The following is a 72,089-nucleotide window of genomic DNA, read 5'->3' on the forward strand; positions in this document are numbered from 1 at the left end:
ATTCAAACTCTCTTGTGTCCTTTAACTTTGGGTACCTTGTTAGTAATCATGAATGCATTATTACCTACTTACCCTTCAGAATTTGTACATTACCTTTAGCTCTTATTGTTTCTTCTTTTCATGTTCACAACTTGGAAGACAGCAACAGAGTGAGAGTGAAAGGAAGTGACATATAGAGGGTTTCTTGCATCTACTTATATATTCCCCACAAATGACAGCAGCAGTTTGACAGGGCCAGGTTGAAGCACAGAGCCTGGAATTCCATCCAGTTTTCTCATATGGATGGCAGGGGAATCAAATACTTGGGCCACATTTTCTCCCTCTCCGGACGGATTAGCAGCAAGTTGAGTTGGAAGCTGAGGTGCCTGCACTTGAACCATCATTCTAATATGAGATGCATGTGTTTCAACCAATAACTTAACTTGTCATGCCTGATCCAGCTTTTTTCCTTTCTTTCCTCCTACTTTCCTTCCTCCCTCCCTTCCTTCCTTCCATTCACGCTCTTTCTCTCTTTTTCTGTAAACACAGATACTTTGCACAACTGGTTTCTTCTTCATATTCACTGTTATTTTTTGAAAGCATTCTGTTTGAAGGTCTAAAGATGAGTTTTCCAACTGCTAACTCCCTTCACAAAGTCTGACCCTGTATACTTCCATTCTGGCATGCTATGCATGCTGACTTATGTAGAAGAAAAGATATTGATTTTGTTTTGTAAGGGTTTATTTATTTTTATTTGAAAGGTAGATTTTTACAGAGAGAGGAGAGACAGACAAGTATCCCACCTGCTCATTGCCCAAATGACTGCAACAGCCAAATCTGAGCTAGTTGATTGTTCTATTTTTCTTTTTCATATTTATTGCTTGAATTTTGATCAGTTAGTTCTTTTTCTATATATGGCGACAAATACATATAAAATATAATTGTATATACTTTGAAATTGTTATGTAATGAACTCTGAGATGTTAAATGATTTAATATTATTATGCAACTCTACCACCATACCAGCAGATTGTCTTAATATAATCAAAAATGACTTTAGAATTCTGGTTTTCTCACACTTCTGCTGCACAGCCTTGTAGGAGTCTCAACTGAAACATTAGGCTGCTCCTAGTATTTTCAGTTATTTTAGACTGCCTAATTTGATCATTAGCTTTTCATTTTTAGACTGCAAGAATTCCTGCTCAGAACTTGAGTACCTGATCCTTCCTTATTTATTCCTCTGGTCATTGGAAAGGTACCAATTGATCATCAATGTGGCATAGAAACTGCTGTAAAATCTTAAGCTGGCAGCCAAAGTTTTCTTCCTACAGAAATGCTGGCTACTCAAGGTCCAGCTGCTTTAACAGATAAGTCTCAACCCCATCTGCTAACAGCCAGGAATCCTAATGTGCATCTTCCCCACACCCCCAGTGTCTCCATTCCCCAGAACCCTGAATTGAAAAATGCCCTGATGAGCCATACCAGAGATCTGTGAGGGTGCATAGCTTCGTGTGCTTCATTTCTCCCCCTGAAGTTGATATCTTCATTTCTAGCTGTATTAGCTTTCACTGACGTATTCAAATGGCTAATTGTTGTTGTCTGGATAGTTGGCTTTATGTTTTATTGAGATTTTATTCTCTCCTGGAGTGGATCTGATACAAGATATTCTATTTCCAGAGGCAGTTTGGCTTTAAATAGTATTTTATATAGGTCATCAAATATCTAGTCCACATTTTTCTAAAAAAAAAAAAGTGTGACATAATATTGCTGAAACAGATTCCTTCAATATTTCATGTAGAAACTTTTATTTTTAAAAATGAATTAGATTTTTTTCCAAAGGTTATATATTGTAAATTATATCAAGGTTCTAAAAATGCATTGGACCCACTCTGACGCTAAGCACCAAATGCAAATTTCTATATTGATCTTCCCTTACGGTCTGTATTTTCTTTTTCATTTTCATTGATATAATGCCTTCATATAATTTGGTGGGGAAGCTTCCAATCTTAGAGGCACTTAACTTTTTTTCCTTTTTCTTCACTTACAAAGGCCATCTCCTGTTTTGGGACTAAGGTCAAGCTTGTGAATGTAGTGCTAATCTTTAGGAGAACTTTCTCTCCACATGATTACTTAGTTGCTATGGAGAAAAAAAGCAAAGCAGTAAAGCAGGTCAATGGCATTAGATTTGAAAGGAAAATCCTCTTTGCCTGACTCCCTAGAAAATCAGACACCATGTCAGGATTAAGTTGATACCTGATAAAGAAGAAAGTTATTGAAGTGAGATTTCCACTATATTTTTTCCAATATGTTTCTCTCATCTTCTGATTTCACTTTTCATCGTAAAAAACAAGAATAGGGTTTTAGCTAAACAAGATTTTTTGATTCTGCAAAAAAAATGAGTTAAGATAAATAAATATTAGCTAAGAATGAAGGAGGAAGTACTGATAATGACTAATATTTAACTTTGGGATCATATTGTCCAAATTAAAACATTTAATTTGCGGTCTAATTTTAGTGAATTTTTTCAAGTCTTCTTTCTATGGCTAATAATATATCCTCTCTGAAGTTGGTATAAAATATCATCCACTCTCAATGTTTTATTAGACTTTTAGTATTACAAACAGAATGCTGAACAAAATACCAAACATATTGTAAGCTCTCAAGAAGTGTTCGCACCATTTTCATTTTTTTCAATGACTAATACAAGATATTGCAAAGAATATGAAGTAATACATTATACACTTCATATTTTCAAATAATTTAAATATGCTCTTAGAGCTTCAAACTCCTTTTTATTTTACTGTTCAATTACCAGTGTTGCAACAGTTTTAATTTATAGCTTCCTTGAATCTCCTTATTTATTTATTTTTTTTTTTTTGGAAAACCATGTCAATAAAAGTAATGATTGATTGAGATTAAGGATGCAGTCTATTAAAACTTTGTTTTCACTTTTCTGATGCACTGATTATAATTATCTTGTCAGATGTCACTAAAGATGGAGACAAGCTGGTAATAATGCTTTACAAATTTTAAAATAAAGTCAATTAGAAAATATTTCTAGCTCGTGAGTCCTGAAACTTTTATTCTAGTATGAAAAATAATCTAACAAGGAGTTTAAACAAATAAAATCTTATATTAATGCTCTAAGAATTTAACTATCCTGCTTTTGAATTGTAGGAACTATCTATTTAGGTGTAGCAATGCTTTCCCACATTTAGTACAAGGTATGATATATGCACTAAATGCCTAACTGTAAAATTTCAGCTAGATTTCAGGCAGGTAAAGTTGAACATATATGACAATGAAGTAATGGCAATGAGAAATTCTAGATAATGTGCATAATTATATATGTTGACTTAGACCAAATTGATTTCATTCTCACTGGGCTCAGTAAAAAAGTAAACATAAGGCAGACAATCATATAGGCAAGAAAGTTAAGGACATGTTTAACAAAACAGTTAAGATGTCTGTATCACTGTCAGAGAGCATAAAATCTCAGCTGTGCTCTATTTGTCACATTGATGCTAACAGTGCCCTGGGAGTTCCTAGCATCTAAGCAGGGAAACTTGGTTTATATCCCAAACTCCTGGGTTTAACCTTCCTCAATCCAGGTGTTGTCATTTAGGCAATAAATCAGAAACGTTTGTTTATTTGGTTATTTTTCTTTGTCACATTGAGAATCAATAAGAAAAATATGTCAAGGGGTAGGTAGTAGGTACAACACATGTGTTTTTGCAAATTCCATTTATTCCTTGTCCCTTTCTTTGACATTATTGATGGACATGGGAAGTCTTGGTTTCACTTTTATTGAGTTTATATGAGAAAATACTGCCTGCAGATTAATGCCAGTTTTGACTGAGATGGGATCATGGAAACTGCTTTAAACCTGAGATATTGAAGCAGTCTAAGCAGTGTTTTCAATGGCTTTTTAATAAACTTGAATTCTCAGATTTCTGATCATCATTTCTTTTCATGATATCACACAATAAAAATAGTTTGGATTATCTAAGTGGAACAGAACAAATTTTTACTGAAAAATATTTGTATATTTATTAAGCATGGTAGAAAAACTCAAAATGAAGTCCTTTAATAACGTTAATTTTAAAATAGACTAAGCATGGGAAATAATTCCCTGTTGTATATAATTTATGTGCTTTTTTTGGCAGAGCTATAAATCTCTGTGTTTTTCCTCCACATTTTTATTTTGTGACTGAACTAGAGATATAAAAGATATCAAAGAGATCTCTAGTTCAACTTGCCACAAGTAACTAAAGACAAAAACAATGCAAAAAAATGTGACTACGGTATTTATGTTAATTTGATTTAAAAAATTGAGACAGGAAAAGGATACTGCAAAAGTCAAGATTTTTTTATACTGAAGAGACTCCATTGTATAAAAACAAAATTTAAGTTAAATTCTATCAGTGATGATCACTTATCTGTAATATGACAGTAGGTTGAAATACAGGGAGGAAAACCTCAAGTGTTAGAAAAGAGGACACTCAAAAGTCCAACTGGAAGTTACTGTGGCCATTGGTTTGAAAATTATGGAATAATGGATCATGGAAATCTAAAGTTGTTTCATTACCATTAATTGAGTTGTTATAAGTAGAGTATCGACAGTTAATTTTGGTTATTGAAGTTTTTACTACTGTTCCACTACAAGAAAATTAAATGATCTGAAGACAACATATCATAATTTTATTTACCTGTTAAGATGATTAGTTTTTTTTCTCAGAAATTATTAAATATACTAATAGGACGTTCAAAAAGCATTGTTAGCTAAATGTAGACTAATTGTACTATAGCAGCAATCATTTACTGATTTCAAGGAATTTGTTAAAATTATTGACAATTTAATGTTTTTTTTTTCCAAAAATAAATTCCTTGGTAAATCTGCTGTTGATTTTGCAAGTAACACGTTAAATTAAGAGCTTGTCAGATAATCACTTTTTAAATTATATACTTCAAATTGTGATGTACGTTTGTCCCTGCAGCAATTGTTTAAGTTCTTATCTCAAACTGGATTGGATCACCATAAAAACATGCTTAGTTGATCAGTTTTTCAAGTAGCTCTTACTAATCAGTAAGTCACTAAATTACCTTGGTTTTATCCTGTTAGATGTATCATGTATGTATTATGCATGTTAATATATACACGCACATACACACACAAACATGCACACACACACCCTGGATAGGCAAGTTAAATGTAGGAATATATTGGATCTGGTGTGTGATAACATTTTGTATGTTTCAAATAAACAGCATTACTGCATTGAAAGTAGCTAATGAGTTACAAACAAGCTCTGTTCTGGCAATGCCCTTGCATAGTAATGTCAAATCTTCTTTTATTTAGACCACATTTCTTATAATTTATGTCTTTTCACATTTGAGAACAGTTTGCCTTTTATTATATCTAAACTATCCTTTAGCATTTTTTTCATTTCTAGCAAGTTGACTTATGCAGTGAGCAATGGAGATTCAATTAAAAATAAGCCATTGGGTATTTGCTGTTGCAGAGCATTAAGTCTTTGGATATAGTTGCTACAGAATCCTCTGGTCTCCATGGGCATTATGGCATAGAGGGTTAAACTGCTACCTGGAATTCGAGTGTAATTTCCTATCCTAATTTTTGTGCTTGATATCCAGCTTTCTGCTAATGTATCCTGGGAGGTAATAAATGATGGTTCAAGTTCTTGGACTTCGGCCACTGATGTAGGAGAAAAAGATGGAATTCCAAGCTCCTGCTTTCTGCCTGGCCCAGACCTGGCAGTTGTGGGCATTTGAGGAGTGTGTCAATTGTACCTCTCCTCTCCTCTCCTCTCCTCTCCTCTCCTCTCCTCTCCTCTCCTCTCCTCTCCTCTCCTCTCCCCTCCATTCCCCTCTCCTCTCCTCCCCTCCCCTCCCCTCCAATCCCTTCCTCTCCCCTCCCCTCCCCTCCCCTCCCCTGGAGATCACCTGGAGATCTTACTCAAGTGTAGATGCTAGTTTAATAGGTCCGCAGTGGGATCTGAGAGTCTGTAGTTCCGCTGCATTCTCAGGTACCACAGTGCTGCTGGCCTGTGAGCCATGCTCTGGTCCCAAAGCTCTAGAGTATAATATCTCAAGACATGTTTGGCTAATGGATTTCAGTGTCATACCTCCAAAAATCCTTCTATAATTGGTCTGCAGCAAGGCCTGTATATGGAGCTTTTGGAAATTTCTTCAGATCATCTAATGATCAACACAGTATTGAGAAACAGTGTCCAAGTAAAATATAAAATAAAAACAATAAAAGACTACCAAACTTCTGGGAATTTTTATTTGCTAAGTTTGTAGAGGTTCAAATATTCAAGAATTCTTGTAGCCTAGAATTTGTATGCCTTTAATAGTCATCATGCAAATAATTGCACCTGTACCTCTATAACTCAAGCACAGTTTTGAAATAAAAGCATACTTTGGGCAACAAATACTTTTGAGACAAATTGACACTCAGGATCAAGCTATTAGTGTTCATTGTCTCTTCTCTATCATTAGTGGACATCAGTAGGTGGATCAGCAAAAGAGCTGTAATGAATACTTTGTGTGGTAATAATTGCACCGAATTTGAATGTTTCTTGAAGCCATTTGCACAACTTTAATGTACCTGTGATTTAGTCATCTCCTTGGAGGACAACTTTAAACTGTTGTTCCCTAGGTTTAGAATCCTGATGTGGTTTATGACCCAGTTAGTTTAAATTGATTCTTTCTCCATGTACCCAATTAGCAGTTATGGTTTTCAAAGCCCAAAGGTGTAAGGTTTGTGTGTTGGTGGTAGACAGCCAAAGTCATTAAATACAAAATTACAAACACAAACTGAAATAATATTAAAAATTTTAAAAATTAGCAATACCACTATGAAAGTTCTTCACATTTGCTGGTCTAATATTGTACCTTGATGTATACCTATACCTTCTGTGGTTAGCAAGGTCTTACTATGATGACATGTTTAATTCTGAGGATGATACCAGTCCTTTCCTCTTTTTGCACAAGTAAGTATTGAACCTCACATTCTTCCTCTCCGGAATACAGGGACTTTGTTACGGTTCTCATGTTCCAAGCCCTGTTTTCAAGTCAACTATAAAATTACTATGGAGTAGATAATCTGGAGATTGTCAGAGCTTCTTGTACCACTAGAAAAATTAATATAAAGCAGACAATTTGATTTTAATGACTATCAAATAAGACATCAATAAGAGTCCAGGAAACCATCTGGCAGACAGTGAACTTTCAGCACTATTGATCTCAGATTTAATCCATGCACCTAGCTGGCTTCTGCCTGTGGTCCATAACACACTATGTGATTTGGGGAAATCTTACAACCTTTTAGCCTTAATTTTCTTTTTTTTTTCAGTCCTAGGCTTATATTACTTCTGCCATCATAGAAAACATATGACCAGGTAGTTACTGTCTCTGGAAAGTTGGAGCAGACCATAGAAAATCACTAAGAAAAATAGGGAAATAAAATGAATAGGTTTGTTAGATTCATCATAAAAATGATCAGGTTCCACTCACTTAAACAAGAGAACTGTATTGCCTCTTATTTATAAATACTGGAAGTCCAAGATCATGGTGTTGGTAGGGTTGCTTCCTCCTGGAGAATGAATGTTTTCCATCTGCTGGTTCTTTTCCCAGTGCTGTGCTAGGCTAAAGCCAGCGGACTAGGAGCTTCTTCTGGGTCTCCCACATGAGTGGTGAAGGTGTAAGTTCCTGGGCTATCTTCTGCTGCCCAAGGAAATCAAATTTGTAGGGCTTCAACTGGCATTCATATGCAATGATATAGGTGGCAGCTGGACCTGCTATAACACAATATCATTCCTAAAGCCTCATTTTAACTGTGCTCTTGGAAACGACCATTTTCAGATTAAGTAATAATCTGAGATTAAATCTAAGAAGTATTAGTAGTTCAACATATAAATTGGAACTAGGAGACAGTGTCACAATTCAACCAAGAACGCAAGAAAAACTATATAGTCTGTCTCTTTCTATGCTGTGGTTGGTAGGGTAAAAATTTGATTATGATCGAAAAGGATACCATGAAACCCTATTTTATGAGAAGATACAGACATACATTACTTTTACCACCAGCTGGATTAAAAGAGATTTATTATTAAGCAATACTCATCAAAAACTTAGTATGCAGTATGTGCATTTAGAAATATATTTAATCTTTTGCAAAGAGCCACACTTTGAGGCCTTTTAAAATTATTTTATTTTATTTTATTTTGTTTTTCTCTGATGGGTCATGGAAGACCAACATGTAAATCCAAGATCTGATCCTAGGTACTACATTCTTTTTAAAAAATTGTAACTTAAAAGTCAGGGTCACAGAAGAATAAAAGGGGGTGTGGAGAGTGAGAGCAGTATTCCCTCCATAGTCCACTGCCTCAGATGTCCACAATATTCAGGGATGCCCAAGTGGAAGCCACGAGCCAAGAGCTTCTTGCAGGTCTCTGTAGATTACAGGGGTCCAGGCCCTTGAGATACTTGCTGCTTCCTTTTCCATGCCAATAGTGGGAAACTGGATCAGAAGTGGAGCACATAAGAAATGGACCAGTGTTCATTCTGGATGTTGGCTTTGTATGTGGCAGCTTGACTCACTACACTACAACATTGGCCCTGATACTAGACTCTTAGACGCAGTGCAAGACATGGTGAGCTAAGCTGCCTCCCAAGATAAATGATGTGGTAAATATGTATTTTGGAATGGTTTCAAAACTTTCTAGCAGGGTTCAGGACTCATTACCTTTTTATTTATGTTTTATGATTGATTAATTTATTTGAAATCAAAGTTAAAGAGACAAGGGAGGAGCAGAGATCATCCATCTACTCTTTCACTCTCCAAATAGCCACAATGGCTGGACCTGGGCCAGATGGAAGTCAGGAGTCGGGGACTCCATTCGAATCTTCCATGTGGCTGGCAGAAGCCCAAGTAGTTGGGCCATCCTGACTACTTTTCCAGGCATATTAGCAGAGAATTGAAACGGAGCAGGCAGGACTCTAACATGGTAATAAAGTGAAACCGAAAGATGAGTAACTTTAAAAAAAATAATAAAAATAAAAACAACAATAACAACAACAAAAAAAATCCAAGTCTAAAGGTGCTTAAAATGTGTCCTATTATATTGAATTAGAAACTTAACTGAAGGTGAGGAAACAAAAAACAAAAATATTTGGTCTCTTTTGGAGAAATACAGATAATTATGAAACAACTTAATGGGTGATTTAAACCACTTCCCATTGAAATGAAGACTGTAAACTCAGGCAAAATATAATCTCCACATAGCTCTTTGCAGATTGGGATAATAATTATTCTTGCTGCATTGACACCAATTTTTCCCCAACGTTTGTAATTCAATGGGAATCTGTCATGTAGACATCAGTTAAAGGGGCCACTGCACACATGATAAAGAGATTTGAAGATGTTTCTTCAGAGGCAGGGAAGCTCAAGACAGAATAACAGATGAGTTTCTAATGAAAGAGAGTTGGGAATTACCTAATTATTGCCTTTCCACAGAGGTGGCAAATGTGTCACTAGAGCCCTTAGGGAGCCTAGACTGCAAAGGAAAGGGAGCAGGCAGCTTCAGCTAGGAAGCCTAAGAAACATGAGAAATAAAATAGCACAGCTGGCCAACTATATCCATCCAGGTAATATTAATATACTTATTTTTCTGTCGTTGTCCAGAATGGTTTGTTCTATTCTTATTTTAAATAAAAAGTATTTATTAGTATTAGTTCTTGCATATCATCCAATTCCGTGAGTTGAAGGACCTGGCTTGATTACATTCACAAGCATTGGAGGGAAGAGATCAAAAGCTTACCAGAGGAAGAAAATGCATTTTCATACATGAAGCATGAGGGTCAGTGCTGGAAATGGATTGGATATAGGTAGGAAAACTGGCACCAAAGTGCTTAGAGGAAGGTTCAGATTAGGCAGAAGTTAATGAGGCAATTTTCATAGGAGCTATTCGTTTGAAATTCCTGAAGGTAACGAAAACTGTTTTGTCAAGTAATTAAGTAAACAGAAATCTGGTCAGCGAGGAATGAAGGAATGAGGTAAAGCAGCAGGAGAAGACAAGAAAGTGACTTGAACAGAGGAAGCCCTTAGTCAGTGAGGCAAAGCCCTGTTTTAGTACCGAAGCTGAATTTGTTTCCTGTGGATAAAGAACTCATCTACAAGAAGAGCTGGCCTAAGGCTTAGAGGAGGAGAGAACTGAGCACATTGCATTAGTTTTAACCTTTGAAAAAAATTCTTGATTGTAAAACTTTTTAATATAATAAATAGGGCACAATGCTTTTCATTAATTATGCTCTCTTAACCTTTATCCAAAAATATGTTTCAGTTGGAGAGAAAAATAACATAGTTCCAAAAATAGTGGCTTAAACATAACCCATGTTATTTAAACAGTTATTTCACAAGGAATATATTTTCAGCAAAGCCCCTGACAGATAGATGAGACTGCATGCTTTCCACTTTGCCTGTCTCACCTGGTGGCTCCCAGAAATAGTCCAGTCACTTCAAATTGCTCTTCTCAGCCCACAGCCATCCTGTGAGGTGCAGTTCAGGGTTCAGTGGAGCTAAACTCCCTTTCATATATGAGAGCTTCAGGCACTGAGATGTCATCTAGCTAAAGTGAAAATCCAATTCATTGTAATCTGCTAAAATAAGGGAGGCTAGAATCTGATAGCAACTAGGTAAAGGCAAAGCACCTGTGGATACCGATTCCAGCAACGAAAACTGTAAGGCAATATAGAAAGCTGGAAAGAGGAGCCGGGGCTTTAAGTGATGTGGTGTAAACATATCTCTCCAGTCTGATCATTGATTATTCTCCTTATTAACATAATAATGACTTGCCTAGAGAGGGTGGGGGGTGTCATTTCAATAGCGGGAGTTGCACATTTAAAATCCATCCCACTTTTATAAAAATGTGTTTTGTGCCCTGAAATGTCTAGCAAATGTTGCGACAATGAACTTTTGTAATAAAAATAGTACTATTAAATGGGCCAACAGTTTTTTTTTTTTTTAACATTTTTTTGCCTAGCTTTATCAGAGGGCTAGAGAGAGAAGAGAGAGGAGATACAGAAGAGAGAGAACACATCTTGTAGAACATGGATGACAGGAAAGATAAATTCATTTCTAATACAAAATAAATCTGGAACATAGGCTTAATATTTATATAACATATGCATTTTTTCATATAAAACAAGCATTTTGATAACAAGCACTGAATAATTTAGTTGATGATGAACACTGTTTTTACATTTTGGCATTATTAGACATGTCAGAAACACTATTCACCAGTTGGATATCATTTCATTCCAGATGAAGGAAAACTTGCAGTTAAGCCTCTGAATGCTAGATCTGATTGACTGGGCTCAAATATCAGCTTTCCTTTGAACTTGGAAAGGTATCTGACAAGAAAGCAAGCTCTCAGTGTTAGCTGTTATTGTTTCAATCAGTGAAGGATCACAGATTGTTCAGAAAAGCTCTGTGCTTTACCGATTATGTCATGATTCATACATTCCACATATTTTGAATCAAAAGCCTATTTAGAAGTCTTCAGAACTGGCAAAATTTGGGGCAAGATACTCTTATTTCTCAATATTTGATTTTAGTATAATACTTTTACAAAGTTAGCTTTTAGCCACTGATTATGGTGGCAATTCTGAATAAAGCTCCAATTTTGTTTCTCACAAAAAAATTTGCTATGGTTTTAATTCAAAATTTTTCAGAACATTAGTTTTGAAAGGTGAACAATTTGATATTTTCTCCAGCGTAAAGGTTTCACTGAGCAATTGTTAGGTACAAGCAAGAAAGTAGATAGTATCTGTAATTCAGGCAGATTTCTCACCAAGTCTTCTGTTTGAGTGATGTTACATTCTTTCTTGTAAACTTTTTTTAGCACATTCACTAAACATCTGTTAAGTTCACAGTGTGGCGATTTATAAGTTTCAATGTTTACAGAACACAATATATTGACAATTCAATATCTCTATTTGTATCTGTTACAAAACACCATATACTAATCTAGGAAGCTACCAATGACAATACTTTCTTCTGCTTTATTTTGATTATGACTTTTTAATGGCTAATATGTTAGAAAAGCAACATAGAAAAAATTACAAAGCAGAGTTAACTGAACAAAGTTTGTAACAGTTTGGGACTGAAATGAGTGTTATATGGGCAGAGCAAGCATGAAAATCAACATTTGGCTAGTTCACATAAAAATGAAGGTTTGGTTAAATGGATTACTATTTAATATTGAATTATTTCTGATATGCATGTTGCCATTTGCTGTAAGTGGAAAACAAGCCATTGGTTGTAGCAATACTCATGAATGAAATTCCATTTCACCTGTGTCAGGTACATACGCACATTCTTTACATTCTGTGGGCAGTTACAAAAACTTCCTTTACTTTTCACTTTTCCGTTTTTGTGGGTTTTTTTTTAAGACATGTAGAGAGGAGGGGAGACAGACAGGGAGCTCTTCCATCCTTGATTCACTCCCCAGGTGGCACAATGCCTGGAGCTGTTCCAAAGCCAGGAGCCAGGAGCTTCTTCACGTCTCCCATGTGGATGCAGGGTCCCAAGGCTTTGGGCTGACCTTGACTGCTTTCCCAGGGCACAAGCAGGGCACTAGATGGGAAACTGGCCACTGGGATACAAATCGGTGCCCATATGGGATCCTGGTGCATGCCAGGTGAGGACTCTAGCCACTAGGCTCCTGAACTGGGCCCTTCTGTACAAAATAGTGTGTCTTACTCTCTGATTATAACAATTCCATGATTTAGCATTTAATTGATTACTTTGAATCAATTCCTGGCATCTAAGGTATGGATGGCCTTTTGAAAAATTCAGAAGAACCAACTGATGTCAGTTTTTTACCCTGTTTACTCTTCATGTCAGTTAACATTTTATACTAGTGAATTTGTGTTTTTTTTTTTTATTACAGCAAGTATGTTTCTTGTTTTGGAAATTAGTATATGTAGAAAAGTCACAATTTCTTGTTTACTAAATATGCATTTTATCTGAGTTGTTCAGCATATCTGTGTGTGTAACCTTCAACACTGCAAAATATCATAGTGATAGTCAAGACAGGTTGTAGTAATTCTGTTTCATGCCCATTTTAGTCATTAAGATACAAAGTAGTCTTATGAGGAGTAGTACAAGGATTTCTTAAATAAAAATATTTCCCCAACTAGATGTCACATTCTCTGAAATTCTGCACTTTTTAAAATAGAAATTTCTTTCATTAAAATATTGTCAATAATTTTAGAAGATTTTTTTTTCTCTTATCACAGTAACTTGTGAACAACACACGGGCTCAAAAAGAAAGAAAAGTAATTAGACCCAAATCTGTACCCCAGTGCTACCACAGAGAGCACACTACTGAAAGTAAAACAAGCCACTTAAAAAAAAATGCTTCTATTTTATAGAACATTCTCATGTAATTTATCTCTTTTTTTGTGTTGTATCCTTCAAATACTTTTTATGTAACACAGGATACAGTTCAATTGATCCTCCACTCTATTTATAGTTTTGTTTTGTTTTGTTTTGCAGACAGAAAAGTTTATTTGCGAAGGGACCAGGTGAGCAGGGAAAGGAGAGAGAAGGGAAAGGCACCTCCCAAGAGAAAGCCAGGAGGGGGGGTGCCTCTTGAAAGGGGAGGGAGAGACAGCAAAGGTTTGAGGAAGGGTCTTGGAATTTTAAGCATTCCCTGATGGCTCTTTATTGGTGGTGGTTGTGGGGGACCTACAGGTAAGATGTTCCCCATTGGTGGTCTCTTAATCAGTTAAGAGGTGGGTGGGCAATGCTGGTGTCGCCCACCTGAAGGTGTGGCCAAGACCTCAGCAGGCCTGGATGGTCTCAGACTCCCCTCTTGAAATCCCACATCCTACTTCTGTAGAGCTAAAAGATGATGATGTCTTCTGGCTACTTCCTGCTGAAATGGGGCATCCTTTGGGTAAAGGGATCCCTGGGGGTGTGGATCCATGTAGCAATGATCTGAGTTTTCTATGTTCCCTTCCTCCACATCTTGTCACCCTATACCATCATTGCAGCTATCAGGGTGGGGTCCTAATTAAGAACATCATCCTGCAGGCTTATAGAATCAGGCCCATTGTGGAGCAGGCTTGTCAACTTGAGGTTAAAACAAATTCCAGAACATTTTTGGATCAAGCTGAGGCCTGGGTCTAGCATGGCACAGGGAACAAAAGCAGATTTTCACTTCTGGGCACATGTTGTTATAACAAAGACATTTGAAAGGTGTGGAAGGTTGAGTGGGTGTGAGTCAAGTGTGTTGATCTTACCCTCACCTCCTTGTTTTGTTTCTATTATTAAAACTCTCTCATTAGTTCATCCATGTTCCTAGAAACTTTTGCTGGCATACACAAATATCCATTTCATAACCCAAACATTTTCCTATGTCTTTACAATCTTTATTTCATTTGACTAGAAAATTACAAGCCTAAATTAGCTCTACCTTTATTATTTCCTCAGTATCACATTATAAAAGCTTTAGGGGCCACTGTCATGCCTAAGTAGATTAAACCTCCAACTGCAATAGCCTGCATCCCATGTAAGCACTGGTTTATGTATCAGCTGCTACACTTTCTCTCTGTTGATGTACCTGGGGAAACAATAAAAAATGACCTGAGTCATCCATTGGCCCTATGGGATGCCAGCATTGTAAGCACAGTGCTTAACTTATTATGTATACCACAACTCAAGCTCCCCAAATTTCTTTTAACATCAACATTCAGGCAGGTTTACAGCTTAGAAAAGCCTTAATTTCCACAAATCTACATTTTGTTCTATCTTCCTTCAATCTAATGATTGGAAAAATAGACAAAGGTGACATAAATACTAAAGAGACCATGATGTATTCAAGTATGTGGTTTCCTATAGAATTTGATTAAGAAACTGGGAGTATAAGATGTAGAGACACAGAAATGTCAATGGATAATACCAACACTGGAAGTAGCCAGTTTGTCATAATAGTAAGATTCCTTGTGTCCAGTGTATAAATTTATTCATGCTGTACAGAAATATAACACAATGGTAGGTAAACATAATGCCTGACCCGTTAAAATGTACCATGCATTGGAAGTCTTATCTGTTAAAACGGAATTCTCCAGAAAGGAGGCTAAGAGAAAAATATATATATAACACAAACTAGTATGCATAGGTACAGAAAGAGGCAGAGTTGCTCAGAGGCAGAATTTGAAAATGATCTCAGTCTATCTAACAATGGGATATAGATCTTGGGTACTCTTTTGTGTTATGTTGAGGCAAAGGAAAGACTTTTGTGCTGATCTGTATATTATTCACTTGAGGCAGGCTGCTCCTGGAAAGAAGTGTGGTATAAGGCAAAACAAGTACCGTCAACTATAGCAATTTCTGTTAAGAGCTGGAAGCAATATCCAAGAAGGACTCCAAACTCCTAAGGCTATATATTATTCTTCAAAAAGAATCTGAAGGGCCCATGACATAATCCATGCCTTGTATGCCTCAGATCCTTTTTCTGCAGATCGTCTATAAAAATAAAACAAAACAAAACAAGCAAAAACCAATGACTTTATGCTTCCATTGTACATCTCTCCCAGGTAGATACTGTAAAGATTAGTGAGTCGAAAAGCCCCCATCCTAAAGCTGGCATTGGGGTAAAAATTAAATTCTGTATTTCTCCTAGGTTTACCTTGCCCTCAGCTACTAACTGATACCATTCCAGAGTCACTGGGTATGTATGACCTAGACCCTCATCCATGAGATATTTGAGCCTTTACCCCAGAACTAAACAGGATTGAACCACAAAACGTATGCATAGTAAACATTGAACAAGGGGGTGCCAGTAGATTCTCACATAGATAAACTGGGGGATACTTTTTTCTCCATCTGTATGTAATAATCGTTTTGCCTCCTTGTGTTAATAGGGGCAAGTGCCCCTAACAAGATACCTTTTCCTCTTTATATTTGCTGATTTGCTGAAATGGAGTGACTAGTGTCCAAGCAGGTATTGCAGCTTCTAGTTCACTGCTTTCTTTCAACAAGAGTACTTTCCCTTTAAGATCCAAGATTGCTAAACCTACAATGTGGAGTTGAAAGAACAGAAACACAAATCCTCCAGGGGGGTCACAGTGGAGACAATCAGAAATCACTATTACTTTTCCTATTTGATTCAGGTTTACTTCTTACTAGGGACACAGTACCATATAAAATTATTTAAAGCCTGTACTCCTGTATCCAAGAGAATTGTGTTACATCTTTTTAACTCCCTTACATAATCAATTGCATCACTTTATCAGGTTGGTTTTTGGTTAGTATTATATATGATGTAAAATTGGAATTATAATCCTGGAACATAAGTTATGCTTGCTTTACTAGAAAAGTGGGTTCCATGGCTCACTCAGTTTTGTGTAGATTCTTCTATCAAGCTTTCTGTAAGACCTTCAGTATGACTGTCTGGTCCACATTAGTGCATGAATTGAATACTTTCATATATTGAATCACACTAATATTTCATACCCTATATATCCCATTCTTTATTGTTCTTTAAATTAATATTGTTCTATATTTTTTAAGTTCCTGATCAAGCTGATTGGCTGTGTTTATGCGTTTGTACTGCATTGCATTTTTTGCCATCACTGTTTTTACACAAGGTGAATTTCCATGCAAAAAGCCTGAAGATTTGTTCATTAGATTTTTTTCCCCTCATAATTTGTTTGCAAACTTTCCCTGTGTAGGATGATAGGGAAGCTGTCATCGATTTCTGGTTTGAATCAATATATAGTTTTAAGGTAATAGCGAACAAAACGAGTTTTCCTTTCCTGTCATATACCCAACATGTGTCCATGACAGTGAGAGGAGAGAATTCTGGTTCAATAGCGATGTAGGGTGTGGGCCTTGGGACTTGCTTGTTTTCTTTTTATTTGCATTTTATGGTTAATTAATTTAATTTATTATTTCTGCATCTGCCAAATGCGAGGTGTAATACTTGTATATGACAATGAGTTATGGCCCAGGTTTAGCGTTTGGATATCATTTGGTGCATCTGAAAGAAGGTAGTTGATAGGGCTAGTTCTATCCAGTATCATGGCTTTTTCTACCAGAATCCTTACTTTTCCTGTGTGATTGATTCTTCATGTAACATCTCTTCCCACAACTAATATTCTTTTACATTCATCACAATACTCAAACAGTCTGGTTTCTGGTGTATCTTTTTAGAAGGACATCTGGTTGGATGAAGATCCAACTCTTATGAATTAATTCAATCTTAATAATTTCCTTAGAGGTCCCATTCTCCAAAACAGGTGAGTCTGAGTAGCAAGGCTCCAACAACAACAACAATAATAATAAAAAGCAATGACAGCATCTCATAACACAGTGCTATTTCATGTGCCATCTGCTCCATTTCTGAACCAGATCTCTTAATATGCTTGGGAAAATACTGGAAGATTATTCTAGTAGTGTAACTCCTGTGGGAGGCCTGGATAGAGTTCCAAGATCCTGAATTTTGGATGGTTCCGTCCTGATTGCTTCAGCCATCTTGTTGGTGAACAAGCTGATGAAAGATTTCTCTCCCTGGTTTTCTCTCCCTTTCCCTCTTCTCCCCTGTCTCCCTTCTGCTTTCTCTCCCTACTCTGTCACTTTGCCCTTCAAACAAATAAAATAAATCTCTAAAGTAATATACAAAAATTTAGATGCCCTTGCAGATAGCATTGATTCAAAAATGAAGAATAGCTGGTTATCAAAACTGGACTGAAACCGAGTGTGTAGAAAGAAGCAAATAATAAGTTGTCTTTCTTGGAGATTGTGTGGTCATTTATTCACTTCACTATAGATATTGTTTTTCCTGTTCACTAAAGTAAATTAAGACATACATCTTATAGCATAGACCTTTGGTTTCCTTTTGTTTTTCCTTTGAGCTTCCTACAAATAACACTGGATGGTATCTGAGCTCAGTAGGCTTTTATAAATGTTCCCTTAGCAAACCTATACCTTTTCAAGTAGTTGAAACAGCATAAATAAATCTGTTACATGACACTGTGCTCTTACCATGCCAGTAAACATAAACAAAAAAGCGCCAATAAATACTATTTTTCTAGCCTGAAAGAGAAATCAGAAAACACAGGTGTGTTGCTGTAGAATATTTATCTCCATTCTTGTGAAAATTCTTTAGACACTAAATAGAAATTATTTCATTCCCTACTGCAGAAAAGTGATAGAATAATATAAAATCATTTCTGTATTAAAAATGAATAACTGGAGGTTTGTTCCATTTTATTAGAGGTTATAAAAGTGCTGCATTTAAATGTCAACTGCTTTTCTTTTACCATTTTAGAGTTTCAGGAAGTTGGATGTGAGTGAAGAAGTGATAAAATTGAGTGATAAAATTAGTACAGATAATCTATGTACTCAAATCAGGATGGGGCATGCGATAATAAACTGAAAAACAAAGAAATGGAATTTGTATTAGGGATTTTTTATATACATAGTAAAGAAGCACTTAGGAAACATCTCACAATCATTGACAAGCTGTGTGCAACTGTTTGATCAATTTAAAGTTATTTTTACTCTTAATGTATTGTATAGCTATAAATAGTACTTTGTGGTATTTCTGAGGGGAACAGGATATTTTTGAGTGTGCATGTGCTACATTTTAACCTCAAAAGTGCTTACTTGCTAGACAAAAGTCACAATAATCCTTGGATCCAAGGCTATCAGTGAGCTTTGTATTCACCAAGAGACTTGAAAATATGTTTGGAGTTATCTGTGCCTTGCAGATGCTCCTAATCCACAAAGAAAATTATTTAATGGGAAATTTATAGCCCATAAAGGATTGCGCAGCTTAAAAATTGGATTGCATGGCTGACCACAGTGCAGACATAATCCCAGCAAAGCCTCATGTGTGTCTATTGGTCTCCCAGTCTCTGAGTAACAAGAGCATTTCACTCTGTTTTCTGTGCATGTGGCTAACAGCTACCTCTCAGCCACATGGATAGCTCCCGGGGCCTGACCCTAGAAGCATGGAGCTCATGATGAAGACAGCATGAATAATTTTTAGGGAACACTCTTAAGTGTCTGGCCTGTTGGCTTAAAGTTTAACTATTACGAGACTGGAAATTTCTCCCCCCCTCCCCAAATTGATATACATTTCCTTAAGATTTCTAAAATTATAGAAAACAGTATAACTCCTCTTATCAGGATGCACAAAGGAAAGGAGCATAAAATATTTGTTTTCAGAGGCTCGCCTAGATCAATGTTTTCTGTGCCATAGGTTATAGTTATAATTAAGTAGCAGATGATTTTTCCAAAAATTCAAAAGCTACTTTTCCATTAAAATAAGTACATATATTTGAAAAATTATAAGCATAAAAATCCACACCAAAATACCCTTTGGTTAATTTAAGAAAATCTTGACTGTGCTTTAATTTATTCATCTAAAAATCCAACACTAGAATTCATGTCGATTCTGTTTATAGTTCTGGAAAGCAAAGGCCACTCAATGGGAGGACATAAAATATTATGAATGGGCAAACACTGTTAGAAATATTTAAGGGAGGCCGGCACAGTAGCCTAATGGCTAAAGTTCTCAACTTGCACAAATCAGGATCCCATATGGGCACCAGTTCTAATCTTAGCAGCCCTGCTTCCCATCCAGCTCCATGCTTGTGGCCTGGGACAGCAGTCAAAGATGGCCCAAAGCCTTGGGATCCTACACCAGTTTTGGAGACCTGGAGAGACTGTGGGCTCTTGGCTTCAGATCAGGACAGCTTTGGCCTCTGCGATCACTTGGGGAATGAATGGAAGACATTCCTCTTTGTCTCTTCTCCTCTCTATATATCTAGCTTTACAATAAAAAAAAAAACCCTCTAAAATTTTTAAGTGCTAACTTATAATGTGTTAGCCATTATTTTCTCGTTGGCTTGTACCATATCAATTTCTTATGCTTTATGCAATTATTTGAAATGATACTTTTTAAAAGCATGTAAACCAACTTAAGAATAGATAAAAATAAGTCACATAGCATAGTCAAGGTGTGTTTCTTGGTCTCAGAAACTTGTGAAAGTGCTGAAAGAAGAACAAAAGGAAATAACATAGAGAAAATGTATACCAAATAAATTGGCCTTTCCTATAAAATCAAAGCAGCAGACTAGTGTTGCAAAGAAAAGCTGAATTGTTTGACAGAAAGGGAACGTGTGATTTTGATTTTGAACAGATCACTCCATCCCAGTGTGCTTCTGTGTCCTTCAAGCTTTAGATATTTAATATTTACTGTCCACTAATTTTTCTATTCTACTTGATTTATGCAGTATATATCACTTATGCAGTCTTTCCACTTGATTAGCTTTTCGCCTTATTAGTCCCTCTACTCCTAAGCTCACTATTATCACCATGTTACTGTGCCACTGGCAGGACTGGCTCTGTATCAGCACACCCAGAATTACTAAATGAGAGCTGATTAATAAAGGATCATTTGGGCCCGGCACAGTGGCACAGTGGTTAAGGTCCTCACCTTGCACGCCCGGGATCCCATATTGGCGCTGGTTCTATCCCGGTAGCCCCGCTTCCCTTCTAGCTCCCTGCCTGTGGCCCGGGAAAGCAGTCGAGGACGGTCCAAGGCTTTGGGACCCTGCACCCGCATGGGAGACCCTGAAGAGGCTCCTGGCTTTGGATCAGCATAGCATCAGCCGTTGCGCTCACTTGGGGAGTGAATCATCGGATGGAAGATCTTCCTCTCTGTCTCTCCCCTCTGTATATCTGCCTTTCCAATAAAAATAATAAAAATAAATCTTTAAAAAAATAAAGGATCATTTACACGTTGTGGATTCAAGACACCCTGAAGATTAGAAACATGGCCTGGTTGGTCACGACCCTTGTGTTGGATAGAACAGAAGGGAAGGACCTGTGTAGAGATGACCATCTTTAGGGAATAAATCAGTTTATCTAGGACAGAATCTATCCATAGATGAACAGGGCAGGGGGAATAAATGTCTCCCACAGCTGTCTCTTTTCTAACATATATTTTCTATGTCTGTCTTCCTGATATTGGATAGTACAAGTCAGTACTTTCAGGTTAACTGATTTCTCTGTCACTAGCATTCTACCGTTGAACTCATCCAGTTATGTGCCTTATTTCAGAATTTGTCTAAAATTTTCTTTGTTTCTACTTACACTTCTTAAATAATATGTTAATCACAAAAATGTGCTTCGTTATTTCATTAAAAATAACTATAACAGAAACAGAAACCTTGTCTGGTAACTCGGCATGTGGATCATGTTACTTACCATTGTGTATTTGGTGCTGATCTGTGTTGACTTTTTCCTTGATACTAGGAAACATGGTACTTTATTTGAATGGTGAATTACCTGAATGTCAAATGCCCAAAATGTCATGAATATATGTTAAAATACCTCCAAATTCTGCTGTTATTCAGAATACTTTTCATACTATTTTAGTAGGCTTTTAATTTATTAGATTCATTTTGTGGCAACACAATTCCTAATTTTTAAGTTACACTTCAGGCTGAGTCAGCTGTACTGTTTTATCTATACATTGCTAAGGAATCAGTCAGAACTTATGGAGACTTTGAGTACAGAATCTGAGGTATTTCTCCTGCTTTTTCCTCCTGCTTTGGCATTTGAAACACTTTTATCAATGCATATTGATTTCCAGGGTCCTGTTATCTTCTTTTTCTTTGTGCAAGGGCCATGCTAACCTTCTGTGTATCGTTCTAATTTTAGTATATCTGCTACTGCAGCAAGCACATCTTATTTGTCAATTCAGAAAGATCACAGAGTTTATGCAAGAAATTCAGCTGCCCTAGGACTATGCTTGACCATCATTTGCCTTTGCTTAAATTCCTGTATTTCTCTGCCCTTTTGAATGTGGTGTATTTTAAATGTTATTATCTGTAATTAGTATTCAATTTAATCTATTTGTAAATGTAATTACTTCTTTTTAATAATTTTCTTCTAATTTTAATTTTAAAATATTTTAATTCAATGAAAAAATATGCAACAGGAACAAGTCAAGCTCTTCAGCATTACTTTCAGCATAGCGCTCTTGTTGCCTTGCCCCTTACCCTCCACAGCTGTAACCAAGCTCTTCCTGCAGATACACATCACCCTCACCAAGTACATGTTTTAGGATGGTATTTGTGCAGATTAATGAGCATGATGAAATATTTCTTTTTGATTCATTTCACATTTTTGGGAATGATATTGACACTCCACTTACTTAAATGAAAATAAAATTCGAGTTATTAATTTATACATAACATGACTTTAAATCTCCTCATTCTCTTTTCATTTTTTGTTTTTAGTAACATACAGAACCAACTCTACTTCAAAGATCCGATTCTACGTTCTCAGAACGTGGTGATGGTTTCTATCTACTTCACTTCCTCTCTCCTTCCTTCCTCTCTTTTGTTTTCTTTTAATTTTTTCTACCATTGCCGTACTTAAATACTCATGATATCTTCGATATGTGTGTGATTCATTCTTTTGTCATTCCTTTGGGTTGTTTATGAATGGATAGAATTCCTGAGTAGAATAAATGAGGAAGCACTACTATTCTTCAAATTTCATCCTTAACTTTTTACAATATAGGAAAGCCATACATCCATTTGAATTTGCATCTTGCACAATTACTTTAATTACTAAAGTTTGCGTGGTGAGGATGAAATGTTGCATCTATTGTGCTTTCCAGTCCTGTAGCAGGACTCAGGCTGTGAAATGCACATGCTTTGTTTGGATGGAATCAATGATTTGAACCTCTCAGCAGCATTTACTATAAAAGTTTGCTATTTTCTCTGTGCATTGATATTTCTTCATCCTGAATAAATTACTAATGCAACGATGTGATGACAGAATTAAAAAATAGTAACTGAGTAGATAATTCTAGATATTCAAAAATTATTTGTTAAAATAATTCTGTATTCCAGATATGGTTATTTAATTAGATTATGCTACTTTTATTCAGAATTACTCAAACATTTCAGTTATGTCTTTTTTGTCATGATAGCAGGGATTTTTATGCACCCAGACGTCAAGTCATATCAACTATTTTCTGTGTTGCCCTGGTACCTGTTTTAGTCAAGGAAAATCAAGATTAGTATGTAGATTTTAGAATTACGTAACAAAAGAGATGACTCTGTAATAGTAGGTTTTAAATGCAATTTACTTTTTAAAACATAGATATTAGTTTTTACATTTTATGCGTGTGTCTGAAGTGCTTTACATAAACAATATCCCATAAATAATACCTGATACATTGTACTGAAATAAGCAATATGAGCACTTTTCATATCATGCATTTTATTTCCAATATCTTTTTATTATGCTGCATGGAGAATTTAATAATGCAGTAGAGCTGGATATATTTCTGACTTGACCTTGTAAGAATTATCCTCATTGGACACTTTTCATAACAGTCTAAGAGCAGTTATAATTTGTAATTAATTTAAAATACAAAACAATTTTCATTCCAAAACTTAAGTTTGTAAAACCTATCATTTTGCCTTCACATTTTCAGCCTTCTTTATTAAGATGCTTTTTGATATCTAAATACCTGCCACAGAATATTAGAGATCAGCTGGCACTGTGCTGGTTTAAGTGAGCAAATATTTGTAAAGTTGGAATGATGGCAAAGGCTAAATAAACTTGTGATTACTGGCCTCAAGTACAAGAATTTTAAGTGGTGCACATTGTACATAAAAATAATAAAAAATAATAAAAGTGGCACACATTGGATATTTATTATTTTTTCTGTGACATATTCTTGGAAGAATACTTGCAAAGGAATGTGTACATACATACATAAGTATGTAACTTATGTTAGAAACTTGTACTAAACTGCAAAAAAATACAACAAAATATTATGCAAAGTACCTAAATATGCAGTCTGTGAAAGAAGGAACTCACCATAGAAAGTGGATGAACATTCACTAATAATGGTTTTCAAAGAAATCCTGAATAAACATTTGCACGACTTTCCTGTCTTCTCAGAGAAGAACAACTTTAAAATATCATATTTTTCTTGTGCAATTATATGTAGGTAACACAGTGTATTAACTTAGAGACTCAGGAAAAATAAGCTTTACATACCTTCTGTTACAATAATGTCAGACATAGGTAGAGATATTAAGAAAAATCTCATTTTATTTTTAAAGTTGTACATATGAGGATATTTATTGCGGTGCTATTAAATGCATCTCAGGTTTAAAGTCAACATTAACACACTGTTAACATGTTCAAATACATACAGTAGATACACAATATTTTCTGTTTTTAGAAGTAATTGTTGCAATCTGGATTTTTAAGTATCATAGTACTTGATGATAGATTTGGCATGTACCAAAAACTAATTTTTAGAAAACACATTGAAGTGCTTTAAGCAGGAATAAAAGAAAAAAATCATTAAAATGACCAAATATTCAGATGAATTACATAGATTCAGATACATACCATACCCATGGTATGGAAACCAATAGTGAAAATCATAAATTAAGCTACAGATGAATAAATCTCATTACCAGTTCAAAAGTTTTAATTTATTCCTGCTTTTGTGAAAATCTATAAGCTAAGTAAGATATATTTAAGTGAATATGATAAACTATTGTAACATAAAACAATGTGACATTACTTCAGTGATCAGTACATTCGTTTCCAGAAAAAATACAGATTCTATGAGAATTACATATTTATATTATTCTCAGATACTGCAGCAACATGAAGAAGGTTTTTCCTGTATATTTTGTTGCATTATAATGGGGAGAATTGAATTTGAATATGAACTCTCTACTTTATAGTCTTATAATACATATAAACAATAAATCATAAATGTCAGAAATATACACTTTCAAACTGTGAAAGGGAGAGCAGCTGTTTACCATATATATGTTTTATACAAGACATATTATCCAGGAAAAAAATATAGAACATTATACTAAATAATGTGCAAGTTACTTGGTTATATACTCAAGAATGAGTTGTCCAGACAGAAATTTCTTAAAATACTCAGGATACATTTGTCAGCTACGAAATATTAATTAAAAACAAAAAATTACTATGATAGCAAGTGTTATGAAGCATTTAGAACTGGAACACTTACTTATCATCTAGTAAGAACAAAAAGCACAATTATTTTGACAAATCAAAGTTATTACAAAGCTCAACATTTGCTTACCCTGTTAACCAGCAAATGTAATCTTATGGATACAAGAGTGTATTATTTGTATTTCTGCCATGGAATAAATTTTATAATGCCATGTAGTGGACATAACTCATGCATCTCTAAAACACTAGAATATGTAGACATACTGTGGTATGGCCATATCATTTGTATAAATAATTGTATATATTCATACATATTTATAACAATATTAATATTATTTATAATATATATAAATCATTCTTTTTCCCCCTCTCTTTCTGTGGTTCTGCCTTTCAAACAAATAGATTTGTAAAAAGAAATATGTGTTATTTTTGTAACTCTGAAATTTTAAAAATTATTAAAATGTCCTATAAGCTAAGTAAATACCACAAACATATTCTTTTATAAACTTTTTAAAAGATTTTTTTATTTGAAAGATTGTAGAGGAAAGGGCCCAAAATGTGAATGCAGGGGCCCAGAAGCCTACTTTTTGCTGCCTTCACAGGAACATTGACAGAAAGCTGGACCAGAAGTGGAATAGTTAATGTTTGAACCAGTGCCCATATTAGATGCTGGCAACCTTGGTGGAGGCTTAGTCACTGCACTAGCCCCCCAAAACATATTTTTCAGCAAAAGAAACCAAACGCAAGTGAACATATACTATAAAAAATTCCCTAAATAAAAATAAATGAAATGTATAGTTGCTGTTATTTAATGGGTATTTTGGAAACAATCCAGCAACTGAGAGGAGCTGTGACCTGGAAAATTGGAATATCCTCTTTTCTTATTTGCATGGTGATTATAACCAGTATGTTCATTTTGAGAAATCTGCTTATCTATTTAAATTTAACGTACTTTTCTAAAAGCAGAATACACCTCAATTGGAACAGGAAAACTTTGCATAAAGGCAACACAAAAGGAAATAGGAACACTCTGCATTGATGAAGGTGAAGTGATAAAGCTATTATAGAAAACACTTTACAGTGTGTGAAATTACTGAGCATCCGGATCTTCCACTTTGACTACATACACACATACACACACACACACACACACACACACACACACACACACACACACACACAGAATTACACACTGTATTCTTGGCAGTATCTTTCATAAGAGGTAATAAATGAAAATAACTCAGATTTGCATTGCTATGAATAATCAACAAAATATAGTACATTCCACAGTGGAATGCTATTCACCTCTGTGTCGTGATTTCAAGCGATATCTTTATATACAATATACATCATTATAAACTTACTAGCAAACCATTAATGTTTGGTAAATATTTAAGTTATAAATTCATTACATTGCTCCTACTCTTTTCAAAAAGATTTATTTATTTGAAAGTATTACAGAGAGAGAGAGAGGTTTGAACAAGTGAGAGAAAGAGAGAAAATATTTCATCTGCTCCGTTAACTCCCCGAATAACTGTAAAGACAGCCAGGGCTAGGTCATGCTGAATCCAGAACCAGGAGCTTTGTCCGGGTGCCCCTATGTGTAGTAGGGGCCCAAGCTTCTGGCCTGTATTTTGCTGCTTTACAAATAAATTGTCAAGGAAGCTGGATGTGAAGCAGAGCAGCCCAGGCACAAACTGGTGCCCATACAGCTACACCATAGTGCTGGCCAGTTTCCTGCTTTTGCTGTTCTATGAGACACAGCTTAAAGAATATGTGCTGGTGATGTGGTACTGTGTGTTAAGCTGAGATTTGAACAGATACTGGATCCTGGGTTTGTTTTGGTCTAGACCTGTCTGTCTGTTGTGGCCATTTAGAGAATGAACTAGCATGTGGAAGATTTTTCTCTCCCTTTGCCTTTCTTTCCGTGATTCTAACTTTCAGAATAGATCTTTAAAAAGGAATAAATATAAAAGTTAAATTCTTGAAGATTTATTCACTCATTTATTTAGTTCGTTCTTTTAACTGGTAATGATTTAATTCTGGCTATTTAACATGACAACATGTGTTTTTATATCATTTTATTTTTATATATAAATTATTAAATCTAAACCTGTTTAATATGCTTATTAATATACAAGTTTTGAGATTATAATTTAGTGGAAAACATTAAAGAAGTGATAACCTATGTGGAAAGGATTTGATAAATTTTAACTTGTTTGTCAACTTCTTAGTTTTTTTCCCATTTTCATTTTTAATGGAGGAGACATGTACTGACATAAGGATGGTTTGGTGTTACCCACTTATTTTGTTGGCACACAATGTAATGTTTCTTCTTTCTTTTGATTCCTAAAATAAACACTCTGAATCTTAACTTCCATAATCAGTAAAAAATCTTACACTGAGGAATTGTGCTGTAAAGGACACATTGTTAAAGTGACTGTTTAACAAAGGTAAATGTCAGAGATAAATTTATCAGAGATATTGAAGCTACAAGTATTGTAGCAACAGCAAAAGAAATTAGAAAAAGCATCAAGTTTGTTTACATGGAAAGAGCTACAAGGATTGGCTTTCGACAAAAATCTAGGAACTCTGTGTGAAGCAGAACAGGCTGAACTTTACTAATGTGTAATTTCAAAAATAAACTCCCATGGATCTTATTATTTATTTTATTTCACTTGATATAAATAGGCATGAAAATCTATAACTATAGTTTATATGGGAGGATTGTAATTATTTCTATATACTTAGATATGTATATACTTGAGTATTAAATGATTGGTAAAGTGAAAGGAAAAAGTAGTATTTGGACTCTGTCCCTTTAAGTTTGGCCATGCAAGCCCCAAAATGTTCCTAACTAATCAACAGTAAAATTAGTTTCCACGCAGAAGGTATTAAGCAAAGATGCAGCAAGCTGTTTGCCTGAGATTAAAATTCTGGTGAGCCAAATCCAGCATCGTAAATGTAAGAACACAGTCTTCCTTGGTAGTCTTTAAAACTCTAATCTGTTTTTTTTTTCTCCCTATGGATTTAAGAAGACTTTTGCTCAGCTACTTTTAGTCCAGATGTTCCCCTGATGGCAGTTCCCCATTGTATTTTTTCTTTGATTCTCTGCCTAGTCTGATGGGGTGGGGGTTATAAAATATACACAGGACGCTGCAGTTCATATTTAAGCCCACTAATGAGTGTGCACGCTTTAAGAAGCAGTTTTGAGAAGTATCTAATCTGGGATCATTGCTGGGTAACAGTAGGTTGGCTACCAGATTGGGAAGCCCTAACTTGTTTGAAGATTTTTCTTTTCATTTTTGAGAGCACAGCCATCAGAAGTCTGATTGGAACTTCTGATTTGGAGTTTTGCAATTTTTAAAAATATCATTCTCTTACTCAATCTTCTGTGAGAGGTCCCATGATGGAACAAGATCAAATACCAAAAAAAAAAAAAAAAGAAGTAAAAATTACTAAATTGTGATGTGAAGGGAAGTCCATTACATCAAATAAAGTTGACTGTCTGATTATCCAAAGTTGTTATTTTTGGAAATCTACTTTTGTGTCATGTTCTGACTTTCTGTATCATTTCTAGTAGTCTCTCATTTTCATTTCTTTCCCTATTTATCAAGATTTATTTCTCAGAAAAAAATTTTGTTTTATTCTAAAATCTAAAAAACATTCATGGATTCCCTCAATGGGGCTGAATGAAATATACCAGATTTACATCCATTATTTATATGGTGTGCTTGTTTGTATTCTTTTGCCCATCACACTGTCAGTCCAACCTAGTGATTTATGAAAGTCGTATCAGTGAATTTTCTAAAAATTGATTTATTCTTCAATTACAGTCTCATAATTCATTGGCACACACTTCTTCATTATTAAGAAGTTAGGTATCTTGACGAAATTCACACCTAGTGTTTCAACATCACTTGGGATTGTGCCCCATCAGTTCTTTTGTTCGCCAATCTGGTTATGGTACTGTGATTCTCCAAACTCTGTATTACTGCATTCTTAGGTGAATTTATCTTAAATTGCTAGCAGTATCCTAGTTCAGAAACATTCTTACATCCTATTATTTTATAGGCTAACAGGTTCTTCTGAAGGTGTGTAAAACCATGTTGCTTGGCACTTAAAACTCTATAAATGTATTCTTTGGTACTTACCATTGTTCTATGCTATATTGCAATTTTTAATTTTATTTATTTTCCTTTCAAAGTAAAATTACAGAGGTGGTAGAAGCAAGACCGAGTGAGAAGCATCTCCCATCTTCTGATTCACTCCTCAAATGCCTTTGATGGCTGGAATTGGGCTGATGCAAAGCTGGGAGCTTCTTTCTTGTCTCCCAAGAGGGTACAAGGACTCAAGGGCTTGAGCTATGTTTTGTTGCTTTTCAGGCTGTAAGCAGGGAGCTGGATCTGAAAGTGGAACAGCCAGGATACCAATAGGCAACCAAATAGGATGCTGAAGCTGCAAGGCAGAGGATTAGCCTGTTGAGTTACTGCAACAGAAAGTGTTTTAGAGGGATTTTACAGCCCAGTTGTCTCTTCTTACAGTATATACATTATTCCTACTTATGAGGATTTTTTTAAAAAAATTGAAATTGGAGAGAGCGAGAGACAGACTGGCCTAGAATCTACTGATTCACTTACCAAATATCCCAAACATCCAGAAGAGACTAAGGCAGAGCCATAAGCCTGAAACTCCATTCAGTGTTCCCAAATGCGTCACTTGAGCCATCATATGCTTGCTTCCCAGGGTGAGCATTAGAAGTAAGCTGCATCGGAAGTAGAAGTGGGAGGGAAATCAGGAACTCCAAAACTCCCTCCCTTAATGTTTAAATTTTGGATGTTCTGTTTCCCTGATTGACCTATTATCTATTCTTCAAGTCTAAGAGTAATTTCTAACTTTATCTAAGATGTCTTGAGTTTGCTGTTCTTCACAGTTTTTTGCAGTTCTCATTGTAGATGCAAAAAAGATTTTACTTCATAGTTTTCTCTCCTGCCAATCTCACAATAGTTCATCAGGTTGATAACTTCATCAAGATTGATGTTACACAGTTTCATTTTGGTTTTTCTATAGCATATGTGATATGCTGTATGTAGGGATACTTAAAATCCTGTTTAGTTTATTGACAACTTTCTTTGTATAGAGCAGCAATCCATAACCTATTCCGACATCCTGGAAATTTCAGTGAAAATAGCAGACAAATGAGAGAGGAAAGATAGCTTTGGTAGGTTAAAAGTGTTGTTTGTACATTACAGTTGTTACGAAAAAGATTTTCTTAAAAGAGAAAGAGTGCGAACACTAGGAGAGGCAAAAAGGTCAGTGCTTGTTTTTCTGTCTCATCCTTTCACCATATTATTTATTGAATTATTTTTGGACAAGATAAGGGTTACCAAGCACCAGCTTGAATATGTCCAAACATATCCCATTAGTGGCCTTGGATTCTGGAAGATGGAAAATAATGTCTTGTGCATTTTTGAGGGTATGAAGAATAATAATGATTGCTACCTATGCAGTGTGCTTGTTGTACATTTTTTTCCTCCTAGTTTCAGGTGACTAAATAGAAATGAATCCCCTCACTGATGGGACACATAAGGAAAGGGTGATTTCTTCTTGGTTTTTCAGGCACAAACATAATTTTAAACTTTGGAATAATTGTATTTCTTAACATAATTCTCCTTAGATAACTTCCCTTCATCAGGGCAAGGATACAATCAAGGTTGGATTTAGACAGTAAATTTTCCCAGGTTAATAAACATATTGGAAAAGGCTGGCTATGAAGAAGATTCACGTTTTGGTTTATTACAGTCTGCCAGTATTGATCCAGTTTTTACAACACTACTTGAATTTATGACCCATTGTTGTAAATTATTTTCAGATTCTCCTAAAAGCTGATTAAGTAAACTGTCACTTCATAAATGATAGCAAGATGTTTTGATATAGGGAGTGTTATCTGTAATACCTCACCATTTAGACTGGAGACAGAGAGTGCTTCTGTATAAATTCTAAAAAAAATATTTCTTATTGTAAAGGAAAAACTAAAAATATAACAACTAAAGCCAAATTGTACAAAATATGTCTCCTTGCACAATAATTCTAGAAATTCACTGCCATGCTGCCTGGACCCTGCAGGCCTCTCACCCTGCGTAATGTTGGGTTATGAGAGTGGTGACTGTGTATGCTTGATGTAGAGACCAAGCAAGAGAAGACAGAATTGCACAGCTTTTCTAACTAGTATTCCATAGGTTAGGTCCAGCACATAAGAATCCACTAATGAGGCTATAGAATACACACACACAAACACAAACATGCACAATTATGCATAAATATACAGTTTACTCTGCCCTTTTATTTGAAAAGAATTGGGAAAAGGAACACAAGTTCACATTTTGAAAAATAATCTTTAAACATGGCATTTATGACTGTCATTAGAAATAAAAATAGTCTAGCTACATGAAGTAACTATTATAAAAATAAAACTACTCATGGATTTCTATATAGTTGCACAATAATATATTTGTCTTTCAGTAATTTTTTTCCAAAAATATGAAGTACTCTTTTTTTTATTGGGAAGGAATGTTGTCACTACAATAATTCCACATCCTATTTGATTAGCAACACACTTAAGCAGGGTGTGCTTAAGAATAGCCCATGTTACATGTTATCCTCAAATATAAAGCTTCAGCTGTTGTAACGATTTGGGAGCTGAGTCAGTGAGTGGAATCATGTTTTCTGCTCTGTCCCTCTCACTTGCTTCCTCTCAGCCATATATGTGCACATATGGGCATGATTCTCTTGGACATTGCTTTGTGTAATTGATTATTGTAGGAATACTTTTCTTAAATAATGAAAGCTAACAAGTAGAAATTATTACAGAAAAAACAAATACATAAGCGATATTACTTGATTTTTCAAGAGCATATTGATCAATGCACGTAATAAGTCTTAATGACACTGTTCTCACAATGTCAAGAATAACTTGCTATAATTATTTGTTCCAAAGTTGAAAGCTGCTTCCAGGCATAAACTTCAGGTCACCAAATTTGGTCTCTTTGGCCCTCAGCTCAGGAACAGCATGGAACAAACACTTGTTGAATCCATTCTTCTAAATAAACGTCAATTCATGAATAAACTCTAGTTACATTAGCTGTGGCAATATCAGCACCAACTTTGAACAACCGCCTATTGAATCCTGTAATTGGATATTCAAAAGAAAAGTACTAGCACTGTTGTTTTGTGAATGAAATTTGTTGTTCACTCAATAAGGGTTCTCAGGAAAATTGGCGAGAAAACTCCAAGAATGAATTTACTTGTTTTGGAAACATAATATGTATGTGGGACTTCATCTACCAACTTTAAAAGATTGCTCTTTAAACCCAGAGCACATGTTGAAAGTTGATCAAATATATCCCAGGAATGAGTCAGAGGCAGACACCTAGAAGCTCAGGAGTCTAGTCACTGGCTGGTGCCAACAGGTGGATTGTCCCATTCCACTGCAAGTGGAAGCAAGAAGCAGACCTAATTAGTCATATTCAGGGGTTTTTAGGCAGTGCTCATCCAATGAACTAAGAGAATATTGGTACATGCTACAAATCATTCAACCAAAGAAGTTTATACCAGTGTACAATACAGATTATCCAATCAACTGTAGTGGTGCAAACAGGTATCCAGGTTAAGTGTCATGTACTTTAAACTCCAGTCTGTGAAAGCTGCACCAGAAGCAAGCCACTGAACCAGGCAAATAGGTCCTCCCAATTCCATGTGCTGATATCACTTTGGGCAATCAGCTACTGCCTGAGCTATAAAACAAAAGCAAGATCTCATCCTGGAATGGTATTTTCTTGTGATAAGTACTCTCCCATTTCAGAACCTTCCAAGAGCCCCACATTTTGAGCACATCTTAGAAATCTATCAGGAATCCTAGGTTTACTTTTGCCATTTTTTTTTTTTTATTTTCTAGGTTAGCACAAAAGAGCCCATGGAAGAGTGTATTGCCCTTGTTTGAGCAGTGTAGCTATAGCTACAAATGTTAGATTCAAGATAGATTTTGCTGGGACTTCTTAAAAACCAAAGCAAAACAAAACAAAAACCTTATGCTTAAAATCATACCATTTTGTGTAGAAGAGATGTTCTCAATACAGTGTGCGCTTTAATTTATTCATAAGTGTTTTTTTATATCTGATTGTATACTGTCATTGTAGCAGAAACATGTGACATAGAAATGAATAAAATGTAGGGTTTGTCCTCTGTTATCCACAGGAGGATATTCTAAGCCTAATTACAATAAAAATGTTGAGACTTAAGGAGTTGTTTGAAGTGTGCTGTGGGAACAAAGAGAAATTGACATTTTGTAACGAGCTCTTCGTTAACTTTTATTTTATACTTAATATAAAATTATTTTGCTGCTGCTGTTTAGAGTGGACCTAGATCTTACTCTATGAAACATGAAACAATACAGATAAGTCAAAATGTGTTATTAGTTTGCTCCTTTGCATTGCTTTTTCCATTAATGTTTATTCACATTTGCTTGTCAATTTGGGGCATACACGATTTTGCTTCCTTCCTCTGGTAAATGTTGAGTTTTCTGCAACCTCAAACATCAGCAAACTCTGAGAAGCTCAACTACGTGTAATTGTTCTGTAGGTGAACATCAAGGAATGATTCCTCTAGGCCTGAATTTTCTTTCTTAAAATTTAAAAAGGTAAAATCTCAGTGAGCTTATAAGGTTAACGTTCAGTGTTTATATAGTGTTTGCTAGAACTCAGAAAGCAGAACTATAGCCAATTTCATTATGTTGATTAGTATTATGAAATGCTTTTGTGATTTATAAAAATATTTTGTCTATCTAAAAATAGCTTGTCATATATTTTTTGGATTTTAGTGGACATAGTAAATGTTCATGTTTCTGGAGTACAGCATAATGCTTCGACACATATATAAAATATGTAATGATCAAATTAATGTTCTGAATAGTTCTTAGACATTTATCATTTCTTTCTGTTGAAAGACTTCAAATCATTCTCTTCAAGTTATTTTGAAATATGTGTTTATATATATTTTATAATTACATATAATTGGCTATATTTTATATGTTTACTTATACCTTTAATATTCATATATTTTATCTTATAAATACATGACACATTTGTTATATAATAACTAAATGTGTATTTACATATGTTGTAAACTATAGCCATGCTAGTATGATGTAGAACATGAAAACTTATTTTTCAAACTGAATTCTGGTAGTTGTTATCATATATCCCCTTTCTTCTCTTCTTTACCTGGACTCTAGCAATTTCTAGTCTGCTCTCTTCTACAAGATTAACTTTTATATCTTCCACATATGAATGCAAACGTGGCATTTGTGTTTCTGCTTCTTTTTGATTTCATTTAACATAACACAATCAGAATCGTACCATCTCCAGGGCATGCTGGCCTAGTCTGGCTCCCTACCAGATGTAGTCCACAATCATGCTGATGGGTGTTGCAGCCTTGCCCAGCCTAGTCCACTCATAGCTGTGGCCCTTGCATTCACCAGTGGGAGCTACAGTCTAGCAGGGAAGTCCCCAGAGTTCCCCTACCAGGCCCATTCCCAGCCTCAGGTCCTGTGTGTGTTGGTGGGTGCTTCAAACCAGCAGCCTCAACACTGCCGATGGGCGTTGCAGCCCTACAGAGTTGGGCATGACTCATACTCTTTCCTGGCTTGTGACTGGCAGCAGGGGCTACAGCCTGGTCCAGTCCCACCTACTCCCAGACATAGCCCACAGAAATGCTGACAAGTTTCATCCTTGCCTGGACTGGCCCCCCTACAGATAGGATTCCCTTGTGTTCCAGAAGGAGCTACAGACTAGTAGGGGAGTTCCCTAAGTTCCCCCACTAGGCCTGCTCCTAGCCCTGGATGTCACATGTGACAACGGGGACAGCAGTCCTGCTTGGCATTGTCTGGGCTCAACGCTGGGCCCTGCAGGTGCTGTAGCTTGGTCTCATCCGACCTTTTCCAGCCTCATTCCCAGCCCCTGTGTGTCAGACAGGTTAGTGTCAAGTGAGTTCCATGATTGAGCCTGGCTCGGCCCTTGATAGCCTCAGCTCTCTGTGTAAACCTTTGGGTTTTGCAGTCCAAGTTGACATACCATATGGTTTCTACCCTCAAAATTACTCAGCTCCCTCGCCTATCTGTGAGTACAGTGACCTGGTCCATGGAAAATCCCAGAAATCATTCCTTCCCTGTCAAATGGTTCCTTAGACACCCCTACTCCAATATGTCCCCAGATCCTTTCCCTGGGCAATCTGCGCCCTGCCCCCCAGACACACACATACCTGGTGGCTGGGTGGAGTGTCTTGGCTCAGAGTTCCCTGTGTTCCACACTTATCTTAAAAAAAAAAAAATAAGTAAGTAACATAAGCAACCATGCTGGTAAAGTTAACACAAATTTGGCGTTAAACAGGCCCAGAATGCCTGCCAGCTACTGGCTGCTTTTCTCCCAACTGTATAACACTTGTCTAAGTACAAGCCAACCCAGGCAGTTGAGTACAGCTGAGGTAAAGTACACTTTGTGATAGTTGAAGCAAAGGCAGACTGTTTCATGCTAGTATAGATCAAGAAGAATACTAATATAATTGTTTTTGTGTCACAAAATTCATATTGAAATAATTTACATGTGAGTATTATTTTTGTTAACGTTTTTACTGCACTGTAAAAATGCAAAAAGGGAAGCTGAAAGAATGAAAAACATATTTAATTGCCTGTCTTTTATATCTTAATTACCCACAAGCTATCATAACACCAAAATGATTCTTGAAGTAAACTCTTTCTGATCCCTTTTTGTGAGATAAATTGTGTTTTAGCATTCCAGGTATATATCACTGCGTACAGTTGTCTTTCATACGGAATCCCTATATGCCTGTTTGTTTAATTCAGAGAGAGACAGAGAGACAGTGATGAATGTGCTACTTGTTGCTCCAGTGCCCACCAGTGGCTGATTGGTGCTGATCAGAGGCTGAAAACATGGCCCAGGAACTCAATCCTACTTCCCTATGTGTGCGGCAGAGATCCAGACACCAGAACCCAATAGCTGAATCCAAACACCTGAACCATCATCTGATGCCTCTAAGAACCTTCATTCATTGAAGACTGAAATTGGGATCTGGAGAAGAGCTTGAGCCGAGGCAGTCTGACAATGGCATCCTTAAAGCCAGGCCAAATGCCTGTGCCTAGCACACATGTTACAAGTTTCATCTATTTGTGTATTTACTCATTTAAAATCATTGTGTACTAACAGAATTAAGTTTGGAATGCAAAAATTATTTTCCATAATTTTAATTATTTTGAGATTGCATTTGGAAGCTCAGAAATACACTATCCTTGATATTAACAAATGTAAGCATTTCTTTGAACCTACAAATCTATGCTAGGGTTTTTCTTGGGATATTTTCATAGTTTCATATTTCGCATGCATTTTACTTACTTTTCACAGCAATAGGAATTTGGATCCATCCACTGATCTTTCAGGAAAAAGTGCAGGTAACAGAAATTGCTTTAGGTTATAATGTTTTCACTCCAGTATCCAGTACCTTAATGTGACCTCATCTATTTGTCATTTTAATATGAGCTATTATTTCATTGGCTAAAATGAAAGTTTACTTCTTACTATGTTTTTTTTTTTTTTTACTAATCTAGATTTAACATTCTCAGATCCAAGAAATGGAAAGATACAATGAAATTTTATCACAGAGTTATAGTAATAATTGGAAATGTGATATTTAGTCTGATAGTCCTGGGGTGAAGCACTGTGTATGCCTACTGACACTTCAAAATTATGTGTTTAAATGTTTATCATGATCAGATTTTCATCTTTAAAATATGATGATAATGATACTCTAAATTGTAAAAGCAATTTAAAAGAAAGTTCAGGTGATATTTTGCATAGTTATTGACCTACAGTTAGCACATAGTAATTGTAATCTTTTTTGCATTAATTTGATTGTATAACACAGTTTCATATGCCCTTATAAACTTACATAAGATATATATGTGTGTGTGTATGTATTTATGGCTTTTTGGAATTTAATTCTAGTAAGAAAGGTATCTTGTTACCTGATCTCAAGAGGTAGTGTCCTACAGTGAGACTTCATCATTTTGCAAGCTTGACCTTCTACCAGACATTGGGACCAGTTCTAGATGATTCCTTTGGTCTGTCCAGGACACTCCTACACGACTTAACTGACAGCTCTGAAAATGAACTCTAACTTTTCCCCTGTGCCTACTTGGTAAATCATTTGCTTGAACTTTACTATAGTTTATCCTGAATTTTTCCTGACATTTTGAGCTTGTCTTCTTGACTTCCTTTTAAGGAGGATTTTAGCCAACTCTGAAGGTCTAGAATTTTATTAATTTGACCATTTATTTCTTATTTTCTCCGTGGACTATAATTTAAAATTTTCATTTGGTTCTCTTGACTTCAGCAACCCTGGGAATGACTTTTCCATTCCTTGTCATGATCGACTATAATTTACTCTAATAGGAGACACTTTTGTTGAATTTACCTTACAATTATGAATGAATTTCAGGTAGATGCAAAGTGCTTATATTGTATCGAAGAAGCATTCAAAAATATAAAAAATTATAGCTTGCCTTCCAGGCAGAAACCAACAAACTGCCTTGCGAAGCCAAAGCCTTACCTAATGCTTAACTTTTGGTACTAGTCTACCCGGTAGAGTAAATATTACACAATGAAGATAATTGACTGGTTTGCAGTAGTGTCTTCCTTAGAAGTAAATTTTGTGGAGCAATTTGTAAAATCATGTTTATGTACGTGGTCTTGATTGGCTCTGTTGATGCATGAAGTTTTATGTTGCATTCACAGCGTGGTCATTATTTTTTAGGATAGATAATATGTCATTACAAAGGAGTCTTGCCACAATTGCAATGTTTCTGGAATTTTAACATCTAACACATTAGGCTATTTCAGTCATGCCAAAGCAGCATGTGGCTTAAGATTCCTGGGTTAGAGATGAAAAGGCTTTATTATGTGTAGAATAGGTAGAAACTTGAGCGTTGCTTTATGTCTTTTTGGGACTCTAGAGGGAAGGTGAGTGGGACTTGAGCATGGATAAGCTTAAATAGAAGGTTATCCATGGGTACAGATAAGCTCAAATAGGTTACCCATTCAGCAAATTGCATTGCATGAGGGCACTGAATTTGGAATATTTTACCACCTTGATTAAAAACAGATAGAAAGCTTGTTCCTCAAATAATGATCCTATAATGATCTCAAACTTCATATATGTTGGAAAATTCAAATATTCCTATGAGTGAGGTTTTTAGATCATTCTTACTAATTGAGCAAAGAGGCAAGAACCAAATTAATGTAACTGTCTAACACAGTATTTAGCTAAAGAGCGTAGGAATGAAGTATAAACATCATCACAAGGCTAACATGACCACTGGCATTCCATACACCCCTTGTGTTCCAAATTCAGCCAACTGTGAATAAGTTCCAGGGAGCCAGTTGATCTCATCTCAGAAAGCTTGTGTGTGTTATCTAACGAGAAGCTATAATTCTTTACAACTTTGTTTAATCTTCTCTAATCCAGTGGCATAACAAATGATCATTTAGACTTTTCTGTTCAAGACAAGTACAACCTCATATTTCTTTTCTAATGAATATTTTAAGATGTAATTGGATGAATATAAAAAATATCACTGAGAAGAATATTAAATGGGGCCTGGTGCAGTAGCCTAGTGGCTAAAGTCCTCACATTTAACATGCCCGGGATCCCGTATGGGTGCTGATTCTAATCCAAGTGGCCCCGCTTTCCATCAAGCTCCCTGCTTGTGGTCTGGGAAAGTAGTCAAGGATGGGCCAAAGCCTTGGGACCCTGCACCCACGTGGAAGACCCAGAAGAGGCTCCTGGCTCCTGGCTCCTGGCTGCTGGCTTTGGATTGACTCAGCTCCAGTTGTTGTGGCCACTGGGGGAGTGAATGAATGGATGGAAGATCTAATAAAACCAAATACACACACACTTACACGCACAATGAATTATATATATAATGTATTTTATAAGTCACATTGCTAATGTAATTCAAATTTAGAAATGTGCACCAAATGTAATTAATTTATTGATTTTGAAGGTTTTAAAGGAGAAAATTTATTTATTTATTTATTTATTTATTTACTTTTAATGATGTATTAGTAAGTCTTGGACAGGCACAACATTAGAAATAGAGGGCAATAGGGAGAAAGTAGGAGATGAAGGTACAGAGATCTTTTATCTCTTGGATTATTCCCTAGATGCTTTAAGGAGCCAGGTGTGAGCCAGACTGAAGCCAGTAGTGAGGACCTCCATTCTGTCTCTGACATGGGTCACAGGAACCAAACAACCTGGGCTCCCTGGCTACCACCCCAGGTACATCCCTAAGTGCAAAGATGGGTCAGAAGCAGAACAGCGAATTCATGAACTGGCACTCTGATATGGGATGCCAGCGTTGTGAGCAGCACCTTGACCTGTGCCAGCCCCCTGTTTTTTTTTTTAAGATTTATTTATTTATTCAAAAGGCAGATACACAGAGAGGAGATAAAGAGAGAATGATCTTCCATCACTTTCACTCCCCAATGGCCTCAACAGCCAGAGCTGAGCCAATCTGAAGCCAGGAGCTTCTTCTGGGTCCCTTACATGGATGCAGGGTTCCAAGGCCTTGGGCCTTCCTTGACTGCTTTTCCAGGCCGCAACTAGGCAACTGGGTGGGATGTGGAGCAAAGAGGGACACAAATCAGCACCCATATGGGATGCTGAAAAGTGAAGATTTAGCACTAGGCTAAACAGGGTGTACAATCCCCTAATTTTAAGTGTGAATATATTATCTGTACAACAAGTATAATTTTTACCTGCAAGGTGTACTCACTATGTCTTTAAAATATGAATGTTCCATTCTCAATTACAATTAAATTTTGAAGTAATCCATACCAATATTGTTTTAAGAATTTTAGAAAGCCAATTTTAAGATTCTTTTATTCCACCTCCCACTAAAATCACTTTCTCTCATGAACAATGCATTACCCAACTATCAGAAGTATAGAAAAGCAAAGGCACTGTTTTCTCATATCTGTACCATAAAAACTGAAGCCAGAATACACAGTTAGACCACATCATGTGTCTTGACTTTCACATTTCATCTCTAATTGTAGTATTTGTAAAGCAGAAATATAAACCCTACAGTAATTTGTATACTGTTGTATAGTTGTATAATGTTATTAACCTAATATATCCAGTGTATGGTTTTATTAACCATGTGTTATTTCTACTCAGTAATCTTAAACTCAGATATGCAATAAAATGTTTAATAGTGCTATGATAAAATATGTTGACTAGGTACTCAAGTGGAGTGCCGGCCCTCACCATGAGGATCTTTTTTTATTACAAAGTCAGATATACAGAGGAGAAGAGACAGAGAGGAAGATCCTCCATCTGATGATTCACAATCCAAGTGAACGCAACGGCTGGTGCTGTGCTGATCCAGAGCCAGGAGGCAGGAACTTCCTCCAGGTCTCCCACACGGGTACAGGAACCCAAAACATTGGGCTGTCCTCAACTGCGTCCCAGGCCACAAGCAGGGAGCTGGATGGAAAGTGGAGCTACCGAGATTAGAACCGGTGCTCATATGGGATCATGGTGCGTTCAAGGCGAGGACTTTAGCCACTAGGCCACGCCGCCGAACCCACCATGAATATTTTACAACAGAATTTTTAGATACTGGGTTGCAACAAGTGATGCAAGTAATAGTTCTAACAGTTATGGATGCTGCATTCTATTATAGGAAGTTATTTAATTTCTTGCTATTTGTTCACATTAATATTCAGCTCACATTAGAATATTTAACATATGCTTTTGTACTTTTCAAGAGTCTTCTTAAATGAATATTCTACTAATTATAACTTTTTAGATAATAAAGGGTGTAGTCAAATTCATAACAACATTTACATTACATGGTGTGATTTTTCTCAAGTTCAGTGTAATTAGATCCAAATAAAAGGAAAGCAGTGTCCTCGTTATCAGTATCAGTGTCTTTCTGTTCATTAATTAATCTTCCAATTAAAAAAAATACTTTCCCTAAAATTTACTTCTGCAGAAATTAATATCCAACTGACAAATTAATCCTAAAAACATAATCACTAACTTAAGAATAAATGCTTTTTTATGGACATGTTAGTGTGGGAACAAAATGAAAATATTGTAAAGAAGTTAGTTTCCCAAAAACTCATGTAAGAAATAAATCTAAACCTTCACAGGGAGCCTAAAGTATGCAATGTACTTTTCGTTCCAAAATGAGACCTGTAACTATACTGCCAAGGTTTGAGTCACGTGACTGTTTTCTTTTACACAATACTGAATGTGTTTTTTATACATATTTGTATCACTCTTGGCTCTGATAACATTTTCTTTTCACCACTCAAGCTATACATTGCCTAACAGGAGGTAGGAAACACTTTGTTTCTCATATCTAGGAAAAGCAGTGTGGCATCATTCACTGCTTCTGACTCATTTTTTCCATTAGGTTTGTTATAAGCTGAAGCTAAAAGGATGTCACCCTTTTCAGAATTTTTAGCTTATTTATTTTTATTTGAAAGGCATATCTTCACAGACAGAGAATGAGAGACAGAGAGATAGGTCTTCAATCCACTGATTCACTTCCCAAATGGCTACAGCAGCGAGAGCTTAGCTGATCCAAAGCTTGGAGCTAGGAGCTGCTTCTGGATCTACCATATGGGTGCAAGGTCCTTAGGACTTGGACCATCCTTCGCTGTTTTCCAAAGCTTGTAAGCAGAGACTTGTAATGGGAGTGAAGCATCTGGGACACAAACCAGAGCCCATACGGGACCCTGCACCTCAGAGCAAAGATTAGCTTGCTGTGTTGCTACACCAGCTGATGGATTTTCTAAAGTAGTTAATTAGTTTAATTTCATGGTAGTCAGAAAAGATACAAGGTGTCATTTACTTTCTCATTTGTTAAAACCTATTTCATTTCCTGAATATTGTTTTATCCTAGAGAATAATCTATAAATTTATGAGGAAAATATGTAGCTGTGGGATAAACCAATCTGTAGGTATCAGACTCAATTGGGTAATAAAATATACTAGCTGCATTTTGTTTATTATTGGCTTTTTTTGTTTGTGTCTTTTAATTGTAGAATTTAGTCTACTTGCATTGAAGGATATTATTTGTAAGTAATTACTTAGCCCTACAATTTTTCCATAATTGTTTCTGTTACTTGCTTTGATCTCATTTGTATGTTTCAATGGGACAGATTTTTGCTTTTGCTTCCTTTCACAGTGCTGTTATCTTTCTCTGTTTCTGTGTGTAGCACATCCTTAAGTGTCATTTGTAAAACTGGACAGATGGTGACACGTTCTTCTGATTTGTATCTGGAAAGACCCTTTTTCAACAGGGGCTGGTATTGTGGTGTCGCTAGTTAGGCCGTGGCCTGTGTCACCACCATTCCTTTTGAGTCCTTGCTCTTCCAGTTGGCATACAGTTCCCTTCTAATGTGCCTGGGAAATGTCTCCCAGTGCTTGGCCCCTGCCACCCATGTGAGAGGCCTGGATGGTGCTCTAGGTTCCTGGCTTAGATAGGTCTAGAATAGTCCAGGCTGTTGTTACTCCCCAGCCTAGGGAGTAAACTAGTAGGTGAAAGATTCTGTGTGTGTGTGTTTCTGAACTTCAAATAAGTAAAAAATTCTTTCTCTAAAATAAAAAGGGAGTCATCCAGTGGTAGAAAGGTGGTGGAGTAGGGAGATAAGTAATCATTCCATTCCATGAAGTAATTAATGATCTGGCAAGAGCTACCCAGCTTTGACTATTTCAGAACTTGGATTGAGTCCATCAATTTTAGTATGCAGAGAAATACTTGATTTAAAGAAGGCATTTCAGTTCATCTGTTTAATGGCTTTTTTTCTTTTTGAAGTAATGTATTTTTAATTTACATTATAGTCAAAGGTTTAATGCCCCACTGAATAAAGTGTTCAATAAATAAATAAAAAGATCATAGTTCAGTAGGAATATAAGCAAAAGCTATAAACAATAATCAAGTGAAAAATGTCAGTATCAACCATATGTAATACATTTTAAAATAAGTGTAAATCATTAAATGCATTGTAGTATATCATTCTTAATGCTTTACTTGACCAACTTAAAAAACAATGTTTGGAAAAAAAAACCTACATTTTATTTGTCAGTCATAGTAAATGGGATATGCAGTCTAATTGTGTTGGCATTTCCTTTAATCATTCGCCACAGGACAAAACTTCCTCGTACCAACCAGGTAGTTGGCTCCGGTGAGAGTAACTCCAGTTTGGCTACTCTCATGTGTTGGTGGGCAGGAAGGCTTGTAAGGTGGAGGCAGTGAGTAAGCAGTAGGTGAAGAATAGGAATCGAGGGATGGGGGAGAGCTCATGATATCCCAGGGATAATCATCCTGAAGGGACAAGCTGAGATTACAGTGATGGGATCCTGGGTGATGAGAAGAGGTTCAGCAGTAGACCATTCACCATACTTATGCTGCCCTTCTGGATGTCTCCAGGAGGGTATGGAAAAAAGAGAGCCTATATTTCTGAATGCAGTTGAAGAGTGCCGTGAAGGTTTGAATATAAGAAAGTTATCACTATTTTGATTGTCTGAAACAGGAGTCATCAATTTGAAGGATTCTATTAATCCGGAGAGGGTTTTTTTGTTTTTGTGTGTGTGTGTGTGGTTTCAGTTTTTTTTGTTTGTTTGTTTGTTTTTGGGTTTTTTTTTTTTTTTGGCCAACTGATGCCAAAGTTGTACTTTGACCAGTTTGTGTTGAAAAAAAATAAATAACGTTTTTCATTTTTAGAAGATCTAGTCTGAAGCTTTCCCATTAAGGAGGTACCCCAGTTATTGCAATGCTATTTCTTAAGGAAAACATTAACGCATTTTAGTGCAAAATCCAGGACAAAGGTGGGCTCGTACATAAGATGTTTGGGAAATGTGTCTTAGGGTCAGTTCCAAGAGAAAGATGGGCACATAACAAGGTATCTGAAATCTGAAAGGTTAATTTTAGACCCAGTGAGAGTGCAGAAAACTGTGTGTTGGGAACTTTATTCTGTCTTCATATTGTTTAGCATTGAATATGGTTTACCAGAGACTGAATTTAAAGAATTTATGCAGCATGCACTTTCTGTTGAAATATAAATGCTAATAAGTGTTCTGTTATTGAACAAAGCTAAAGATTCAAATGGATTGCCTCATTGATTGAGGCAATTATTATAACAGTTGTTTTCCCAAGTGATTGCAAAACACGCATTGGCAGCATTACATGGAGAAATTGCTAGAGATGCAGATTCCTGGAACCCAGCACCAGTTCAGCTGAATCAGAATCTCTGGGAGTGAGGGCTAATACTCTATGCCTTAACAAACTGTCCATGTGATTTCCAATTCAAAGGGAAAGGTCTTCAAATAATTTCAGTTCATCCTTGCCTCTTTTTGAGTTCTGGTTGAAATCATTTCCTGAAGTGAAAAGTGCTCTTGAAAGGAACTTCTTTATTCCTTTTTCTTTTTTTCCCTAATGGAAAACTTGTGAAAATAGGCCCCAGGGGAGAGTCAGAGTAACCAATGTTAAGGAAACATATTAATAAATATGTATAAGATTTTGAAATACTCTTTAAGAGCATATACATTTCTAATCCCATCTACTTTAAACATATTTCACCCTAGAGTGACATCTATTAAATTAAAAATAATGTGTTTTCTTTGGAGACTTATCTCTACTTCTTCTCAGTTATAACTCTTTAGCCAGTCAAGTGTGAACAAATTCATGGGATATCCTATGCCAATTAGGCCAGTGGTCCCGTCATTTGTATTCTGAACTAATTAAGAATGCAAATTAATTAACTGATTCCTCCCTTTTCTCCTATATATTATGAAGGTGACTGAAAAATTTTAGTCTTAGAAGATATTATAATGATCATTTGCTGCAGTTGTTAAGATGCTGTTTAACATTACCATTTCCCATACATAAGTACCTGGATTCAAATCCTGACTCTACTTTTAATTCCAACTTCCTGCCAATGTACATCCTGGTGTTGTGAGATGAGAGTGACCTCAGCACTTGTCTCCTGCTCAAGTAGAATTTCCAGGTAAAGCTTATTGGAAGCAAGCAAACTCTTAGTGTAGAATCAAGACAGGTACTCCAAGAAATATCTAAGAATGGCAAATAAAAACATGAAATGCTTAACAGTGTCACTAATCATCAACATAATAATGAGGTAGATTTTACACATGTAAGGATGCTGAGTGACCCTTAAAAATACAAACAAAAGTAACCAAAGGGGGGGGGGGACGTAAGTATAACACATCTTGGCAAGGAAGTCACAGGGGCAGATGTGCATTTTGTAACTACTACAGAAAACAGCCCAGTGGCTCCTTAAAAAGGTGATCCATGAATCTGATTTCTGATTATTTTCTCAAAATAATTGAAATCAGATAATACCTTAAGAGATAATTTGTTTTCTCAAATTCTCTGCAGCATTATTCAAAAACAGCTAGGAATTGAAACAATGCAGCATCAATTAAGAGATGATTGAATAAAAATAGTGGTACATACAAATAATAGAATGTAATTCAGTCATTAAAAAGAAGTAGGTGCTGACAAACACTACAACATGTTGAAACTTAAGGCTGTTCTGGTAAGTGGAGTAAAATCTTACAAGTATTGCTTGTTCATATTTATTGGGCTTTCTAAAATCATCAAAAAAGACAATGGCACCTAACGATTTTCACTTATTAGTGCTCTGGCTCTGCACTAACATTGGAAAGTGGAAATGTGAATTCAATTAAGGTCATAAAAGGGTGTTAATTGCAAAATCAGAATCTGATTGAAAAACTGAAGCTGAAGATTGTTCAGCTGATAAAACTGAGGATATAAGCAAGAAGCAAGCAGTCAATTGCTCACTTTCAATCCTCTATAAGCCTCAGTTTGGTTGTGGGTTTTATAGTTACAATGAGAATACATCCAATCTGTCAGGTTTAAAGCAGTGCATGTTTATTTATAATTGTCAGTCATATTTAGAAACTTAAAAACCCAAGGTCATTGCTAACAGACTTAATTATTGATTAAAGAGAAATACTATGTCTCTTACACTGGATATTCTCCACACGCTACGAGAGGTAAACAATGGGTTAATTAATCACTTCTGCTAGCATAAGTCTAAGACACAAAGCTCACTACTTGTTAAGGTAAGCAGGTGTTCTCTTGTCCATGCCTCAGTCACAATTGAGGTCCATTGCAAGGTTATTTTACCTGGGAACCAGCTGTATAGAAAGCGTCCCAGCTGACCTGGCCTCTGTAGTCACCATCCATGTCTGCAAGGGCAATATAAATGAGCTGTTACATTAGGAATAAGTTCATTTAAAGACAAATGCTTTTTCTACTATTATGTTTTTGCTTTTTTGTTTAACTCAGACTAAATATTCAAGCAATATATGTTCATGTTTGAGTTTTACTATGTCTGCACAAACCTCATCCACAACCCAAGTACACAATCCCACAATCCAGATCTCCCATGTCGATGGCAGGGATGCAGTTAGGTGAACTGTCACGTACTGCCTTCTAAAGTCTGCATTAGCATGATGCTCAAGCTGGAAAGCCAAAGCTAAGATTAAAACATAGGCACTTTCGTATGGCTGTGGTTGTCTTAATCAGCAGGCTGGGAAACTAGTAGATGCTGGTCCAAATGTAGGGCTGGGCTGCTTTACCCATATGGGAGACTTGAATAATATTCAGTGATTTACATTGAGCAAATTTAATGATGTATCTTTAAAACTAAGTCAGGAAGTGACCCTATGCCCCGGAAATCTGATAGGTACCTGTATCCACAAATAAATAGAAATAATGATGACACAATTTAATTTCCTTTTGAGTGTCTTTATTTTAAACTCTAATAAAATGCATCTAAAGTCTGTAGGTTGCAGGTGTCCTGGGGCAGTAATGTTGCAATTAAATATATGTTAGACTGCTGTACAAACACCTTTAGGAATTTGAAATTTCTAATTAGAGATTTGCTTAACTATTAGGAATTTTGAAACAGTCGCCCACCTACAAGCATTACCATGATCACTTAAGCAATTTGTAGTTCTCCTTACTAAAAACTTATTCTCTATATAATAATTAAGAAGATTATGGCATCTTCAGCAGCAGAACTAGACTATGGTATCAGCAGTTGTAAGTTAATCACTTTCTTTATTCTCCTTCATCCTAGCTGCAAAAATACATTTGTGAAAAAAAAGTGTACACTAAAGAATCAATCCACTTATTTTTGACACAGAAATAGTATTTTAAAAGCTGTAGTTTTAGTAAATTACTGTTTGAACAAGATACGATTATCATAGGCATCTTTGGCAAACGTTGTTTTCCCAGTAGGCAACCATTCAAGGGAGATTACTGAAAGGGAGCACTCATTGCATCAAAGAGTTTAGAATCAATCCACACGGGAAGAGATATACTTCAAAACAATGAGAATATAAAGTAGCAAGGATTTCTGAAACATAAAAGGGGCATTGAAAACACACGGACAACTGCATCTGGGTACCAGGGAAGGTTTTAAAAACAATGGTAATTTGATGTTTCTTGAAGGTTAATGAATGGATATTAAGTTGACAAAGAACATTATTTCTGTGAAAGCTAATTTGGGATAAGCACATATATTTTTAACTTAACATTCTATTTAGTATTTTTGATAACTTTTTAATTTGCATTGTAGTCAAAGAATTCTTGTTCAACTAAGAGATGACTTGTTGAACTAACACTTCAACAGATAAAATGTATGATTGTAGTTTAGCAGAAAAATAAGCAAGGTCTATAAACAAAATATAATTAAAAATCTGCTCTTGATTTTCTTAATTTTAACATCCATTATGTCTCTGTTAAAGGGAGCCTATACAATTTCCGGCATTTTGTATTAAAAATGGTACACATGATATACAGTGGTGAAGATACCGTTTGCAGCAGCAGCATCCATTGAGAATGTCTGAGCTCAAATCCTGGCTCCATAATGACCTCAGCTTCCTGCTGATGCATTTCCTTGAAGCAATAGGGGAATGATCTTATGAATAAAAAATTCCTCTATCTTCATTTCTTTCTTTTTTACTCTCTCTCCCTCTGTCTCATATAAATACATTTAAAATGAAAAAATATAATAAAAGGTATTGCAGATTACTTAAATATTTTACATTTTAAAGTTTTCCCTTTGAAAAAATATAGAAAAGTAGAATTTAATTATGTGTGTTTTTATTATCCACTCCAAAATTTTTTTCTTCTTAATTGTAACTTAAAATCTCTGTCATTCATTGGATAATCCAATATCAGAAAATGAGCAAATAGTGTTTCTTTAGAGTCACCAAAAACGTGTTTGAAAATTGATAAAAGCAAGGAAAAGTTCAGACTAATTCAAGTCACATGAATACTTATTTTTTTTTGCTAGCAGTACCGAACTGTGTAGTTTATTTCATATGTATTATTTCCCTTGACTTCCACACAAACCAGTTGGTTGATGTGTTAAAACAGAACAGGTTGAATCTTAGAGGCCCGGGAGAGAACTTAGGAAATACCTCCATCACTAAAACTTCACACTTTTTTCCATGTCAATAGGCACACACACTGTACAATTTTGACAGGGAACATTTTCATATTAGGTTTTTCCTTCCTTCATAATTTTGTTCATTTGCTCTCAAATCTGAGTAAACAGGATTTATGATAGATTTGTATAATAAGTTATGAACATTTTATTTCTTTTGAGTTTATATTAATTTTCAGAAAATAGAATTGTATATGTTTTTAAAGATTTATTTATTTTTATTTGGAAAGTCAGATATACAGAGAGGAGGAGAGACAGAATGGAAGATCTTCTGTCCTATGGTTCACTCCCCTGGTGACTGCAACAGCCGGAGCTGAGTCAATCTGAGGCCAGGAGCCAAGTGCTTCTTCCAGGTCTCCCAAACGGGTGCAGGGTCTCAAGGCTTTGGGTCATCCTGAACTGCTTTCCCAGGCCACAGGCAGGGAGCTGGATGGGAAGCAGGACCACTAGGATTAAAACCGGTGCCCCTATGTGATCCTGGTGTGTTCAAGGCAAGGACTTTGGCCGCTATGCTATCTCGCTGGGCCCTAGAATTATATTTTTACAGACATCATTAGCTAACCCTAGATTAAATATTTCCCACTTTACCTGCAGATATATACTAGTTTTATACTGCAATATTACTTCTGAGCTATGATCCCATTTCTCAACATAATATATTCCATTTTTATGTGTTCTTAGAAATACATCACAATGTTTAATCCTGCCTTGAATACATCATTTGCCTCAGGTAGAGCTTTATGTGGTTACATGTTTTCTTAAAGCAATGAAGATTGATTTCTATTTTGGAATAGAATATATCTTGTGGACACGTGACAAGGGTATTCTTTGTCAATAGTGCCTACCTAAGTATGCTACTATTATATATGACATTGATTGTGCTTTGGTTGTGGCCTAATTGTGCTTGGTTCAGTCTCTCAGAAGCAGTCTCAATTTTTAATTTGATCAATTTTAATTGATCATCTAAGATTGTTTGAAGATAAAACCAGGAATAATAAATCATATTTCTTTAAAAATAAAAATAATGTATTGCTTTGTATTTCATCTCTAATTTTGTCAAGGGTTCATAATTTAATTATTTTTACCATATTTGTAAACTTTTATGAACTTGTTATAATTTTCAGTTTAATTTAAGTAACTAGTTTAAATAGAGTGCTTTGCATATAATTACTACTTAACCAACATTTATATAACTAAATCAGTATTCATATTCTTATATGAATATTATATTCTTATAAATTGAGATCCAATATAGAAATGAAATGATACTCTACTTTTTGAACAATTTAGCCTTTTTCATTTTTTTCCTCTCACGATTTATTCTGTGGTTCTACTTCTATTAAGAAATTGAGAAAATTGGAATGATAGAAAAGATGTGATATCTTGAATTTTTTTACCTACTGTGTCACTAAGTATTAACAATGTGATCTCAATTCAATTTTCACCTTGTCTGAACTTCAATCTGGTTTTGTACTTACTTATGAAAATCACTTTATGCTAGGGATATTCTAAATATGAGATCATCTGTAAATAATACCAAAAATAATAGAATTACTAGAAGAAACCAATTTTAGCAAAGTATTTAAAATAATTTTAAAAACAAGCCTGAGTGGAACATCTACTACTGACATTTAAAATGTTTTCATCAGAAGATTGATATATAATTTCAACTTAGCTATTTTTCCAATTTAAAGTATTTTAAGCTATTTTTCCAGTTTTTAAAATTTAAAATATATATATATATAATTTTCAACTCAGCTATTCTGGGTTGTATTTATATATTTCAAATTTGAATCATGATTTTTATCAAAAGTTCCTCTCTTCCTAGAAAACTGGAGCCTTTTCATTGCACTTAGGCCATCCATCATGTTGCAATAAAATTACAAACTGGCTTAGTAGATATTTTCCTTGGGAACAAAATTATTTCAAGTTAATACCAGAGCAAGATAATTATCTACTGTAAATTAAAGAGTACATACAGCACAATAAATTCAAAGAAGCAGGAATCAATACTGTTGACTCCACAGAGAACAAATAATTACAGATATGAATTTAAAACAAGAATAGGCAATGGAGACATGATCTTTTATCTCTGACTGGGAACTAAAGTTCTTACGGAAAGCTAATCAGCAGTGTCAGTGGTTCCTACCGCTGGAATTTTCATTTACAAATAAAAGCTGCAGGGAATAAAATGTGAAGAGATCTGCTATTTTAGCTTTTCCATGCTTAGGTAATGATGATCTACTTAGCAAAGTAGATTCAGGCCAGCAGCCAGTAGCATGTCAGCCTAAATGCCACTTGACTTCTACAGGAAGGTCTGAGTTACAGCAAGAGGTGGATTTTAAGTAGTCTCAAGTGTCAGTAGGTATTTGACTGAGCAGAGTTTAAATTGGAAACAACATGTAAAGGAAAGTCAATTCATGTAAGTTTTAAGTACAGTAAATACATCAAAATCTCAAGTAGTTTTAATCATTTAGAAAGCAGACATTTACAAATAATTTCCAGAAGTACAAATAAAAAATATGTATGCATACTATTGCAAGGGTAATGTTTCTCTAAACTTGTTATCTTCAGTAAGAGGAGATGTCTATTTTTCCATTCAATCAAATAAAATCGTTTGTAGAATATACTTAAGTGGTAATTATTAGAACATCTAGGGCTCATAAAGGTAAATATTAGTGGTCTATCTTCTTTTTAATTATAATTAAATGTTGTATAAAGGTTCTAAAGATACAAAATTTAGAGTCAGCACGTCAGCATCAGTCATGATTAATGCCAGATCCACTTGATAGTCTTTGCACTGAGTGAAGTGGGGAAGAAAATGCTGATCAAACACGTTACGAGATTTTTCCAGCCAATGGAGTCCTATTAGAATATTTCATGGTCATGATGGCTGTCATCATTGCTGCAAAGAAGAAGACAAGGAGAGAAGCTAATGTTCATAAAGTTACTGGGAAGTTTATTCCCATCACAAGAACACCTATTTATTAAAATCCTCTGAGTTACTGTTGCACAATTATATTTTTATTAATTGAAAAAAATATTTACAGGAATAGATTTTTATAAACGATTAATGCTTATTTTGCATTTTTATATTATCCCCTAAACTCTAATAACCCAGTTTTTTTTTTAATTTAAGAATGATAATGTTGATTTTGATTACAGGAATACTGTTAAGGTGTTTTTTTAAGGTGTTTTGTACAATTACATGCTTTGTTTAATTTTAATTAAGACATATTGTGACATGAAGACATAGGGAATTTTGAAATTGTTGATCATCATCAGTCACTACTTTTTGACAGACTCTAATTTAATTAAACCACACTCAGTCCAACCTCAAAAAAACAATATTTAAATCATAGGATGACAGTCCTGTATAGAGCATGTAAATTTCCGATAGCCTAATGAGGCTTATGCAATGCAAAGTTACTCAACATCACCCTCACAATGCCTGCTGAGGTAGAGCACCAACCAACTTCTTTCAGGCAGGCAGCTGCTCTTGGAATGCTGTAGCTCTCTTAATGAACATGGGAGGTTCATGCAGCCGAGAGAACACCCCACTCCCTAATACTGTGGCAGCTCTGTATGTGATGGTTGTGAGAATCCTGCAGTATGGTGTGATTGGGTGTGTAGGACATCCCTGCATCTGGCTTCTGAGTCTCTCACTTGTATCATTGGAAAGGGTTCCATGCTCAAATTGGGAAACGAACAAAAACTTTGCCTCATGGGCCTGTCTTCTGTGGGAGGTTGTATACCTATTGTGGGCTCACCCCAGATATTGGCCACATTGACACAGGGCCATGAGGCTGGGAACACACCGATCAACGTGATCACACACTCCTCTAACCAAAGTGATAAAGATATACCACACTGAATTAGTACAACATTCAGGACTCTTGACCATTGTAATGTTATGGGCTACAGACCATATCAGCTCATACTTCTGGATGAATGTCCACTGACTGAGCATTCAACTAAGGAATGGAGGCATATATTGAAGACAAAAGCCCTTAGAGAAGAAAAGCACCAACTGTTTCTACACATGTCTAAAAATAAACAGAAATGAATGAAATATGAACAGAGAAGACACTACAACTCCCCCATAGCAATACAGAAAACACTTCAATATTAGAATGTGAAGACAAAGAAATGATGAAACGTCTGAAAATTAATTGAGAAGAACGTTCACAAAATTACTGAGGAACACAGAAAGGCATGAGTTAAAGAAATCTATACATGACATGCATGAGGAATTCTGCTGGCACAGAGAGAGATTGAAGAGAAATCAAGCTGAAATGTGCTATGTGACAAATAAAAAATATAAGGGAGGACTTAACAGACTTAGTTAAGCAGATGAAACTATCTCAATAAGGAGACAAGTCTTGGACATTTCTCAGACAAAAAGAGAAAATATTAGACAAACTGAAGATCATCTTTGAGGTATATGGGAAACTATCAAATTAGCAAATAAATGTAGTTTAAAAATTTCTAAAGGTGTTTAGAGAGAGAAGACATAGAAGACCAGGGATGGTCTCCCAATGAAACTGCTGAATTTATCTGGAAAATAAGATGCTGGACTCTCTGCATGGTCCATGCCCGCAATGAAGGAATTATGACTGGGATGTGAACTGAACTATTGTAACAGTATGGAGGAACTCAATGGGAGGGAGGTCTTTTGGAGGGGTTGAGGAAATCCCAAAGCCTATGAAACTGTGTCATAAAACAAAATAAATTAAAAATAAAAACCCATTCAGTGGCGTAACAGCAGAAAACTTCTGTAATTTGGAGAAATACAGAGACAACCAAGGAAAAGAAGCACATAGAACACCAAAGATATGATTGGAAAAGAACCTCACAATGCGTTGTAGTCCGTTTTTCCAACGTAAAACATAAATAACCTAAAATATGCACAAGAAAAATACCACATTACGTTAAAAGTATCTCCAAATATATTGACAGCTGACTTCTCAGAAGAAATATTACAGAGAGAATGGAGAAACATATTCCAAATCCTAAAGGAAAAAAAAAATCTGTCAACCCAGAATACTGTACCCAGCAAAGCTCACATTTATAAATGACTATCAAATAAAGACCCTCCAAAACAAAGAGACTTTGAAATATATGTCATCATTTATCTCGCCATACAAATGACAGTGAAGGATGTAGTACACATGTAAACAGAGAAAGATAGTTGGGATAATGAAAGAATGTGAAGAAAATCTAGTAAATATTCAAAGAAAATTTAAAAATAAAATTATTTATTAAAAAATGGCACAACCAAGCTGTAGTCATATGATTATAAATAATAACCATGACTGTAAATGGGCTAACATCTTCAATAAAAGCTTATAGACTAGTTAAATGGAATTTTATAAAGACCTTTTTATTTGCTGCCTTTAAGAAACACACATTAGAAACAGATACACAGAGATGGAAAATAAAGAATGAAAAATGATATTACATGCTAATGGAAAGCAGAAATGAATAGAAGTCACCGTCCTAATATCCAACAAAGAAAATGTTAACATAAAAATATGTTAAAAGGGATAGGAGCATTATATAAAGATTAACGAGTCACTTCAATAGCATGATATGACTGTAGTAAATGTGTATGCACCTAATGCTAGGGCACTTGGCTAATAAGAGTAATATTAATGGGTCCAAAAGGAGACATAGGCTCCAGTACAATAAGAATGGGGGACTCCAGCACCCAGTATCATCAATGGACAGATCAAGTGGGCAAAAAAAAAATCACTAAAGAGAACAAAGGAGCAAAGCTAATCTGCACTACTGATAAAATATGTGTACTTGATTTCTATAGTGCATTTCATCTCATAACTGCAGAATAAGCATTACACACACACACACACACACATATATATGCATTTTACTTGCAAATTATATTTTCAGAGAGAGAAAGAAAGAGACAGAAAGGAAGGCATGGAGAATCAGGATCTTCCATCCCCTGTTGACTTCCCAAGTGGTCACAGTGACCAGAGCTGAACTGATCCAAAGCTAGGAACCAGAAGTTTCTTCTGGGTCAGCCACATGAAGCAGGGTCACAAGGCTTTGGACCATCCTGCACTGCTTTCTCAGGCCATAGAAAGGAGCTCTATCAGAAGTGGAGCAGTGTTGGGACCCTGCATCCACATGGCAGACCCTGAAGAAGCTCCTGGCTCTGGCTTCAGTTTGACTGGTCTCTGGATATTGTGGCCTTTAGGAGAGAGAAGCAGGAGATAGATCTTTATCTTTTTAGCTCTGTTAATCCACTTTTCCAGTGAAAACAAATAAATCTTTAAGGAAAAAAAAACCTACTTTCTCAAAGGCATACTGTCAAAGTAAAAGACAAGGATAGAATCTTAATCATAGTAAGATAAAAGCATAAAATTTCATATGAAGAAAAACAAATCAGCAGCAGAGTTCTCGGAAGTAATCTCACTGAGTAGTACAGCATGGGGTGGTATATTCACTATCTAAAAGATAAAGAAAATCCAATCTAAAGTATTGTATCAGGAGCAGCTATATTTTAAAAATGAGAGAAAATAAATTATATTCAGATAAGAAAATGCTGAGAGAATTCACCACAATCAGACCAGACTTACAAGAAGTTCTGAAGGGCATCCTTTATTAGAGGTACCCATGAAAGCACATGACATCACCAAATTTGCTAACAAAGCAGGTAGAATCATCATTCAATCAGTCAAGAGGTAGGTCTTGTTTCTTATTTAGCAGCGTTAACATTACCACCTCTAGGCCTTTTGACTAAGATCCAGTGTAGCAGTTTAACCTTAAATGTAAATGGTTTGAATTCAGCAACCAAGACATTGGTTGGCTCAAGGAATAAAATGCTATGATCCCACTATACTGGTGTAAAAGATATTTCCTTCATAAATAAAGGTATACAGAGATTGGGAAAAGATATACCAGGCAGTTGGAAACCAACAGCTAGCAGACATAGCTAAAATGAAAACAGACAGATTTGAAATCAAAACTACAGAAAGAAATGAAGGACACTCTACTTGGGTAAAAGGTCCAATTAAGTAAAAAGACATAATATATATACCTACAAATATATGCACATAGTATATATATATACACACATAGATACCTATACATATTTACACACAATATGTATACATACATGTACCTAAGCATATAAACCTATATCACACAATATATATACATGCCTATATACCTAAACATATGCTTATACATATTTGCACACTACACAGTTCCACCCAGATATGTAGTATATACTATTAGACAAAAAGTGAGAATTGATAATTGAGAGGATAAGCAAAAATGGATAAATCTCAAGCAAACTAACAAAGGAGAGAAAAATTCTCAATATTTAGAAATTGTAGTTCAAATTTCAAAATGTTACAACAGTTTTCTTTCTGCAACTGAGCTTTGCTTCTTACATAAGGTACTTACATTTCATATATATATGTTTGTGTATATATATGTAAATAATTTTGTGTGTATGTGTAGATATATATGCAATAATAAGCGTAACTTTATTTGATTTAAATTCTCAGAATAGTGTTGTTTTTATTACATTTGCAAATCCAATTTGAATCATAAACAAAACATCAAATATATAACATTATATAATAGAAAGTGGTACTTTGTTCTACAAAAATCTGTTGCATTCTTGCTGGAAATATGTCACAGTTAAATATTTTCTCATTTATCCATTCCCCCAAATAAATTAGCTCTTGCTTTACTGCTATACGTAGTTAATTTAATTTTAGTAAGACTCCATCTATACACTCTCCAATTATTGACTAAACTTACCATTATTTTAAAAAATAAAACGGAGTAGGAAACGTGATAAAATACACAAATAATCTAAAGAAATTATACATAAAGGAGGATTATAGTTAAGATTTTTTTTACAGGTTTTTTTTATTATTGCATTGCATTATGTGATACAGTTTCATAGGCTCTGGGATTCCCCCAACCCCTCTCAGTGCCCTCCCCCCATGGTGGATTCCTCCACCTTGTTGTAGTATTGCAGATCAAATTAAGTCCAGATTCTTTCTTTACAAATATGATTAAGATACCAGATTTTTGTACTAAACATAAAGCAACACATTGTTATATATTGTCTTTAATTGGCTAATATTTGTGTTTCTAAAATACAAAATTCTATATGGAGAAAAAGCAAAGAACTTCTGTATCTAAATTTATGGTACAATTCTGTGAGTTATTGTTACATTGATTTGAATTGCTAATTTTTCCCAGTAATGTACCAAATATGATTAGAATTATACCAGTGTTTTATAGTCTACATATACTAAAGGGTTTCATGGATGAAATTGCAAAATTATGGAGCAGGCTAGAGCAAATTGAGATAAGTGCATTTATTCCCAAGAACACACTCTTGATTTCTCTGATTTAGGGATAAGACTTTTCACAAGGTTTTCTTCCTTCCTTCTTTCTCTCTCTCTTTCTTTCTAATATTGCAGCTGAAACACTTTGGGAAACTATTGGAATACACAATGGAATACAACTTGAAGTGTTGAAATCAAACTAACTTTAGAATTGAAGACTGAAATGCAACACAAAAATATAACTATGTATTCATATTATTCATATTGGGATTTTTTTACAACACGTGTTTTATTGCTTTATGGTTTTTTTTGATATTTTTGATGTAGGATTTTGTCACATAATGCAATGTAATTAATAAGAAAATTTTAATCACAGTTTTAATGGATACCACAAGGTAGCACTTAATTTCTTATCTCTCAAAACAGCAGTTTCTTCCTGAGCTCAGAATTTAATTGGCATTTCAATGTAAATGTAAATGCTTAATTTTTTCTACTATTTCCATCATTCTTTGCTTTGCTAGAAATCAAAGTTTAAAAACATAAAGAAAAGCAGCATGTTATGAGTTAACTAAAGTTTGTTTATAACATGAAAATAAAGGAAAAACCAATGCTGTCTTTTCCTTTCAAAGACTGTCAGGAAAAAAAATGCATAGTTTTTATTGTCACTGCAAACTATGGATCATCAAAGGGTGTTCTTGAATTTGATATCAACTTAGCAAATTTAAATACAGTGACTGTAATACTGAGGGAAAATTATGGGTCACACTCCTGGGAAAATTATGGGTCACACTCCTGGATATCATAGCAGCAGAATTTAGAGAACAAAGCTTTCCAAGCACTTAGTTAATGATAGGCCAAGCGAATTTAGATAATTTTTAAGTCTAACGATGAATCAATAAATAAAACAGCTCAGTAAATTATTTACATCAAGTATCCTGAATGAGATTTGAGAATCTGGTGAGAATGTTAGAAAGGAGTAAGATAATGTCAGTACTCTTACTAAAATTATTCATCTTTAAGAATATAACCCAGTTCTCCCAAAGTATTCAGTTTGATTTTCCCACAGACACAATGAAGGATGCCTTCACTTCTAGAATCATAGATGCTTAGCTTCTCTTACGAAAGATTAGACAAAGCACTTTCTGGTGCCATTTTCCCAGATTCTTCTGTTTTCCACTATGCTTTTTGTCAAAGAGAACAGATGAGTCATAGTAATGTCTCCTTTTCTTTTTTCTTTTTGCTTAGATAAAATACAAAGAAATATGATTCTTGGGAGAATCGAATTGCAAAATTACAGTTGGGATTAACTGGATAATACTTTGTTTAAGAGGAGATTAAAATTGTAGATGGTAGTCAATTTGCAGTTAACTACAGCTCTTGTCTAAGAGTTATTTCAGCAATTCTAATGATGAGCAGTGAAGACTTAGTTTTTATTATGAGTCAAATGATTCAGATCAGTTGAGAGTAGCTTTAGACAAGCTGTTTTCTCCTGCTATATCTTTTCCTGCCTGAAAGCCTCTGACCTGTTTTCTTGGAGTATTTAAAAACTTTAAAAACTTTGAATGCAATCATCAAGGAGAATAGCAATCCTATCTCCTACTTCTGTAGGAAGATAGATAATTTATGCAGTGGACAACCTTCAAGGTATGAACTACATTATGTCCAAAAGAGTAAGTTTACTCTTCGGATAAAGGTATGTTACAGACCGGTCATAGAGATAAGTTATTATGCTGTACACACCCCAGCTCATAGAAGCTTTTCAGTCCTTAGTTTGGGTAGCATTGATATGGGGCTAAGCTCTGGCTTCTTTCCTCTATCACAGTAAGAATCACATCATTTTGCCTGATTCACTTTATCAAGTGGAATTCCTGGGGCACTTGTGCAACATGACTGTGGAATTGTTTAATAAATTTTGTTTTACTTTTGAATATAAGAGGTGAACAAGTGTTAAGAACAAATCTCAGTATTTACAGAATTGGCATAACATTGAACATACACTTACGAATGTATGCTCAATGTTATGCCAGATCAGTTAGGTGCATGCTTTAAAGACAATTTGCCTACAATATTCACCTTGTAAAACTTGCGTCATAGTTGTTTACCAGATCAGGTGCTGTTGTTTAACTGACAATGTCTGTCATTATTAATGCAGCTGTCATGTTTTTTTCATAACCTAATGATACTTTTACAAGTACTGCTATGGTGATGAGTTATCCAGTGAATAATAATTAAGGATGATAAACAAAAAACTCTAGATATCTTAAAGGAGCATTTGTATCTACTTATTTGACTTCTCTCATAATCAAACACTGGGTGGGTACTTAAGAAGTTGGTGACAGCTGCATATTATGTCCAGTTTTATTGATATTATATGAGCACCAGATACCAAAATTTTCGACTTAAAAAGAAAGTAGATTTATAGTTTAATATGTAAGGTGGAAGTGCTTGATCTCTTTGTAGCACAGCATTGCAGATAGTCATAAAGTGATCACATTTTAATTTTGAAAATTATATTGTTGACACAACGTATTTTAATTTACATTATATTTAAATGCTTGATGCTCCCGTAAATAAAGAGTTCACAAATACAAAGTAAAAAGACCAAAGTTCATCAGGAAAACAGTCAATGCCTATATGCAATAATCAAGTGAAAATATACTTCATTATTTTGCGAGGAAAACAGAAACTGACAGATACCTATAGAAACCATGCCAGGAACATTTAAAGATTCTTCTGATTCCTTTTTATTTTGGAAAAATTAACAAAAAAATTAGTTGATCAAAACTAGGAAATTAAGTGATGCATAGTGAAATATAGAGGAATGCTGTATATGCATTCACATGTCTTTGATATGTTAAGTAATTAGAGTGTGTATTAAATGAGCACCTTGATTTCTAGCCATGCTTTTCTCAAAGGAAATCAATTAATCCAAAGTAGCAAAAGGAAAGAATTTTACTGAATTTCTAGGAAGACACCGATACACAGCATTATTTTTGTACCAGTAGTTTAATTTTATATTGTCAGATTTCATCCAGTTGTATTCCAGTTTTCAAACATGGTAATAGTACTTTTGAAAAGAATTCCTTTTTTTCACTATAATAATATGCATTTATTCATTTGGACCTAGCAAATTCTACAGTAAAATACATATTAGTTAATACTTTATAAAACTTTTATATCTTAAATTTATTGAAAATATTTCAGGTATACAGTGTGATATTTTCACATGTATAAACATACTGAGTCAACAACTGTCAAGTTATGCTTATTTTCTATAAGTTATATTTTGTGATAAGTAAACAAAATCTGTTCTCTTAAGCACATGTTTAGCAAACAATACAGTATTACTATATTCCTCATGCTGCATGATCAATCTTTGGAATGACTCATCCTACATCAATTCAAGTTTGTAAATTTGACCTACTTTCCTAATCTCATTCCCAAGACTGATAGTATGACATTGCAAATGAGTTATTTCATTAGAATGTCATGAATCTTTGTTTTCTAAGTTGAAATTATCTTTTAAAATTTAGTGTTAATTATATCTCTCCCTTGAATTAAGAGAGTATGTTTTTATTTATATGGATGAGAATGTAGTGTGCTAATCAATGTTATTATATCAGGTATATCTGTGTTTTTACAAGTCAACCTGAAGCCTTGTGGATTCTAGAGTTTATATTTATATATTGCTGGAAATATATTTTTTAAATGTTTAAATTATATATTCCCTTTAGTGTATACTAGTTTCCAATTATAGTGCCTCAGAGTTTAATGGGAGCAGTCTTAGATTTGATGATCAGAAATGAGACATTCTGGGGTTTAAGAGCTATGTCAAAAGAGGGCCTTGAGAATAGCAAAAAATTCCTCATGTAAAACAATAAAGTAATGAGAATTGCACAGCTTAATCAGCTTTAAGAGTATCTTTTGCAAGTAATTGTGCTATGTGATTGTCACTTTTTAGTTTAATATATTTTTTAGAAGAGAGATAGACATTTGTGGGATGCTAGCTGACACAGCCTCTTCACCTCTTTATAATTTTTTCCTCACTTCCTACTTTTCTTTTTCCCTCCTTTTACTTTTGTGAAACTTTTGTCCTTTGATAAAAATCATTTCAAAGTAGTTTACAGACACCATGTGTATTCTAGAATAGGAGTATTTTGTCATACGTCTTTAGTATAATAATCATGCCTAGGAAATTAATGCTTATCTAATATATAGCCCATACTACAAATTTTCCAATAGTCCCATTAATACTTTTTACTGAATTTTTTCATTTTGATAGTCTAGACTGATAAAATGTATTTCTTTTGCTGTTATTTCTGTTGTCAATTTTACTTATAAAAATTTCTGCTTTTCATTGTTCTTCCAGAACAATGACATTTTAGAAGAGTGTGTTGGTTTATGATTACATTCAGATTATGCACTTTCAGCAGGAATTCTAAATATCATTTTGTCTTTACATGTAAAAGACATAAACAAAAACAAAATGTGAATATAACTCATTACCACTGCGTTAATTTGAGATATTCAACTAAAGTGCCACCTTCCATATCAACATATTAATAATTATTGTGTAGTGAAACCTTTTTTCCTTATTTATTTTTCTATAATACAATGATTTCCTACTTCGTCTCCCCTTTCTTCCTTCCCATTCCCCTTCTCCACTACTTTCCCCAATATTATTACAATAATATAGTTCTTCAGCAACAGTCACAAGTACAACATTCCCTTATTTAAGTGCATTATGGTGCTGTAGGCAATGGTAGAAAAATCTAATATATTGTCAGGTTATATTTCACAGTTTCACTGGGAATTCTCCCTTTACTTTGAGTAGAGATGCATTTGGCAGCATATCTTCATTTTCTGGTATGCTAGTCTCCATTATACAGTTTGTGTAGACATACTTTGAAACTATGCAAATATAACATTTTAACTGCTGATTTCACATTTCTAGGCAATTTCTGCCTGAATTGAGAAATAAAATGTGTATAATGAAATTTTAAATCTATTTTCATGCTAGCCTATATTTATTACTTTATTTACATATGATCATTATTAATTCATATACATAAGATGATACATATTAGGTTTGCAGTACTTTTTGTGTACTGAAATTACTCCAGACTTGGTGAGTGAGACAAATAAACTGAATAGTCTATTGAATCGATTATTTTCACATTTGTCTTACTTTCTGGGAGAAGATCCTATAGGTTTATTTTACAAATTCTCTGCTCAAGTCATGAAATCATTAGTTTCTTTAAAAACCCTGTGCTTTTTAAACTTGAGGATAATTATTTAAAAAATAAGAGGTTAATTGTTATTGTTCAAATAAAAATATCTATTTGAAACTCAGATTTTCTAGAGAGAGAAGGAGAGAAACAGATTTGCCATCTTAGAGACAGATCTTCCATCCATTGGTTCACTCCCCAAATGACCACCACAGCCAGAGCTGAACTGATCTGAAACCAGGAACCCAGATTCTCTGCACATCTCTCAAGTGGGGTAGGGGCCTAAAGGCCCGGACCATCCTCCACTGCCTTTCCAGGCCACAGGCAGAGAACTGTGTCAGCAGTAGAGCAGTCTGTACGTGAACTAGTGCCCATTTTGGGTGATGACACTGTGGAGGGTTACCCTGTTATTTTACCATGCTGCCCCTCAGTATTCCGTATTATATTGATTCTGCCTTTGGGTATTTTTAGAGAACTATAGAAAGATAGTTTGGCAGAGGCAGAGAAGGAGGGACAAAGGAAGGGAGAAAAGTTGGAAGGAAGAAAGGAGGGAAGCAAAGAAGAAGGTGGCAGGGAGGAAAGAGGAAAAAGATATAATTAAAAAAACAACAACATCATGAGTTTATATTAATGCCAAACCAGAAACACTGAGTTCATCTTTGTGTTACTCTATCCACTACTACATTTTTGTCTCAATTTTTTTCAATACATAAGTCAGAATTACTCATAATGTCATACACCACACACACACACACACACACACACACACACACACACACACACACATATCACACATACATACACATATAAGCCAAGAAATTACTCTTTAATTTTTAAAAATTATTTTAGACTTGTGGGAAATATAAAAGAGTAGAGTACTTCAACTGTCTTGTACCAAATAACCCTGAAGAATTGTACTTTATGCAACTCTACTAAAATATTAAAAGAAGGAAATTGACACTTCAAGATGTTTATGAATTTTTTTCACATGCACATTTAAGGATTTTTTCATTATGTTTAATTGAAGAGAGCTTGATGACCACGTGTTTTGGTGAAGATCACTTTTGATCAACCCTGTTGGGAGTTCTGTGCCCCTCCTGGATGCTGTTTCCCAATTCTTTCTCTAGATTAGGGAAATTTTCCCTTATTTTTTCATCAAATATATTTTTAAACCCGACTTCTCTTCTGCACCTTCTGCAACTCCCATTACTCTTATATTTGGGCGTTTAATAGTGTCTTTCAATTCTTGAATATTTTTTTGGCATGATTCAGCTCTGCTTCCAGCTTTTTGTTTGCTTGCCCCTGGTGACAGGAAATATCTTCCAATTCTGAGATTCTTTCTTCTGCTTGCTTCATTCTATTTTGGAGACTCTCCACTGTACTTTTTATTTGCTCTGCTGTGTTCTTAATTTCTGATATATCAGCCTTGATTTGCTTTATTGCTATTATTTCTTGTGTAACATATTCCTTAAGTTCTTTGAACATATTTTTTTAAAGAAAATAGGATGAGGGATGGCTGTTTGTACTTCGTGTCCACATCCAAATAAACAGCTGGAATTCCATACCTGACTAGGTTCTTAACTGCAGCTTCCTGTTAATGCAGTTCCTGAGAGAAAGAAATGATGGCTCAAGGAGTTGGTCTCCTGTCACCCATTTAGGACACTAAGTCTGAATTCTCAGCACAAGGATTCCCTGGCAGCTCTGGGACCTTGTCTCTCTGTTTTCACTCATTTTCTTTTAAATCTCTTACCGTATCTCTTTGCCTCTCAAATAGATAAATAAATATTTATATAGAAAAGGATCAGAACGGCTAACTGACCAGTCATTATTGCTTAATATTAATATTCCTTTTTAAGCTTTTAAATTATTTTATTCTTCCATTTTGAAAATGATGACATTTATATAATAATTTTAGAGAATGCATCATCAAATCCAATAGTTCATTCACAGATAGAAAATGCTTCAATGGTATCTTTCTGCACAGAACTTGTATTGAATTATCCTTTCTACCGTTCAAGCCTTTAGCAAGAAGCAATTATTGTGGGAGCATGAATATTGAGTTCCATGAGATACAGACATTATGAATGATAAACTGCTTATAAAAGCCCTACTTTGATGTGCTAATTTACATTATTTTTATTTAAATTGAGTATTTATTTCTTTGAAAAGCAGAGTGTGAGAGAGAAGGAAACACACACAAACACACACAGATTCCATTTGCTGTTTCAACTTACCAGATACCCACAATAATGCCGGGCCAGGCTGAAGCCAGGAGAAACTCCAACATGGAAGGCAGGGACTGACTGAGCAATCAGTTACTAACACACAGGAGCATTGTTAGGAAGTTTATTCCAAAGGCACAACCACAATTCTGTCCTAGACAATCTGTTGTAGAATGCAGGAATTCAAAGCAGTGTTATAACTTCTACTATCATGAAAATATTTATTTTTATATTACATAAAATATACTGGGACTGCCATTGCAGCATATAGGCAAAAGCCACTGCCTGAAATACACACATCCCATACGGATACCAATTAGAATTTAGCAGCTCTATTTCTCATCCAGCAGTCTGCTAATGGGCTGGGAAAAGCAGAAGATAGCTCAAATGCTTGGGCCACTACCATCCATGTGAGAGATGAAACTACTGGCTCATGGATTTGGCCCAGCCCTGGCTGATATGATCATCTTGGAATTCAACCAGCAGATGGAAATCTCTTCATCTCTTTCCCTTTCTCTGTCTTCCTACTACTCTCTCATTCCCTCTCACTTTTGAATAAATAAATAAATCTAAATAATAGTGTATATTATAGTTTATCATATACAAATAATTTTCAGGTTACATTTCATATTTATAGTATAATATTTAAGCATAATAAGATAGAAAAATATTTCCAGAAAAATGCAAATTGAAATTAAGTATGAAAAGTATCTCTTATATTAAAATACTTTCTATGGAACTTTTGATAAAGGTCAACTAAATAAGGAGGCAAATATAATTAGGATGGAGCCACTAAACTAATAACATTTCTTAGACAAAAGGAAGGATGAAAGAAAATTTTAATTTAAGACTTATCATTGCAAAGACTCCCTATTTTAGGAACTATAATACACATATTAAATAAGATTTTAAAGTAGCAAATGACTGACAGAGTAATTATGAAAAATGTAGTTATATTTGAATGCATATATTATACTGCAGGTGTGAATTACAGACTATGCTGGAATCATTAAAATTAGATCATGTTTTAAACTTAACAAGAAAAAGCAACTGAATTGCCAGATATGTTTGTCAATAAACAAAGAGTGGTATAGAACTATAAAATACAATTAAATCCTATTCTTTTCAAACAAGCCTGGTTTAATGTTCACATATTCAGTAAATTTAGCATGCTTTGTTCTATCACCCACAGTATAAACTATTCCAAGTTTTAAAAATTATTCTCAGATGTTTAAGAGGGGCCATAGAATACCAATGAGACTAGAGTAACATCTCGCTTTATGCATACATACTACTGTGATATTAGGAGAAAAGTTAGAAAAGCATTTTTATCAGCAAATACTGTATAGTCTCAATATAGTAAAAATTTTTACTATAGATTTTACTTGAACAAAATTTCAGTACATTTTGCTTGGTATTTGTGTTGAATTTTTAGTGTACTTGTTTCGTGTGGCACCTTGCACTGTCACATGGTCTCTCTAGTCTTCAATTTCTCATTTTACACTTTCCTCTTCTTTTGACAGATAAGCAAATATGTGTGCCGTATGAACTCTGATACCTCCTCTTCCCCCAAATATCACGTACTCTCTTGACTAGTGAAACTGTGTCTGGAGTCCCATCTCCTCCCAATCTAATGAATTTATTTTTGATTCAGTTGAAAATGATTCTTGCTAACCATTGCTTTTGATCTAAACATTTCAATTCTATTAAAATCCACTGTAAATATTAACAGGACATTAAAAATCTTTTCTGTATTTGAAAGGATGATTACCTCTCTGTTAAAGCAAATCAGTGAAAAGTGACTAAAAAAAATTAGCATTTGCAAAAGGTCAAAAGACCAATGAAGCTATGATGTGAAGAAACTAACTAACCTGCGCCATATGTTTTCAAGACTACTCTCCTTGCCATTTTCTGTATACTTTCTGTTCCTGGGTTAATTTTAAGCATAGCTAAAAGCAAACACAATTGGGAAGTGTCAACATGTTTGCTTAAACCAGATTTTTTCTAAATTTAAAAGGGAAATTTTATTAAAGATTTATTTTTATTATTTTTTTATTGGAAAGACGGATATATTTTAAGGAGATTATAATTAGACTACACACTTTCACATGTATAATAGCTTACCCCATGCTTATCAACAATGAGAAGCACCTAAAGCAGGCATTCAAGGAATTCAAGGAATGTGTCACACTGGAAATGAATCAAATAAATGCTGATATATCAGAAATGAAGAATACAGTGGAGCAAATAAAAAGTACAATGGAGAGTCTCCAAAATAGAATGAAGCAAGCAGAAGAAAGAATCTCAGAATTGGAAGATATTTCCTGTCACCAGGGGCAAGCAAACAAAAAGCTGGAAGCAGAGCTGAATCATGCCAAAAAAATATTCAAGAATTGAAAGACACTATTAAACGCCCAAATATAAGAGTAATGGGAGTTGCAGAAGGTGCAGAAAGAGAAGCCAGGTTTAAAAATGTATTTGATGAAAAAATAAGGGAAAATTTCCCTAATCTAGAGAAGGAATTGGGAAACAGCATCCAGGAGGGGCACAGAACTCCCAACAGGGTTGATCAAAAGTGATCTTCACCAAGACACGTGGTCATCAAGCTCTCTTCAATTAAACATAATGAAAAGATCCTTAAATGTGCATGTGAAAAAATCAACTGACATATAATGGAATGCCGATTAAACTTACAGGAGATCTCTCACAGGAAGCTCTACAGGCAGGAAGAGAATGAAGTGACATATTCCAGATTCTAAAAGAAAAAAATTGTCGGAGCAGTATAATGTACCCAGTAATACTTCCTTTGTCTTTGAAAATGAAATAAAATTCTTCCACAGTAAATAAAAGTTGAAAGAATATGCCTCTTCCAAACCTGCCCTAGCAATGATACTTAAAGATGTTCTCTTGACATAGAAAAGGAATAGTACCCACCAAAGGCAAATGCAAAGAACATCACAGTAAAATAACAATAGAAGACTAAATCAATGAACTACCAATTGCTACAATGACAGGACCTAATTACCTAATTACCACCTATTTGTATTAATCCTGAATGTAAAAAGCTTAAACTCATCAATCAAACTTCAAAGATTAGTAGAATGGATTAAAAAAGCATGTATTTGTTGCCTGCAGGAGACATATCTCACCAACAAAGATCAGCAGAAACTATATTTCATGGAATTTTTTTTTAAGTTTCATCTCTTCAAAACACTTTCCTCTGGTTAATTTTTCAGTGCATCATAAATCATACAGCAGCATCATTTTCTTCAGGAAGGTTGCTGATTTTCATTTCTTCAGGTTCACATTAGTCATTCAGTAGCATGTTATTTAATTTTACGGTGTTGTTAATTTCTTTCTTTATATATATGTTGTTGATTATGTTCTTTTTTTAATTAAAGGGATTTATAGTAACGGTGTAATGGAGACTATCATATCTAGCAGCATGTTATCTAACTTCATGGCATTGTAAATTTCTATTTTTGTCCCTGTTGTTGGTTTTGTATTATGGTTTTTCATTTAAGGGAATATATAGTAACTGTGTAATGCAGACTGTCATATCCAGATGTGAGGATACAACGCAGTATGCACCTCCACTTCCAAACAAAGATGGACTTACAATGAAACTGTTTGCCATATCTTGACAATAGGATGCTGAAGTCTCTGTCGTTGCCCATGCCTACAATGATGAGCATATGACTGTATGAAGAACTATGCTTTAGTAGTGATATGGTTCGGGAACTCAGTGAATAGGGAGTGAGGTGAGGAGGGGATAAGGGAAATCCCACGATCTATGGAATTGTATCATAAAATGATAATAAAAATTAGTAAAATTAAAAAACAGAGAAACAAAAAAACAGAAGAGGACACACAATAAATCATTCACTTATTTTCAAATCACTAACCAATGGGTTAAAGACAAACAAAACATATATAAAGGTTTCACTTGCTTATAAACTTCCTACCTTATAGGATAAGAATAAAAGTAGAGCAGCATGCAGTAGAAACCTATGAAACCTAAACAAATAAAAGTAATTCAAAAATATTTCTGCAGAATGGAATTAAGTATATTTTGTTTAAAAACCATTACAAACCCATGCTTAGTTTTTTCTTTAACAAGGTATTTTACTTAATTTTAAAGTAGAGTTACAGAGAGAGAGAGAGAGAGAGGGAGAGACAGGGAAAGAGAGATTTTATCTCTGCTGTTTCACTCTCCAAATGGTCTCAGTGACCATGACAGAGCTAAGGTGAAGCCAGCAGTCTGGAAATCTGTTAGAGGTCTCACATCTGGTGTAAAGATGCTAAGTACTTGGGCCATATCTTTCCACTTTCTCAAATGGATTAGTAAGGTACAGGAGCAAAAGTGGGGCTGGAAGCATTGCCTTCCTGTGTCACAATTCTAGCCCCTACACTGGTTGATGTATTTTTTTTTCCTGTTTATCTTTTGTGTGTGTATGGGATATGCACTTCACATAAACTTTTTGAAAATTCCTCATAATATGGACAAACATTAAACATTCAATTCTCTAATTCACCTGACAAAATACTAACATAGTTACATAAATACTGTTCATTAAACTATAGATCTGCAATACTTAAAAATATTGACCAATCTAGCTACTTCTTCATTGTTATTCTAGTGAGAAATGATTAATATATAATAACAATTTAAAATATCACTTTTTAGATAAACAATTTTACCTATCCCATATTTCTAACACTTTTTTTCAAGCAAGGAAACAAGTTATTGTTGTGTCATTTTCTATTCAGATCTGAAAGACACTGAAGAGACATTAGATATTTCAAGTATCTAAGGACTTTAATTGACCTCTCTGTGAGAATGCATAATCATTTGTTTCAAACATTCAAATAATGTATATTTTCCAGATTTTATAATAGAACCATATGTATTTGGGGAAGAATTATAATAAAATATTTTCTCTTAAAATTAATGCATTTGAAAGAAAAATAGCATTACCATTTAAGACAAAAAGAAAAACACAACATTTTCCTCTAGGAATAAAGCTAAGGCTAAAAATACCAGGATGATTCTACAGAAGAGTAAAGAGAGTTTGATATGTGAGTAAAACACCATTGGTATTAAGTCAGAAGAGATTCGTTAAAGAGCTAAGAATAAAACTGGAATAAAGTCAGTGCTGAAAATCAATCATGTTTATCAATGTATCCACAGTTACTCCTGGATTTCAAGTTGACTGCTTCTGACTATTTTAACTGTGAAAAAAAGAGCATAATTACAAGGCTACACCATATACTTACAATGTTGGCACAGTCAATGGGCTTTGATTATGGAGATGTTCAAAATGAATTTCTACATATTTAGTATAATTATGGTAAATTTTAATTAACAGATGCTAGCATGATTATTTAGAAATTAATCTAATGTTATTGTCCATTTTCTGAAGATCTGAGAAATTCTTTTGTTAAATATTAGGGAGGACGGGAAAAAAGAAGAAAAGAAAATGTGTCCATGAAACCCATGAAATCTGTTTTTTATATTAATAAAAATGTTTAAAATATAATTAAAGCTTTTCACAGAAAAGCATCATCACCACTCAGTAAGGCATATACTTCATATTTTCATATTGTAGAAGAAAAATGTATCGATTAGTGATATTTCTGTCTAATCATCATGTTTTTACTCATGTCTGTCTGTCTTCTTGGTTTCCATCTCTCAAGACAGGGACTGAGCAATAGATCGAATGACAATTAATAATAAACTGTAAAGTTGTGGCAGACATCTGTAATAACAGGTGGCCTCTTAAAGGAGGCCCCTGTCTTATGGCAGTGTGAAGGATAGAGTTTACAATGAAAGATCTTTTATTATGTTATTAGTAATGAAACCTGAAAAAATATAAAATAAACTGGGAAAAATAAGAAAGAAAAAGAAAAATTCCAGGCTAGAGGAAGATGGTAACTATCACCTGGATTATAAATTTTAGGGAAGATACAACGGTTTTGGGAAGATACAACAATTCTACCAAGAAAGATTCATAAAAAATTACACATCGTTGTTAATATACAGAATTTTTTTCTAACACTGAAACAAAACATACATTTTGTCTTTGGTTAGGTTCACAGTGAGTTTCATGAAACTTATTTAGGATACAGAGAAAGAAGTAATCATAGAGAATTAATAAATGCAATTAAATATAGTGTGGACAGACTGGATTCATTACTGTGGTAGTTACTTAAAGTAGACTAAATTTTCATCTAGTAGTAGCTTCATGTTGTGCAGGTATGTGAATAAAGAGCCATTAATTTAAGACTAAAAAATTTTGAAGTTTTATATTCAAAGATATTGAAAGTGTATATGATGCTTTTTCAAATATCTTTTAAAATATGAATTCTATTAGGATTTATAATTAAATAAGTTGACATAATAATCTCCAAAATATTATTTATAGTTCTTGCTCTTAAAATGTTATTATCTCATCTATTTTTTTTACTGGTCTACAGTGTTTGGATAAAAGTTGTAATTAAAACTTCCACAAAAGAATGTTGATTTTAGAGATTTTATTTACCTGTCAGTCTGAGGTAAGACACAGCAAAACAGTAGCAACAGCAGCAACAACAAAATTGTATTATCTATTTAATAAAATATAGCTGGTCATTTCATCATTTTTATTTCTTTCAGTGGCTCTGTGTGAGTTAGGAAAAACTGCTTGTTAAAACATGGATAATTTATTTTCAAAGAGACTGGTTTTCACTAAGACTTTCTAACATCAAACACTGCTTATGGATTTTATAAGCAGGTAAATTTAAGCATATGATAAGAACAGAAAAAGCAAACTGATTAATTTTCTTATCCATCTAAATTTGGAAAATTTGTGTGTTTGTGTGTGTGTGTGTGTGTAAATTGCCATAACTGTGGTGGATTTTACATTTATAATGTTTTTTGATTGGCAGAAGATTTTCATCAGTACTGGTTTAATATCCGTTTCATTCAAGTGCAGTTGTTTAGGTTTTGCTTACTTCAATTTCTTTTCTTGGTGTCTTTCCCCAGTTTGCATATTAACATTCAAGAGGAGCCTTTAGAATTGTACTGGTGACTTGCCTCCACCACAGAACCATTCCCCAAAAGTCTCCCTGGCAAGATGGTGTTGAATTCTGGGTAGTGTTGTTTTTAACTTTCTATTTTGTGTGATTGGTATTCATTCAGGTTTGGGACATATGTGACCTCTTAGGGCCAAGTGTAGCCTTTAAAATGATGCACTTCTTCCATTATCTGGAATCTTGTTGAAATGACAGAATCTCAGGCTGTACTTCAAGCCTCTTGAATTAAGGATTCACCATTTAACAATATCCCAGGTAGGAAATTGCTGCAATAGAATTCAAGCAGAATTCAGCGAACTTGCAAAGGTTTTGTCTGTATAGTATAATGAGGGAGAAGTGAGCTAAGTGTTCATTTCTTTTTTTTTTTTATAGAGCAGTTCTATTTTTTTTCTAATATTTATTTATTTATTTTTATTTGAATGGTAAATTTTTACCAAGGAAAAACAGGGAGAGATCAAGCCAGAGCTGGGCTGATCCAAAGCTGGCATCCAGCAGCTTCTTTAGAGTCTCTCATAGGGGTGCAGGAA

General features: G+C 34.8%; 1 non-coding gene across 1 annotated transcript; it reads right to left on the minus strand.

The window, feature by feature from the left end:
- Nucleotides 1-21,663: 21,663 nt before the first annotated feature.
- LOC121150964 lies at nt 21,664-21,765 on the minus strand. Its single transcript, XR_005883066.1, has one exon. It is a non-coding gene; the product is annotated as a U6 spliceosomal RNA (small nuclear RNA).
- Nucleotides 21,766-72,089: the final 50,324 nt, after the last annotated feature.

The sequence above is a fragment of the Ochotona curzoniae genome, unplaced genomic scaffold (assembly GCF_017591425.1).
Source record: "Ochotona curzoniae isolate NIBS_2020 unplaced genomic scaffold, NIBS_Ocur_1.0 contig_2210, whole genome shotgun sequence".
NCBI lineage: Eukaryota > Metazoa > Chordata > Mammalia > Lagomorpha > Ochotonidae > Ochotona > Ochotona curzoniae.